This window comes from Falco peregrinus, chromosome 6 (genome assembly GCF_023634155.1).
Source record: "Falco peregrinus isolate bFalPer1 chromosome 6, bFalPer1.pri, whole genome shotgun sequence".
NCBI classification, from domain to species: Eukaryota; Metazoa; Chordata; class Aves; order Falconiformes; family Falconidae; genus Falco; species Falco peregrinus.
In genome coordinates this window covers 23,126,021-23,197,498 of record NC_073726.1, presented here as the reverse complement: position 1 = coordinate 23,197,498, position 71,478 = coordinate 23,126,021, and the positions used below count along the sequence as shown (strand labels likewise).

The window sequence follows — 71,478 nt, the reverse complement described above, 5'->3', positions numbered from 1 at the left end:
GAAGCTCAAAGTGGCAGCTTTCCATATATGCTTTTCTTCAGTACTTCATCCTTCCAGCTTTTGACCTTGTCCTTGCCCTGTCTACCATTTAACATCTGCTCACATACTTCTTTGGCATCTGTATTGTAACTTCCTGATTTGTGACTGTATTGTGTCTATTAATCTTAGCTATTTTCACAATATCTGTGCAGATACTGTGGAGAAGTACACTTGGCATTCTCCAGAAATGTCCCAAGTGAGTCAAAGAGAACTTCAGGATTTTTTTTCCCTATGAATTACATCTTGCTATGAACAATGGTTTATCTCATACTTCTTATTGAAGGATAATTTCTTTGCAGCATAACTTGAGAAGTAACTTTGAAACTAACAGAATGACTTGCAAAATAAACATTACTGCAAATGCCTGAATTACCCCAATATACAAAGAAGCTCCTGTGAAATTGTTCGTTTAAGTGATCAGTCACCAAACAACGTCAGAGCTTAATAATGTAATGCACTATTTAACACATGAAATCATCCTACTCTTTACTATTCCATGAAGGTTAATGAAGTAAAATTTGTTTGATATTTTATGCTGGCATTTCATCAATATATCAGGGTTGATTTTTATTTCAGGTGTGTTACATCTATGCCCTTGCCACCTAATTTATGGTGAGGCTGGCTTGAATGTTTTTAATGCTGTTTTTTAATGAGGACAGCAATGTTGCACCTAGCTAATACCAACAATGCAAATTGTATTGCAATACAATCTCCACAAGAAAAAGAAAAGTCTCTTGGTCAGATTACTGACAAAATATTTATAAACCTTAAAGATTTTAGACTTTTGACTACATTTGCATTAACTCCATCTTTGCCATGTAATCCTTAGTAAAGGCAGTGTCAGGGGTTTGGTTTAGGTTTTTTGTTTGTTTTACATATTGTGGGTTTTGTACGCTATGTCTCTAGGACATGCCTCATGAAGATAATGGCTAAGACAATCCCCTGTTCTCTAGTCATTTCCAGCAAATTTTAATGAGTAATTGTTGATAGGGTTCAGAGACCTTCTAAAGCTCAGGGAGAAATATTCCACAATAAATGGAGTAATAGAAATCGGAGGAGCAAAAAGACTCTCTAGAAAAGCTCTAAAAAAATGTTTTAAGTTTTGGTCATTTTAATGACTGAATAGACTACAGGAAGAAAAGCCTTCTTTGGAGAAATAGTTATCTGATCTAATTTTGGCTTCTGGGGCTCGCACAGCAAACGGAAATTCCTGTGCATTGTGCAGTGCTAAAATGCCTCTCCTGAGGCACCACTGTTGTAGTCCAATATCCCAAAGGGCCAGAACTCAAGCTCTGGAGCCTTCCAGAACATTTTTGTACCTAAGAATAGCTTATTTTGTCTATATTAAGAACAATTTAACCCTGAAATTAAAAGCACATGTTTAACCTTGAAATTAAAAGCACAGAATACAGTTTATATTCCACTGCAGTATGTGCCCCTCCAGTAGAAATTAAGTTGCTTTTGCAAGTTGAGCACATTCTTCGGGAATGGATGCTGGGCATTGCGAAACAGCAAAGGAGGACTAAGCTTCATCTTCCCTCATTTCACGCTGTCACAGAACGCAGTGTCTTTCAACAGCCAATTCAGATAAGTAACCTTAAGCATTTGCGTTTTGGGGGAAGGTTTCCAAGCTCCCACAGCTCTAGTCAGTCACAGCTCATTGCTCCTAACCTTGTTTTCTCTTTCAGGATAGATTTTATCAAGCCTTCCGCTTATTTCACAGCCCACATGCTTTGCCAGCTGTCCTTGCATAATGCAAAACTCAAGGCTGTTACCTACTGAAAAATTAAAGCATCCTTTGACTATAGCCTTTATAGAAGAGCCTTTTGCAAAGTTTTAAAACAAATATTAGCCATAAACAGCAGAGGAGATCATAAGAGATAAGCTAAAGCTAAGTTACTTCTCTTTTTTCCTTCTTTTTTTTTTTTTTTTTTTAATGCTCAAACCAAGCAAACAAAGTATGCGTGTATAGCTTTGATGGCAAATCACCTTCTGTTGATGGCATTTTCAATTGGAAGGAGCACTTGACACTTGTCATGCTTGGGGTGCCTAATAGTCTTTTCTGTCAGAAGAAAATTGGGTTCCTAGTAAAACGTTTGCTCTAAAACTGCATAAAAACTAATGACTGTATCAAGCTATGTACATTGCTGGAAGCTACAGTCTGCTAGGAGAATTGCTTTTTATTTGGAGGTTTGATACCATCATGCTGTCAAGGGCCTCACACTGGTGTTTGGCAGCCAGGACAATGAGTTCACTGTGCATTTTTTTGCAGGAAACCTTAAAGCCAGCCTGCAGCTAGGTCCCCAGTGGAAGCTGATAATTTTAACAATGATGCTCATTCTGAAATTTTCTAATCAACATGTTTAGCTTCATCGAGTTGCTGAATGCCCTTCAAACTTGGGAATGACCATTCAGAACAGACAGTTTTGTGTTGCTTCTGAAATACTGTAGTGATGGGTGGGCCAGGTAGTACGAGCTGCAATGAAACTGTAGCAAAACTGCCTTGTAAAACTGACATTAGAAGGGAACTGGAGAAAATTCCCATATAAAAATAGGAAAATATAAGCCAAAGCATGAATCAGATCTTCAGTCCAGCAACAAGGAAAAAAACAAACAAAACACCACCCAAAAAAAAAAAAAAAAAAAAGCTGTGTTGAAACATCTACTTCCTTCCTCATAAGGGAATGCTCTACTAGAAAAATGCTAGGAGTGAGACCAAGGGAAGTCAAGAGTTTAAGTAATGGCAGCACCACTATGGTCTCTTTTATATTCAAAATAGACTGTAAAACTATGCTTCTTGCCAGAACCAATAAAAACTGCCCATTTTCTGACACCTGTAAAACAGAAACATCTGTTGCATTTCTGTTTCTAAATCAACAGTGGGTCTTTTCATAGGCAGATGATGTCAGGGCACTGTGGGGGCTGGCAGGTCCCCACACCAGGGGGTGGCACAGAGCGGGGCAGGGCAGGCCAGGGGAAGCCAGGACAGCTGCATCCCTGGGTTTGGGGCACCTCCCAGAGGACAGGGATGGGACATTGGCCTGCAGGTGGGCTTGGCTCGGCATGGCCCATGGCTGGGCAGGGAAGGGTTGTGGCAAGACTGGAGATGGCATCCTGTGATCTCAGTGGGGCAGGGACTGATGGCTTCAAGGGAGCCGGAATGGGCTTGTGGGCCATGGGCATGGTGGGGCTAGCCCCAGGGGCCTGGAAAGGGATGTTAAGGTTTGTTGATGTCCTCAAGGACCTTACAGATGGAGAGTGGAATGCAGGTGCTGAAGAGTTGTTCCTTTTTATCCCTCACCTGGACAGGCTTCGCAATGATGCATTTAAGCCTTCTTCAGTAAAGAGGGTTAGAGAAATGAAAGGCAGAGGGCAAGAGAGGTCCATGCAGATTTCTTCTGGGGTGAGGTTCCTGATATTTTACTCAGGCAATGCTGCCCATGCCCTTTCCAGCCTTTGGCTGGAATATAAATAACAAAGCTCATCCTTTAGTTGATAAGCTTTAAAAAAAGGCAGTAAATTTTAAACTAACCTTACGTAATTGATTTTCTTACCTGAAGGCAGCCCTCCAGGCAGCCTATGCTCTTGACCTTCTTGTCTGCAAGATATCAGCTCCCCTTTCATGTTGAATGTGTGAAGTCAGTGTTTACATAAATGTGATTTTACAGCAAATATGCAGTATAAAATTGGTGTCTTTGGTTATAAGCCATTTATTATTGAGAAAATGTGGAGAAAATCAGGTGGGACATGAGTTTAACTAAAATAAATAAATAAAGATGTGTTAATGATCCCTCAAATGGCAATGCAATTCTGTGCATGAACAGAGTGATGACCTTGGTGATCTGGGAGTCAAAGAAGAGAACTATTTGCATTTTGGGTGAAAAAAACTTTGGGAGTGCGGTTTGGATGAGATTTCAATCTCCTTGATGAGTCTTTGAAGATTTCAGTCTGAGCCAAACTTTCCTTTTTCTTTTCTTTTGTTTTTATTCTGAAAAAAGGGGAATAAGTTAAAGCAATTTTTTTTTCTTTGCCTCTTCCTCTGAACTTAAGCCCACAGGCTATTTTCCACTTGATGCATTCTTCAGGAAGGAAGTAAACTGACTGCTTGCTGTACTGTGCAGGGTAAAGTTGACCCAGGTGGAAATAGCTGCCTGTTTGTTTCTAACACTCAAACCTTTGGGTTTAGTTCTATCTCAGTTGAAGATCTATTCATAGGACATGTTGTCTATAGAAGAATCTCAGAAAGTTCAGCCATGGACAGTTGAAAAACAATCATGCATACAATCTTGAAGGTTAAGTTCTGTTGTTAAGTGCCTCCTGAGTGGGTTTTTTCCTGTTTTTGTTTTCAAATAAACTGCTTGTGCCAGGTTGTATCCTGGAATATCCAGGAGGACCCTGGGAAATACCAGCCTGTCAGCTTCACCCCTGTGCCTGGGAAGATCATGGAACAGATTCTCCTAGAAGCTATGCTAAGGCACCTGGAGGGGACAGGGAGGTGATTCAAAACAGCCAGCGTGGCTTCACCCGGGGCAAGTCCTGCCTGACCAACCTAGTGGCCTCCTATGACGGAGTGACTACATCAATGGACAAGGGAAGAGTGATGAATGTTGTCTATCTGGACTGTGAGGCCTTTGACACAGTCCTCCACAACATCCTTCTCTCTAATTTAGAGAGATATGGATTTGATGGGTGGACTGTTCAGTGGATAAGGAATTGATTGGATGGTTGCATCCAGGGGGTAGTGGTCAAGAGCTCAATGTCCAGATGGAGATCAATGACAAGTGGTGTCCCTCGGGTATTGGGACCAGTGCTGTTTAATATCCTCATCATTGACATGGACAGTGGGATCAAGTGCACCCTCAGCAAATTTGAAGATGACACCAAGTTGAGTGATATGGTGGATGGGATGCCACCCAGAGGGGTCTAGTTAAGATTAAGCTCAAGTAGGCCCATGTGAACCTTATGAGGTTCAACAAGGCCAAATACAAGTTCCTGCACCTGGGTCAGGTTATCAATACAGTCTGAGGGATGACAGGATTGAGAGCTGCACTGCAGAAAAGGACTTGGGGAGACTGGTGGATGAAAAGCTGGACATGAGCCAGCAATGTGTGCTTGCAGCCCAGAAGTCCAACTGAATCCCTGGCTGCATCACAAACAGCATGGCCAGCAGGTCGAGGGAGAGGATTCTGCCCCTCTATCCACTTTTATGAGGCCCTACCTGCAGTACTGCACCTATATCTGAGGCCCTCAGAACAGGAAAGACATGGACGTGCTGGAACAGGTTCAGAGGAGGGCCACAAAAACGATCAGAAGGATGGGACACCTCTCCTGTGAGGAAAGGCTGAGAGACTTATGGTTGTTCAGCCTGTAGAAGGGAAGGCTCTGAGGAGACCTTAGTGTGGCCTTTCAACTGCTTAAAGGGGGCCCATAAGAAAGATGGGGACAAACTTTTCAGCAGGACCTCTAGCAATAGGACAAGGAGTAATGGTTTTAAACTAAAAGAGGGTGAATTCAGGCTAGATAAAAGGAAGAAATTTTGTAGGATAAGTGTGGTAAAACACTGGCACAGGTTGCCCAGAGAGGTGGTAGATGCCCCATCCCTGGAAACATTCAAGGCCAGGTTGGACGGGGCTCTGCGCAACACGATCTAGTAGATGTCCCTGCTCACTGCAGGGGAGGTTGGACTAGATGGCCTTTAAAGGTGCCTTCTAATTCAAACTATTCTATGTTTCTATTTCAGTCTGAGTTTCAGGGCTATACTTATGTGTTTCTAATCTGATTAATGTCTCATTGGATTTCAAATTGTGCAGCTATGAATTGAAATCATGGATATCTCTGGTATTTGGCACTAACACTAAAATCAGGATTTTGGTCTAGGTCTAGTAATAAACACTGTGTTGATGCATTATGTATTATATTATAAAGCTATTGATGCTGAAGAAATATCTGAATGACCTGAAATGCATAAACAATTTAAGCAATGTACAAAGTTAGAATCAAATCCTTTATTTAGATGTGGAAAATGCTTGACCTGTAAGAATACCTGCAGTTAAAAAAAATTAATAATCCCAAGAAAAAAACAAACAAAACAGAAGTAGCTGAAATAATTTTAAAGCTAAAATCCATTTTTCAAAAGATTGTTGTGAAGACATTTGAAGTCCCTGTAGTTTAATGTAGAACATTAACCTGGGATGCAGAAAATGGATTTTTTTAATTTTTTTTTTTTAATCTTAATTACTATTTTGGGAAGAAAACTTTGCCTTCCTGTCCTCTGAATTGGTATAGACAGGCTCTTGAACTTGCATCTCATATAGGCTAGGACAGCACTGTCAATATTGATTGTAGAAGCCCTAACTCTGTGTCTTCTCCCTCAAGGTTCAAGCATTTGGAAATGTTTCTCCTTTTCCACTGAACTAATCCTGAAGCAGAAAAATAATTCTCCTGACATGGAAATTAAAGAGAATATTATAATGCATATTTATAAAGAATAACCAGTTTATCTAGCCAATCCCAGTTTAAGCTGTACAGTCCTGGATGCTAATGCTACTTCAGAGTTCAAGATCATGGTGTTCAAAAACAGAGAAACAATAAAGTCTGATATTCCCTTAAGGGCCATCACTCCCTTAATAGAGGATTTCCCTGGCATTTACAGCCATCTAGCAATATTACTTCACTTCTCTGCATTGAATTAGACCCAAGGACAGCTGTATAACTGAAGCTGATGAAATAAGAGTTCACTAAAAGGTAAAGCAACTCTGTACAACTTCACCTTTTCTAGTTTTCCTCCCATTTCTTGCATTGTACATTCAGCAGATTATTGACAATGATAAAGTATATAGAAATAGAGATTAGCGTTTGTGATGCTTTATGAAAAGGAAGAATTTATTCTGCATTTTAAGGCACCTTACAGACTGCACCACACAATTAAAAATCTATTTTATGTCCATCAGCCTTGAGATGCTTCATTATAAATGATATAGCAACAATCCAAAACCCAAGCTGATGGGTTCTTATCTATCATTCCTTGGCATTGCATGGGTAATTTTGATCTCATTGACACAACGGAAGTTTTGTTGCTAATTACAATAGGACAAAGATTCCACCTTAGAACTGACACTAATCCTGAGCAGCACACTCACCCCAAGGCTGGGATACCTTTGCTCCCCACAAGCCACCTTGATAGTTTTGTGGCTGGAGTCCCAGCTGGTAATGAGCCAGTGGCATATGTAGGTGTCTCAAGCACGGTTTATGTGCCTGGCTCAGATTCAGACTGAAATTACTGCCAAACCACAGAAAGTACGCATGTGCCATTCATATATTTGGAATGGAAAAGGAGGAGGATTGGGCAGAGGATCCAAGGCACCCACAGGCTCAAACTAATAACATTATTAGGCTGGGGTTTTGATCCAGACAGACACTTATAACCCTAATATGTAGCTTGGGTGGAATATAGGCTCTTGAGTTCAAGTGGTTAGGGTATGTCCTGGGAAATGGAATCCAGTGCTCAGTACAACAGTTTGTATACTTTACACATTTTGTCTGGTGATGCTTTAACACAGAGTTTATGAGTAGTATCTTAGCATTCGCATCTCTCCACAGAGTGTTCTGAATTCAGCCCCTCTGTTTTGATTTCTAGTGTTTGAACATGGCAAGATTTTCAGCGGAGTTGTCCTGCTTCAAGATGCAATCTTTCAGCCTTGCCTGTTACCTGCTGGTTAGTAGAATTTCTTGGGATGGAAGAGATTCAAGTCAGAAACTTTCCACTTCAAACTCTTAGTATCTAGGTAAAAAAATTAAAAACATAGGACTATTACATAAATCTGTAGCTCTCACTGATTTTTTGGAGGGTCTAACACACACGTATAGCTGCAAAAGCAATATGCACATGTAAGTGTTGAATGGGTTTCTACAGCATGTCCTAGGGGTGTCTCAGATGTTTCTTGCTCAGAATATTAACTGTCTCAATCCACTACTCTTTCTGTTCAGTGTATAAGATATACAAATGGTCAAGTGAATAACAATAATGCTACTCAGTAAGCCAGCCTTAGTGATGCTTAACCCTTTGTCAGTGTAAGCCAAAATTCATGTGAGCATTCTAGCCAAACTTTTGTATCTTAGCTGCATTTCAAATACATTGTTCCCCTTTTCGCAATCACAATTTTTCAGAAATATCCATTTCTCTGAGATACCTTTGACCAATGACCTTGATCAATTTAAAAGACAAGATTGTTTCTTAGAATATGGTCATATCCTGTAAAATTGCACTCAAATGTTCAAGAACAACTGGATAAGAAAAAAAAAAAAAAACAAAACAGAAAAATCACCATGTGTACAGGTGAGTTATTGGCATTCAGCATTAATAATAAGCTCAACAGTTAGAACATCATATTCTGCTCATGGTGCAATACTGGGAGGTTACAACACTGGCACAAGGAAAATGCCAGGCAGGAGTTCCGCTGCAGGCCCTCAGCCACCATGGATCTGGTGCAAGAAACTTTGGGCTACGTGCTTTCTAAGCTGAGGGAACGGCCCTGGTGTGTTCTCGGCTCTACTGGAGGCCCTCAGTTACAAATGTGAAAGTCCAGCCTCTGCTGCCGCAGGCAAGGCACCAGGCAGGACTTCCACTGCTGGCCCTCACCAGCCCTTGGCTGCCACAGACCTGGCACAACAGGGCTTGGGCTACCTGTTTTCTCAGCCAAGGGAATGGCGGCAGTGCATTCCCTGCTCTGCCAGAAGACCTTGGACGCAAATATGAGGCAGCTCTGGCTCCGTCCATGACTTCGCCACACCGTGTCACACCTCCTGCCCCAAACTGGCCCTGCACACCAGCTGCAGCACTCCTTATGCTTCCAGCCAGGCAGCCAAACAGGGCTCAGCAGGGGCTGCACTAGAAATACAGGTGGCTGTGGGGAGCAAGGGAGTGTCACAGCAGTAGAAACAAAGTAATGTAGGAGTAGAGAGGTAGAAATTCAGTAGTGTAGGAGTCGTAGAGGTAGAAAGACAGTAGTACAGGAATAAGTAAGAGTAAACTGTTCATTGTTCTCAATAATAGACACTTGCAAGTCGCCTGGTCCTGCGTCTAGAGCCTCACAGCCCCTGTTTCACTCCCCAGCTCGTGGGGGCCTTCAGGAACACAAAGGGTTTAGCTCCAGCCCGTGAAAGCCAAAGGCTGCAGGCACCAGCGGTGCTGGGCAAAACCCAGCCTGGGGCTGTACCAGGAGCTGCACCAGCATCCTGTAACACCAGCTGTGGAGGATGCTCAACATTTCACTGACATTTATGCAGAAAGATTACAGTGCCTGTGCGAAATTACACCACCAGTTCAACCTCCACCAGCTCCAAAGCCTCTGTGTGCACAGAGGGAAGCCAGGCAGGTCTGTCCCATCGGGAGCAAAGCCCGCAAGGCTCGGGGCAGCCAGCGCTGCCAGCCAGGGCTGGGTGCAGCAGTGTGCCAAGCCCCATCTTCATGCCTGCTCACCCATGCCAGAGCCACCTTGGGTTCTGGGTCTGCACCGACACCCTCTGCTCTGGACTCGCAGAGGCACAGAGGCAACAGCCATCACCAGAGTCTCCTTCTCACACCTTCAGTTACACCATCCTGCAGAGGGGCTGGCACTGAAAGCAGAGCAGAAGAGAACAGTTCCATTGGGGTTTGCCCTCTCTTGGGGGGGCTATGTGAGCTGGATGTTGCCATCTCCCACCGCCACAATTACCTTTGTCCTATTTTCAACCAAATTCCTGGGGACAGCAGCAATTTATCAACCGGTCTCCTCTTGTGACCAGAACTTCCTCACTTGGAAGCTTCTTTCTTCATTACTGAGGGGAACAGTGCTCTTTTCTCCCTGTTCTTTGTTCCATGTCCTTCCTAAGGCTGATTCCCTGGATTAGAAGTCCCTCTGTTTGTCACTTCTAACAACTTCAGACAGCCAGCTTGGCCTAAACTTTGTACCCAGATTTGTTTAACATAGAGCTAAACACTAAATCAGAGTTCAGTAATTGGGCAGTTTAGACATCTTGTCCCTTTACTGAGCCAGCAACCTTCCCTTAATGGAATCCTTGGATATAAATGTATATACAGTGGTATCTGTACAGTGGCATCACCCTAATATTCACCAACCTCCCAGCCCATCCCTTAAATGCCCTCCACCTCCCCTCTGCTCTGTCCCTACATTCTTTTCTGCTGCACCCCCACAGTCCTTCCATAGAATTCTTTCCCCAACCCCCCCAGTTCATCCCCAAAATCCTTGCTCCCCTCCCCTGTCCATGTCTAAAATCCTTCCTCACATCCCCCCGTGTCTGTCTCTAAAACCTTCTATGACCCTCCACGATTTCACTTGCACCTAGTATGTCCCTTAACTCCTTACTCCTACCTCCCCTCTCCATCCATCCCAAAATCCTTCCTTGACCCCACATCGTGTACATCCCTAAAACCTTTCCCCCTTGACTCTCCTGGTCCCACCCCAAAGTCTTTCCCTGCAAACTCCTCAGTGCACCCCTAAACTACCTCCCGCCCTGACCCCCCTGGCTCCACCCCTGAAATCCTTCCCACTGTCACGAAAAACCTTCCTCAACTCATCATGTCCGCGCCAACAGCCTCCCCATTCCTCCATCCACCCCTAAAGTCCACCCCACTCTATCCCTAACATCCTTCCCCCCGTCCCATGGTTCTGTACCCAAAAACTCTCCCCCTGCATCCTCAGACTGTTCCTGAAAAGGTTCTCGACCCACCCCTGCATCGCATCCTAAAATCCTTCCTTCCCCCAGCCCCCACGTGTCCGTTCTTCTCCACCCCCCACTCCCACCCTTTCTCTAAAATCCTTCCCCTTGCCCTCAGTCTGTCCCTAAAGTCCTTCCTTCCTACTCCTCGGAGGTTCTGCAAGTCCTGAAGGAGATCAAGCTGCAGAAAGTGCTCTTGGAACAGTGTCTGGTGTCCAGGGAAAGCCCCGTCAGGAAGGGCAGGGATCCCACCCCAGCCTCTCACTGCTCCGTCCCCTGCAGCTGCTCCATACCGGAACCCTACCCTAAACCCCCGGACCCCCTCTGCCCCCAGCTAACCCAGCTCAGCCTCAGAGCTGCCCTGCAGCTTCAGCTCAGTGACACCCCTGGCTAAAGGGTGCTGGGGGGGAGCAACTCGGGCTGCTGCTTTCTGAGCCACAACATGATCCCACCTGCACTTTCGCACTCTAATGGAGCCCAACTCCCAAACTGAAAACATCCAGCCACTGTGTCACGTGAAAAACAGCGGTTTCCTTGAACCCTTTATATTTGAACAGCCTGTCAGTTTCCCAAGAAAGATGAGAACCTTGTGCCCCCCAAACCTGCCCACAACATGCAATTTGCCAGCCTACTGTGTCAGTGGGTGATTTGACCAACCTTTTCAGGGACTGCTGCTGGCAGCATCACTGAGTCAAATCCCATATAACAGCTACTCAAACCTCGGGAAATGTAGTAAAGCAGATTCCGTGCATGCCAGCCATCCTGAAAGCGATACCTGTATTTTACCCTGAAACGCTTTCTGTAATACTACGTTTCTATATACATCCCAATTTTCTCTAATCCCCATCCCGATTAATTTTCCCACAATCTGACAGACAACAGCTGCTTAATCTGCCAGAAAAATGAGTCTAGCTTAATCTACTTTATTTGTTTTACATGCAGCAAACTGTTACACTGCAAAAGCCCAGGAGGCTTAACTGATCTCTCAGCACTTGCCTACTTCAACCATGAAATCTAGATCATTTATCTATTTAAATGCCTTTCCGTGCTGACCAATCTAATATCAAACTTTCTTTTCTTGTGGCAAAAAAATTCAAAAATATTTTTCCATGTTACAATATATTTTGCACTTTTTTTCCGCTGTGTGTTACTTGCTCTTTGTATTTGCCTGTCAGAGACAGCCTGTGTGGTTTGGTTGACATGCTCAACTCACAGCAGAGTTTACAGACTGGTAGAAAGGCCAATTAAAAGCACCAAATGAAAAAATAACAAGAGCCCAAAACTTTAAGCATTTCTACAGCAGCCGAGAGGTTAGCTTTTCAGGAAACCTTTAGTTCTCTTCAAAATGGAATGTTTAAGCAAAGGCCACAGACAGCTTTGTAGAACTGGGATTAGCAGTTTAAATGAAGTTCTCTTGCCAGCTCTTGCCCTGTGCTGTAGCACTGATCACTTACATATTGGATGATTGTTAGGGTGATACTAGGAAATAATGTCTTTCTATATCATAGACTCTGCAGAAAAACCTCAGCTCCTGAGGCACAGTTCTTTGAGAAAACTAAGGAGATGCTGCCTTCTCCTTAGTATTTGCTCTTCTGGGAACTTGCAGCTGGAGTGTGTAACTGTGAGAGCAAGGTGGGGTGTCACACTGATGGCAGAGGGGACAGGGCTCTGTGGGGAAGACATTACCTCCGTGCCTTTCCTGGACAGCTGCTGGTGCAGCGTGCTTACAGAGTCCCAGACCAAATTTGAAGCCCTGCTCCTTTGCGGGAAGCCTGATTGCAGTGCGGCTCCCTGCCTGCCTTGCAGGGCTCAGAAATAAAAGCTAACGATTGACATTGGGAAAGATAATCTCACCCACAGGGCTCTAAATTACCTGCAACCACAGAGGGGAAAAAAGGACTTGGTTACTTTTGTGAACAACTCAATAACAGTCTCTGTTCAACACACAGCATCGATCAAAAGAGCAAACAGAATGTTAGGATGCAAAGAGAGCAATGTTGAAAACGATATTGGAAGTGAACACCATCATACAAATTAGCAATAGATCTTCCTCTGAACCACTGCTCTGCAATAGATCTTCCTCTGAACCACTGCTCCGCACTGATCATCAAAAAAAAAGGATATAGCAGAAGGTTTCAGAGATACAACAAAAAGGAAGAGATCAACAATAGATCTTCCTCTGAACCACTGCTCTGCACTGATCACTTCATAAAAAAAAAAAATATATAGCAGAAGGTTTCAGAGACACAACAAAAAGAAAACATCAGTTATGTGGAGAATGAAATGACTGGGACAGTTCAGCTTTGAGAGGTGCTCTAGGGTGCCATGAATAACACATCCACTACACAGAACTTAGAGAGATATGGGAATTTTCTAACTGCCTAGTTTGAATATAAAAATGTGAAATCATCAAATCAGAAGTATTTTGTTGGAATGTATAATTTTTAAAATATATATATTTCAAAGGCATCACAGCAAAGTTTTCTACCTGTAAAGGACTTTTCTCCCATTAGAAACATGCATTCTATCCTCCAGGCAGGCTGTCTAGGATCCCAGCCTTCTGTGCCAGATCTGTGTCACGAGCCTCCACAGACATAGGACAAGCAATCATTTAGATTCAGAAATGCAGGTCAAAGAACTCTAGAGACAACCAAGGATTTGAACCTTGTTTTTCCAGTCCTCTGGAGGTGTGCATACAATAGCAGTGTGCTTATGGAAAGGCAAAATATCCTAAATCCCCTCAGGCTGAGCTAGGCATCATGGACCTGGTGCAAGAGAGCTTAGTCTACCTGCTTTCAGAGCTGAGAGAACAGCCCCAGTGCTTTCTCCACAGTACAGGAGGCCCTGGCTCACAAACATGAACATCTGGCCTCTGCTCCAGTGGGCAAGGTGCCAGGCTGGAAGTTTGCAGCTAGCCCTCACCTCTCCCTAGGCACCACGGACCTGGTGCAAGCAAGCTTGGGCTATCTGCTTTCTGAGCTGAGGGAACGGTCACAGCACCATCTTAACACTAGCAGAGGCCCTTGCTTGCAAACACGAACACCCAGCCTCTGCTCCCACTAGCAAGGGGCCTGACAGCAACCATGCTGCTGGCCCTCACCTACCTCCAGGCACCACAGTCCTGGGGCAAAAGAGCTTGGGCTATATGCTTTCTGAGCTGAGGGAATGGTCCCGGCACCTTCTCAATGCTACCAGAGACCTACGCTCACAAATGTAAACTTCTGGCCTCTGCTCCCAAGACAATGCAACAGGCATGAATTCAACAGCTGGCCCTTGCCTTCCACAAGGCACCATCGACCTGGGGCAAGAAAGCTTAGGCTACCTGCTTTCTGAGATAAGGCAACAGTTCCAGCACCTTCTCAGCTCTACAGGAGGCAATTGCTTGCTAACGTTAACATCCAGCCTCTGCTCCCATGGGCACAGCACCCGGCAGGAATTGCTCTGCTTTCCTTTGCCTCCCTCTAGGCACTGTTGCAGCACAAACAAACCAGTAAGCTGCAGTAAGGTTTTCACTATCAGTCAGAGTCTACTGTCCATACTGCTTCTCCCTCCCCCAGAGGTCAAACCACATTACTCCTCCTCTCCCACACTCCTCAGTGCTATTTAACCACTTAGCAGGAACGAGCTACAGCTGCACATCATCCATGCCAATCAACCCACTGCCTTCATTTCTCTACAAGGCACCACAGACCTGGGGCAAGAAAGCTTAACTTACCTGCTTTCTTAGCAGAGGGAACAGTCCCAGCATCTTCCCAATGCTGCTAGAGGCCCTCACTTACAAATGTGAACATCTGGCCTCTGCTCCTGTGGGAAAAGTGGCAGGCTAGAATTGCACTGCTAACTGTTACCTTCCCCCTAAGCACCATGCACCTGGAGCAAGAGAGCTTGGGCTACCTGCTTTCAGAGCTGAGAGAAAGGCCCAGGCAGGTAAGGACTACAGGTATGGGCAATGGGCAAGGAGAAGGATTCAAGGGATGGCCATGGAGTGGGGTGTGGGGGTGAAGAAAGAATTTGAAGGGGGGGGGGGGGGGGGGAGAGGGGGTGGCAGGGGAAAGATTTTGGGGATGGACCAGGGGGCAGGAGGGAAGATTTGATAGACCTACTGTGTAAACAGGGGGAAAGAATGTATATGCTGACTTAAGAGGTGGGAGAAAGGATTTTAGGGATAGACGAGGGGGATGGTAGAAAAGAGATTAGAGAGGGACTTGAGGTTTTGGGCAGAAGGATTTTCAGGATGGACTGGGGTTTGTTGGGAAGGACTGTAGGGATGGTATGTGGGCAAGAGCTAGGTTCCTGGGAAGGGCCAAGGGGGTAGGGAGAAAGATCGTAGGCACAGACCAGGGAGTTTTAGGGCTGAACCCAGGGGTCTGGGGTGAAGGAAGTTTGGGACTGATGGGTGGAGTCTAGGAAAATGATGTTATGGCTGGATTTGGGGGTTGTAGAGGAAAGATTTTAGGATGGGCTTGGGAAAGTTGGCAGAAAAGGCTTTAGGGACAGAGCAGAGAGTTTAGAGGGAAGAATAGTGATGGAGTGGGGGGAGGGGGAAGGATTTTAAGGCTTACTGAGAGGCTCAAGGGGACTTGGGACAGACCCTCAGAGTTGAGGAATGTTTTTAGGTATGGATTGGAGGTGCGAGGGAAAAATTAGCGGCACAGGCTAGGTCAGTGGGAGGAAGAATTTTAGGGATGGCCTGCAGGCTTTCAGTTGAAGGAGTTTAGGGAGGGAACAAAAGGGGAAGGACTTTAGGGATGTACTGTGATCAAGGTGAAGGATATTGGCAGTGTAACAGTGGAGTGAGGGGCAGGCTTTTAGGGATGGAGTGGTGAGGTGGGGGGAACAAATGTAGGGACAGCCCAGGAAGAAGGGGAAGGATTTTTGGGATGGACTGGGAACAGGAGCAAAGATTGTAAGGGTGGACTGGAGTGGGGTGGGGGAAGGACCGAGGGCCAAGCGAAGGATTTTGGGGATGGACAAGAGGGCAAGGAGAAGTATTTTAGGGATGGGCCAACGAAGCAGGGTGAAGGTTATTAGAGATGGACTGGAGGATTTAGAAAAATGACTTCAGGGATAGATGAGAGGAGTAGGGGAATGATATTAGGGATAGCCCAGGAAGAAGGGGAAGGATTTTTGGGATGGACTGGGAACAGGAGCAAAGATTGTAAGGGTGGACTGGAGTGGGGTGGGGGAAGGACCGAGGGCCAAGCGAAGGATTTTGGGGATGGACAAGAGGGCAAGGAGAAGTATTTTAGGGATGGGCCAACGAAGCAGGGTGAAGGTTATTAGAGATGGACTGGAGGATTTAGAAAAATGACTTCAGGGATAGATGAGAGGAGTAGGGGAATGATATTAGGGATAGCCCAGGAAGAAGGGGAAGGATTTTTGGGATGGACTGGGAATGGGTGCAAAGATTTTAGGAGGAGAATGGTGGGGGAGGGGGACCTGAGAAAAGGGACCTTGCAGATGGACTAGAGGCCTGGGGGAAGAATTTCAGGAGCAGAGTGGTGGTAGGTTTGTGGGTAAGGAGAACGATTCTAAGGATGGACATGGGGGAGGGGGAGAAAAAGTTTAGGGAGGGACCAGAGGGAAGGATTTGGGGGATGGAGTGGGGGAAAGATTTGATAGACCAAGTGGGCGGTGCAGGGGGAAAGAATGTATATGCTGACTTAGGGGTGGGAGGAAGGATTTTATGAATGGACAGAGAGTTTGTTGGGGAGGATTCTCTAGACAGACAGGGGGACAGGAGAAAAGAATGTGTCTACTGACTGGTGGAGTGGGTAGAAGGATATTTGGGAGGTACCTGGGGAGCTGGGGTGAAGGAATTTAGGGATGGAGTGGGGACACAAAGGGAAATGTTTTTTTGGGATGAGCTATGGGGTTTATGCATAAGGAAGTTCAAGACAGGTAGGTAGAGTCTGGGGGAAGGATTTTCAGGACTGATGGGTTTTGTGGGAAAGGACTATGGTGCTGGCATGTGGGCAAGAGGTAGGATTGTAGGGAAGGACCAACGGGGCAAGAATAAAGATTGTAGGCGCAGGCCATGGAGTTTTAGGGATGAACTCTGGGGTCTGAAGTGAAGGAAGTTCAGGATTGATGGGTGGAGTCTAGGGAAGTGATTTTTACGGCTGGACTTCAGAGTTGTGGGGAAAAAAAATTTAGGATGGGCTGGGGAAGATGGAAGGGCTTTAGGGACAGAGCAGGGGGTTTAGGAGGAGAGCTATAGGGATGGAGCGTGGGGGCAAAAAAAAAATATTTTAAGCATTACTGAGAGTTAAGGCTTTTTGATGTAAGAAAAGTGAACCCTCGTTTCTGCGCTCCAAAGGAACCCAAAAGCACACTGGAACCACCCAGGAAGTGCTACCCCAGAGAAGGTGCCAGGAATAAATTCTCTCACTGCACCTCTCCATGCCTAGTATCAATGTTACTAACACAACCAAACTTTAGGATTGCTGTTTTCTGAGCCAAGAATAGGTCAACTTACTTTTCCATTCGCACAGAACCCTGCCTGTGAATTTGAAAAGTACAGGACTGCTCCCATACAGAATGTGCCAGGAATGAGGTCATAGCTGGGTCTGACCCTTCCTCGGTAGCCATGTGAAGCACACCATAAAATTTCTGCTACCTGCTTTCTGTGCAGAGAAAAGTAACTGCTCACATTTATACTTGTACAGAGCCCAAATCCTCCATGGAACCATCCAGGCAGAGACCAACCAGAAAAGGTGCCAGGAAATAATTCTCTTGGTGGTTCTCACCCTGACCCAGTAACCATCTGAAGGACACTACAAAACTTCTGCTGCCTGCTTTCTGTGGCGAGAAAGTTAACTGCTCACTTCTGCACTCATATAGAGCCAAAATGATCCATAGAGCAATCAAGGCACAGCTCCAACAGCTAAACTGCCAGGAGGGAATTCTCTTTGTAGTTCTTGCCCTGCCCTGGTAGCCCTGTGAAGGACACCACAAAAGTTCTGCTACCTGCTTTCTGTGCTGAGAAAAGCGCTCACTTTTGCACTCGTACAGAGCCAAAGAAGCTCAATGGAACCACGCCGCCACAGCTCCCCTGGAGAAGGTGCCAGGAAGGAATTCTCTTTTTGATCCTGACACTACCTTGGTAGCAATGTGAGTGACATCCCGAAAGTTATGCTACCTGATTTCTGTGGGGAGAAAATTAACTGCTCATTTTTGCTTTCATAGAGAGACTAATTGCTACATGGAACCACCCATGCACAGCTGTACTAGAGAAGGTGCCAATAAGGAATTCTCTCGCTGTGCCTGACTGACACCTAGTGGCCGTCAGAAGGACACCACACAAATCCTCCTACCCGTTTTCTGTGCTGAGTAAAGGAACTGCTCACTTCTGCACTCGTACGGAGCCAAAATGCCCCATGAAACCCCCCAGGCACAACTCCATCAGAGAAGGTGCCAGGAAGGAATTCTCTCACTGTGTCTGACTGACACCTAAGTTTTGTAAGAGGACAGCCGTAGACCTCCCAAAGCCCCCCCCCCGTAGGGCTGCAGAGGCACAGAGGCCAAAAGTACACATGTAAAATGGATCTGGGTGGGATTATTTGAGAAGAAGTGTTGCACCTGTGAAGAAAGCTATGGTCTTTCGGGAGAAAGAAAGTGATGCCAAGACCCCAGAAAGAAATCCAGTGCCCATCTGGTGCCCTGACTCACCTCCCCAGAGTTACCTTAGTCCAATCAGGCTGATCCCATGGTCATACAGGGTGCACCTGCTGACTGAGGAAGGAGCGAGCATATGATGGTACTGGTAAGGCTGATACCTACTGATCAGTTTTCAAATCAGAGCACCTGGGGAGGAAGAAAAGAAAAAAAAAAAGTGATGTCTTTTCAGGGCTGCTCTTGCAGCCTGCGTTGAGATTCATTCATTTACTTGGAGTAGTTTCTGTGACAGAGAGAAGACATATCAAGACTACAAATGGGAAATTCAGTTGGGGTCTTGCCACCACGACTGCCCCCGTCACAGCAAGACCTCCTCTTCGTACCCCTTATGGCCTCCATTTCATAGAATCATAAAATCACAGAACAGTTTGGGTGGAAAGGGACCTTAGTGATCATCTAGTTCCATGTCCCTTGCCACAGTCAGGGACTCCTTCCACTAGATCAGGTTGCTCACAGCCCCATCAAGCTGGTCTGGAACACTTCCAGGGATGGGGCATCCACAGCTGCTCTGGACAACCTCTGCCAGTGTCTCTCCACCCTCACCGTAAACAAATTCTTCCTACTACATACTCTAAATCTACCCTCTTTAAGTTTAAAACTGATGCCCCTTGCCCTATCATTACACTCCCCGATGAGGAATCCCTCTCCAGCTTCCCTGTAGGTTCCCTTTAGGGACTTTTCTCTATATTAGCCAGCTACAGGTAGCAGGCAAGTAGCGGTTTACATCAGGGAAGCAGCCTAAAGCCCAGCAAGGGAAGGTAAGGACTGACTGGTGTAGTTCACATTTGACAGCACTGCATGATGCAGGTAGTAATTGTATCCTAGGACAGAAAGATTCAGGAGGATCATAAGAAAAACAGCTAAACAGAGAAAGGGAAATGTATTCTGGACACATTTTAGTACTGGCTATTACCTGACATAAAACAGTAAGTAGGCTTGCTGTCTGAGAATTGTGTTTAGGTCACAATAGTTCACACAGCCTATTGCTGGCCTGTAAAAAAAAGGCAAGGATACCTGGAGATAAAATTCCTGCTTTGTCCAGAACATCACGGGCAGAAAACTACAGAAGCAAAAGTACACCAAAACAAATCCCATCAAGCCAGTAAGGAGACTTTCTCCCCCAAAACCTTGGCTACCAGAAACACCGCCGTCAAAGTTCATGTTCCCCAGCACACATTCTTCCCTGTTACGAAGGAAGTGGCTCTTTACCTTTGCGTAGCAGAAATAGTGTCCTGCACGAGAGCTGCCACCTCTGTGCACCAGGACAGCATATAAGGTGTAGAGGAGCAGTTCTGCAGCTGAGACATGAATGGCCGAAGATCCAAGTGCTGGGGATACTGCACAAACTGCGATGAGACTGAAAGGGCTCAGAAAGGATCCTGGCATACTACATGAAATAGCCTGCCAAGACGGGGGCCCAGGAGTCTAGAAATACATCTTTGGGGGTCATCAACATTCGCTTTTCCCTGAAGCAACATGTCACGCTTTGGGTGTCAGGAAACTGTTCTTGGCCAGAGCAGCTCTGCTGGAGCAGAGTATGTGCTTGTCCTGCCATGGGAGCTCTTCTTTCCCCAGGAGTGAACTCAAAAAGCTCAACCTGAACAGCTTGTGACAGAGCGTCCTGCTTTGGGAAATCTCCTGTTCCAGGAAGAGAAAGAGAGTTGCCCTCCAATTGTATACACACCTTGCTGATCTTCTCACCAGTGAAACCAACCCTTTTCAGATGCAGTGTGAGAATCCTGGGTGCGCAATTGATTGTAATTCTCTTGGAGGTGGCAACCATCTTGTCATACCTTGAAACCAAGCAGAGAGCCAAGCGCTGAAATGCACCCTGTCTCGCCCCAAGAAGGCCAGACAACCTTTCCCTTCTCACCCATCCTTAAGCTATTTTAAGACTCTTCAGTACCATAAGGTCATATTAAAAAAAAAAAAGCTGTGACTCATTATTATGCATTGAACTGATGTGAAAAGATGACTTATGCTTGATGACATGCAGCAACTTCATGCAGGAGTATTAATCTGTTAGTAATCATCTTGCTTGCTACATTGGAAGCCATTTTCACTAGCCAGCTGATTAGGTTTCACAAAGTCCTCCAGAGCTGCAATGACAGATGGGGCTGCCTGGAGGAGTGAGAAAGGAAAGCTCTGAGCTCGGGGAAATGTCCTCGCTCAAACGCATAAGAGGAGTTGACCAGAAGATCCAGGTAGTTGCTGCTGAGGAGACCCACCGTGAACCTGCAGGCAGTGCCCAGGAGGAGGCTGAAAGAGGGTGTTATGCTGAACATTTCCCTCATTTCCCAGAGATTCCCGGTGCTATCAAGAGCTACCTCGCCATGCCAGCACTCGGTTCAGCTACCAATGGTGTGCAGGGTCGTCAGTAATGAAAACAACAGAACCCATCAGCCTAGGAACCAGACAGATTTTGAGGGAGGGCAAAGGGAAGAAGGATGAGAGTCCATCAAGGGTGCAGAGAGGATAATGTGTGCTTGTCCAGCTTAAAGGCAGCAGCTTCAGGGAGACCACAGCCATGGCATGGCTGAAGTGTGGCAAAGTCCCGATTCGATGTAGGTACGTCAGAGGCCTGAAGCCAGGCAGTGGCCCAAAGTCAGGAAGGTCTGTCGGAGGCCTGATGGCTGGCGGTGGCCTGAAGTGAGTCAAGTACATAGGAGGCCTGTAGCCCATGGGTGGCAGGTGCGACAGAGACCTAAGCCTGGCGTTGGCCCAAAGTGAGTCAGGTATGTCGGAGGCCTGAAACCTGGCAGAGACCTGAAGTGAGTCAGGTACATCGGAGGCCTGAAGCCCAGCGGTGGCCCAAAGTGAGGCAGGTATGTCAGAGCAAAAGCTCATTGCCAATGTCTAATGACATCCCAAGCTGTTTCCCCTGTGTGTGCAGTAGCTACCATGACTGATGAAAATGTGTCAATAGACACATGCACATGTTTTAATTTACCAAACTCTCCAATGTGGGTAACGTTAGATTGCCAAATCTGCAAAGCTTGTAGAACTCTGGGGTTCGTACCATAATATGCAGGTACGTGTTGGCCCTGACAGTCAGGGCAGGCTGCAACAATAGAACAGGCCTCCACATTGGTTAAATGAAATTGGTGTTTCAAGGCACGAAAGCCTTGATGCAAAAACCTATGGAATTCAATAGCTTGCTGTTTCACATTAGGCACCAGTCCCATTGTTACAGCTGAGACCAATTTGTCTGCCCACGCATTACCAGCTGCCAGAAATCCAAGCAAAGTGGTATGGCTTTTAATATGTAAAACATAATACGGTTGTGATCTTTTCTGAATTGTCAACCATAATAGCTGTAGCACACCAAATAACAAGGCGTTACTCACATCCCCCAAGATTGCCTTATCCAGTCATTGTACGAGCCCCACTACATATGCCAAGCCTGTAACAACATTTACTGCACAAGTAAATCGTTGGAAGGCCAAAGTAACAACACAAAGTTCAACAGTCTGAGGGGAGCCTTCTTGTTGCTCAAGTATGTGTTGCCACTGATGACCATCATACCAGACAACAGCTGCCTTTCCGGTCTTTCCTGACCCATCTGTAAATACTGTAGGATCTGTCACAGGTTCCTTTTGATTTGTTAGTGGCCAATATGAATCTGACTTCCCAGTTTACATAATGGATGAGAGGGAAGATGATCCTCAATTTGTCCTGTATAATTTGTCAATGTGGCTTGCAATGCTGAACTGTTAGCTGGACACCATTCAAAATAGTCTACCTGCACAGGCAATATAATTCTTTCTGGGTCCCTGGCCAACAGCTCTGAGCATCTCATTCAGGGCTTAATGATAATTTGTGCCAATAATTCAATTAGGCCAGGAGCAGGTTTTTTGTTACGACAAGGCAAGAAAGCCCATTCCAATACATGAAGTGGGCCTTCCCAACCAGAATTGCACTGTACAATCATTGCAAATGGTATCATGTCATCAATTAAAACAAACACCTGTACTGCAACAGTCACATCAATTCTCCAAACACGCTTTTCCTGTATTGCGTATTCCACCATCTAAACTGTTTGTTTTGGTTCAGGGGTTAAGGACCATGGTGCTGCAATACCAGTGCCCCCTTTTAATAATTCTAAAAGAGGCCTCAGCTGTGATGAGGTCAAGCCTAAATAAGGCTGTATCCAATTGATAATTCCTGCTAGTTTTTGTAACCATTCAAGTTTTTCACCTCCATCGTTAACTGGATCGCTTGTGGCTGCACAGTTCGATCAAGCACCTGCACGCCTAAATAAAGCCACGGGTGGGTGCACTGTACCTTCTCTGGCGCCACCACTAGGCCATATTGTTTCAGTGAAACTCGAGATGCTCGAGCAGCCAAAAGGAAATCATCCGTATAACGATAACAGTACCCTGCTGAATATTTTTCCCTAATTGGGCTCAAAGCCTGAGCAACAAACCATTGACAAATGGTGGGTGAATTTTTCATTCCTTGCGGAAGCACTTTCCAGTGACACTTCTGTATAGGTTCAGCATGATTAATTGATGGAACTGTAAAAGCAAACTTTTCCGTATCATCCACATCTAATGGAATTGTAAAAAATCAATCCTTTACATCCATCACAACAATTTCCTATAGCGTGGGGATCATTGTAGGTGAGGGCAATCCTGGCTGCAGTGCTCCTATTGTTGCCGTTACCTCATTGATCTGACGCAAATCATGCAATAATTGCCATTTTCATGACTTTTTCTTAATTACAAACACTGGGGTGTTCCATGGGCTATGAGAAGCTTCAATGTGACCTGCAGCTAATTGTTCTGCTACCAAATCTCGCAGGGCTACAGGCTTTTCATGATTGAGGGGCCACTGATCTACCCACACTGGCTTTTCTGTTAACCCTTCCAAAGCCATTGTGGGTCTTTTCACGCCCTGCAACACAGTGACCCCTAGTGAAAATCCATAGTTATCTGAACTCCCCAATGTGACAGTCTCTTCTCCATAAATTAAGAGGGGATACAGTCACATAGGGTTGAACAGTAGCCTTTTGTCCTTCTGGATTAGTGATAAGTACTGACTTCGCTGCCATGAGACCATTGGCAATTCCTCCCAGGCCCAATCTCTTTGGGTAGTGGAGATTACAGGCCAAGGGAAGGCCAGTCTCATTAAGAAATAATAGTGGCATCTGCACCTGTATCCAGTAGTACAGTTACCTTCAACAATGTTGGTGATGCCTGATCCATAGACAGTGCACACACCATTTGCAGTCGACTGTCAGACAGCGTTTGTGTCCAATACACTTGCGGTTGTCCAGTGGATCCAAATCCTCCAGTGCCTCGAGTGACCTGTTTAGTCCTAGGAACACAACTCATAAAAGGTACAAGTTGAGCAATGTGAGTGCCTTTCACTATCGTAACAGGTAGAGTAAGTGTCCAGACCATAGCACAGATTTGTCCCTCATAGTCAGCATCAGTGACTCCTACATGTACCATAATTCCTTGTACAGTAGCACTTGACCGTCCAATTAATAATGCACTTAGTCCATTCCAAATAGATGCCCAGGTATCCAACGGAGCTTTATGTTCCCTGTGTGTTGTTATAGTTACTGTATCGGCAGTGGATACATCCATGCCGACTGATCCCCTGGTTTTCCCTGATAACCAGTCACAAAGGCTGATGTGGCAGGCACTTTTGTCTGCGCGCACCCCGTCGTGATCTTCTTGCCATTTCCCTGTGGCAAGGGCTGGCCATTTAAGTGAAATTTAGACTGACACTGTTTTGCAAAATGACCGTATTTTCCACATTTATGACATGTAACCACTGCTGCTCCTGTTGCTCCAGCTGTGCCACCCTTTTTACTTTTATTAGAACACACTGCTTTAATGTGCCCACTCTGGCTGCAACTAAAGCATTTCTGGTCTTTTGAGTTCACAGCAGCCATGGCTGTAGCCAGGGACATCATTTTGTGCTCTACAGATCCCACTTTAGCACAAGCCTGTATCATTATTTCCAGGGTTGGGTCCCCTGGCAATGTCTCAATAATTCTTTGGCAATCAGCATTTGCATTGTCTCTCACAAGCTGAGTTACTAACATAGTCCTTAAATTCTCATCAAATACTTGTCTTTCCACTGAAGCTTGCAGCTTTTCAACAAACTGCAAAAATGGGCTCTCTGTCAAATCGTGGTGTATTTGGCTTTAGGTTCAGCTAATTCGGCCATCTGCATTAGGGCTTCAACACCCACAGCCTTAACCTGTTCTAAAATCAACGGATGCCACTGTGCCTGATGTTGTGGATTAGAAAATTGTCCCGTTCCTGTTAGCACATCTGAACCATTACCAAAGCATCAGCCTTCTGGGCCCATATTGTTTTAAAAACAGCGCATTGCACCGGTTGAAACATTATCTGTGCTATCATAGCAGTATCATAAAGTGTCATTTCTTCCATAGTTAATAGTCTGATTAATTGCATAATCACTGGAGAAGACCATATTGTGCTACCCATTTTTGCAAATCTTGGATTACCTTCCATGAATACGCTTTTTGCTCATTCATTATCCCTTGTGCTGGGTCCCCCCTCACAACAGGAAATGCCATTGCTGTAGAAGGATTGGCAGCAGGCTCTGACATGGGGGTGTTTATTGCTTCAGATAAATCCCAATTCCCTTCCTGCAAAGCCTGTGCTTTTACCTTCTGCCAAAAAGATATAGGATTATACAAACAAACAGTAATACATGCAGGAGATAAATCCCATGACTGTGCCATCTTTCTACAAGAGGGACCCCCAAGAGGTTTCTCCAAATGTCTTTCCACTTTTTGGCCCTGCTCATTCTTTTTCTCCCCATCCCTATTCACCAGATTATCCCAATCATCAGGTTCTTCATTTGAGACTGGGGATACTGAATTTTTCCTTCATCTGAAGGAGGAGATGGTGCAGCTGACGGCTCTACTGGAACTGAATTATTGGTGTCAACAAAGGGCACTGGTTCCAGCTCATTTAACAGCTCTGCAGGTGTTTTATAAGTTTTATCATGAGCTGCCAAAGAACCTTTCATGTATATCTCATCATCAGAGTCCTTCCAAAGCATCACCCTCCTTTGCGGCTCATGGGTTTTAGGGCATATTGTGGAATCTACAATCTTCTTCTGACATCACATTCCCCGTTGTTCCCTTAGTGTCCACAATCTGTACATTCCCCTGAGTTTGTTCCTCTAAGGGGAGGGGCACGGGGGGTTCAAGACTTTGCACGGTATTAGAAGTAGGGGCAGTGACCTCTGACTCATCTCGCTGCACTTCAAAGTCTTTCAAAGTTTCATAAAACAGACGCCACGTCATTAAAAGTGCTGCAGCATCTTCCCCCGCCATGTGGCACATCCAAACAATTTATTGCCTAACTCTTTCCAAGTAGAAACACTAAAAAGTTACAGTAGTTGTCTCATATCCATGTTCTTTACTCCATAGTAGCATTTTTTGCAATAACAACTCCTCCAACTTAAGTCTTCGTTTTTCTAAAATCATTCTCCACATAGCAATGATCATAGTCTCTTAATGAAGTACCCATGAATGAAGTCTCACTTAATGAAGTACCCATGTTCCCAGCAGCTCACCTTGCCCAGGTGTCTCTTCCAAAGTTGGCGCCGGCAGCTCTGCCCGCTGCTCTCTGCTGTGCGGGGCTCCGTCCCCGCGGCTCTGCCCGCCGCCCGTGTAGTCCGAGTGTTAATCACGTCGGGGTCACCAGATGTCGCTGTTGAGACGGACACGACACAAAAAATCGTGCACAAAAGCCTAAAGGCCGAAAGACCCTCGTTGATTGTTCTTCCAAAGCTTTTTATATTTTTCTTAAGGACGTGTGTCTATACGTGATTGGTTCACTCAGAGACCACCAGTTCATGATTGAATGACCTTTCCTTTGATATATCTTTGATACACTTCTGCTTGCCCACCTGTCAGTTCCTTTATCTTAACTCTGCTCTTCTCAGGACTTCCCAGACTCTTGATGGATACACGTGTATCTGTTCAAGGCTAAGCTCACATTCCGATCCCTCGGACCAGATGAGGTTTCCCACAAGTACTCTGGAGGCCTGAAGCCCCGTGGTGGCCTAAAGGCAGGCAGGTACATCCAAGTCCTGAAGCCCAGCGGTGACCCGAAGGGAGGCAGGTACATTGGAGGCCTGAAGCCCGGCGAAGGGTAGAAGTGAGGCAGGTATGTCGGAGGTATGAAGCCTGGTGGTGGCCCGAATTGAGACAGGTACGTCGGAGGCCTGAAGTCCGGTGGTGGCCCAAAGTGAGGAAGGTACATTGGAGCCCTGAAGCCCAGCAAAGGCCTAAAGTGAGGCAGGTATGTCGCAGACCTGAAGCTTGGTGGTGGCCCAAAGTGAGGCAGGTACGTTGGAGGCCTGAAGCCCAGCGGTGGCCTGAAGGGAGGCAGGTACTTTGGAGCCATGAAGCCCAGCAAAAGCCCAAAGTGAGGCAGGTACATTGCAGTCCTGAAGCCCAGCGGTGTCCCAAAGTGAGGCAGGTACATCGGAGGCCTGAAGCCCAGCAAAGGCCCTAAGTGAGGCAGGTACATCGCAGCCCTGAAATCCAGCGGTGGCCCAAGGTGAGGCAGGTACATCGCAGCCCTGAAGCCCAGTAGTTGCCTGAAGTGAGGCAAGTACATTGCAACCCTGAAGCCCAGTAGTGGCCCAAAGTGAGGCAGGTATGTCAGCAGCCCTTAAGACCAGTGCTAGCTCAAAGTAAGGCAGGTACATTGCAGCCCTGAAGACCAACGGTTCCCTGAAGTGAGGAAGGTATGTCATAGCCCTGAAGCCCAACGGTGGCCTGAAGTGAGGCAGGTACATTGGAGCCCTGAAGCCCAGCGGTGTCCCGAAGTGAGGCAGGTATGTGGGAGACCTGAAGCCTTGCGGTTGCCTGAAGTGAGTGTTAGAGATAGGATAAGGGTAAGGGTTAGGGTTAGGGTTAGGCTTCTCCTAGAGTTAGGCTGATTAGAGTTAGGTCAGTTAGTATACTTAGGGTAAGAGCTTTGAAATTACTTAGGATTAGGGCAATTACAGTATGTATTATTAGGATGTTTAGGAAGAGTAATGTATGGGATCAGGCTAAGCTTACATCTAGGGGTCTGGCTAGAGTTAGGGTTAGGGTTAGTGTTAGGCTTCCTCTATAGATTGGCTGATTAAGGTTAGGTCAGTTAGAATACTTAGTGTAAGGGCATTAAAGTTACTTAAGAGTTAGGGCACTTACAGTGTTTACTATTAGAATTATTTGGAAGAGAAATGTTAGGGGTAGGGCTCTGGCTAGGGTTAGGGTTAGGGTTAAGGTTAGGCTTCCCCTAAATTTTGGGTGCTTAAGGTTAGGTCAGTTAGTATTCTTAGGGCAAAGGCATTAAAATTACTTAGAATTAGGGCAGTTACAAACTTTAGTATTAGGTTGGTTAAGGGGGAGTGAGCTTAGAGGTAGGGCTAGATTAAGGCTAGGGCTCCAGCTAGGGTTAGAGTTAGGGTGAGGGTTAGGGTTAGGCTTTCCCTAAAGTTAAGGTACTTCAGGTTTGGTCTGGTAGTATGGTAGCTGATTCATTCATTTTGAATTTTGTTGAAACGAAAAGAGAAATGGAAATCAGTGTTTTCTTTTGCTGGATGTTTTTGGGGTTGATTTAGTATTGCAGTGTGAACTGTTCATCTGAGTCTGCCTTAGTTTGTTGCTCTTTGCTCCCTTTATTCCACAACACTCATTTGTTAGAAGCTGATTGTGGAATGAAGTATCAGACTGCTTTGGCAGAGCTGTCAGGCAGGTGAGAGTAAATCCTGTCACCCTCAATCAGTATTTGCAGTTACCAGGCCTCAAGGGACAGATGTGCTCAGCAGAATTGGCAGCAAGAGTAGACAACACCCCATTCCATGCAAGAGGTGAAGTCAAGAGGTGCCATAAATATGAATGTTATAAAATAGTCGAAATTCTGATAGAGAATCTGAATCCTGGAATGTAACAATTAGGTAGCAGAGAACCTGGTAGGTCACATAGTCCAGTCCAGTAGCTCCTGCGTGGTGGTTCTATTGAGCATGCTTGTTTATACAGAATTGAATCAAGTTTTAAATACCTATCAGAGAGAGGCTTTCACCATGGAAAAACTCACCTAGGGTCTGATGGATCTCTGCTTTGATATATAGCTATGGACCTGGGTCATGAGTAGCTTAAGAGGTTATTGCATGTCATCTTAGCTGTAGTAACCGTCTTTGTGCATACACTTAGCCCATAGGAAATGTAAGGTTATATGGCTTTCTTTAGCTTTTATCATGAATGCAAGGAATTTGCACATAGATTGTGTGTCTCAGCTGATACATGGTAATTCATTATTTCATTGTTCATAGTACTATAGCAGCAGCATCCAAATAATTTTAAGGTAGACTGTTAATTTGTTTTATACCTTTCCATGGTTCTAATTTAAACTATATATTGTACTGGCTTTTCATCTTCCTCTTTAAGTCTATGCTTAGTAAATTCAGCAGTGTTACTATAAATTCTCCCTAATTTATAAATTAACTCTCACAATTGACCAGTCCAGAGTATTTCAGGTGTCCCTACAACAAGTGCTTGCAATGAAGACACTATAGCCTGCATTTGAGGCACAATACTCATTGTCTCCACATAACTTGCTCAAAAATGCACTAATCTTGTCCTGCAGTCATATTGCAGTAGAAATCCAGGTTAGACATCTCATCTCATTGTTATATCTAGATCCATTCCAGCTTTAGTGCTTCCCAGATTTCTCTTCCCTGTGAAATATCCATGTTTTAATATTCTTTTTCCAAGCTGTATTTTATTTGGAGGATTTTATTTCTCTTTTTACTTGGCTACATAAGTAGGATAGATCTTGCCTGGTTAGAATGTGGTGTTAAAAAAAATCTTGCTGTCTATACTTGCTTTAATCTTGCCAGCTTTGTTCTGTTGGATTTTTATTTAGAAAATGATACACCTTTACTTTATTTTCATTGTCAGCAGCAGTGCATAAATATACTTTGTCCAATTCATCAGTTCTCTGTTTATGTAAAACCATGATTTCTTTCACTGGTAATGCATGCAGCCTTATACAGGGTTTCAGCTGATGAATCTTGATGTAGTGAGCTTGCTGCCATACATTCCTCGCTGGGCAATACTGCTCCTCTAGAGGAGTGAAGAGAAAAGAATATGCACTCCTGCTTCACCTACTCCGATGCAAAGCCTCATTTTTACCCTGAACTTCCAGTGGAGTTTGAATCGACTGAAGATATGGGCTTGTGACTGGGAGAAGCAAGCATGCATTTTGTTCTATCTCTTCTACCCTTGGGGAGATGACATCTTGTAGTGAAGACAGGGAGAAGAAAGTTCATGAAAGTGGATTAATTTCAAAATTGCATTGGGAAATACAAGAGAAAGGTCCATGCTTGCGATGCTGGGTGGAGCTGGTATAGAATGAAGCGTTGTTCTGAGGGAATTGCAGGTAACCTGAAGCAAAATAAGACAAGTACTTGAAAAAGTAGGTGATTATAATTTAAAAAGAACAAATTTGTGAAATACACAGGTAATTTATTATATATCTTTTTAGCACATAGAAACACCAATATGATTCATCAGAAGTTTCCACAATGTCTTGCTTAAATTGAAATTAATTTTTTTTTAGCTGTTGGACTAGATTTTAGTTGTATAAACTATATGAACAGTTCCATTAAAGTTGTGGTTTATTTGAGGGTTTGCATCCTGATTTCTGTGGCTGAAAAGGGCTATCAGTACAAAGCAGATTTTTTGTGTCCAGATATTTTTTTTGTCATGCAATAAGGAAGAATTCAGTAACTTTAGTATTTCTTCAGTGGCCATGCTGGCTCATATGCACCTGCCCCTTCCTTTTCTTCCACTGCCCACTCCATGCTGCCACTGGGTCCAGTGTCACACAGCTTAAGTGATGAAATGGATAAAGGTACAGATCAGGTTTTGCCAAACAAAAAGGTTGTTTTTTCAGCCAGATCAATTTTCCTTACTCTCTAAAGAACCACTTGTGCTGGCATCAGGCTGAGAAAGAACTGGGGCTCTAGACAGGTGGCTGTGGACCAGAAATTGTAGAGGGAAGAGGCAGCTCAGTCTGCTTTTGGGCAGCGCTGCTGCAGAGAATTGGAACCCTAATTCAGTTAGGAGTGAATTAAATTTCTATGAAATATACAAAACTGATGCCACAAATTATAGATGCGAAAAAGTTCCTAAGGTACTAGATGTTTTGAATTTTGTGTGTATATATAAATATTAAAAGTCTTTAATGCTTAATCTCATTGTTACACTTTTGAATCCAAACTGAAATATACTGCTCGATTTTCTTGAGTATGTTTTAGAAAATTTTAAAAGTGGTGTCACACAAGAATCTAATCTATTTTTTTATTGCAGCCCCACAAGGTTATCTACATAAATTTAGATTCTTAAATCCAAATTACTGAAAACCTGGCCTTTTTATTTTTTTTACCTGTGGCTGTATGCAGGTGTAATTAAGGTAATTTTGATGTCTTATTGCCTAATATAATGTATAGGCAATGTTTGGTGGTTTGCTCTGAATAATTTCACTAGTTGTCTGTGTGTCTGAGAGTAATAAATAAGCGGTTGGGTTGAAGTCTCATTCAGATCAGTCCTTTAGAAGTCATTAACTTCTTGATTTCATCCAAATGTTACTGAAAGAACTGGAGTAAGCAAGAGCAGGCATCACCAAGAGGGGAATATATAACATGCAGACTTGCTTTTCTGAGTTGGAAGGAAGGAGTATTACTGGAGTTCCTTGCACGCACTGGGAGGAGAGAAGGTCCATGCTCTGCCTGTGGTTGAGACACTCTTCAGGCTGGATTTGCTTGCTGTGAGTGTAAGATTTGCATGCATGTGTTTGCATGCATGTCTTGCAGACCCGCTTGTCTAGTCAACCTCTGATTTCAATGTAATTTTGCTTTTCAGTTTTATTTCTGTGCCCCTCTTAATGACAAAAGTAAGACATTGTTTTGAACTACATGGATATGCCTTTTCACAGAGTGCTATTTTACTTCTTGTTTTCCCTTTTTTTTTTTTTTTGTTTTGTTTTTGAGTTGAGGCATTCTGGTGCAATTTGAATTACACACTGAGCCTAAACACCTATAATGACAGTACAAAACTTGAGAGGCAATGTAAAGAAGACATTTATTGCAGAGAGAGAAGGTGAAGAAACATCCTTATCACACCTTTACAAATGCATGTTTTTCTTAGCTATTGGGCATATTGGTTTAGATTTATTTGTCAGCTGAGATGTAGCCTCTGAGAGTGAGTCATGAATTCTGAACCCAGACCTTTGTCCAGAAAGTAGAGTCCATTTTCCCATGGTGACCCAGTCCTTAGAGGGTTGGCCTTGAATCCTGCCTTCAGATTTCTGCTTTAACCTCCATGGTCAGACTGTAGTTCTGTGCTGTGTATTGAACAGAATTCTTTTCTGAGAGATATTCTTTTTATTTTTTTTGTTTCCATGATGTGGATTTGCAAGAAATGATTGCTGAGAGCATGAGCTCTGGGGACCATGAATGGGATCAGGCCCTTTCTCCTATGTAATTGGTTCAGATTTTGACCTGAGACAATTACGCACAAACACTGTTACCAACCAGCAGTTGCTTGAGAGTGAAACAATAACAGCTTGAGGCCTTACACTAGGGAAGCTTTATTTATAGCTTTTAATAAGCAGAAGAAACTAAAGAAAGGGAAATTTAAAGATGAAGCGGAGAAAAACCTTGCTTGCAATGCACAACATATTGGGTTAGGGACTGATTTCTGAGGCGCGGTGGGGAAAGCCTCATCACTGAAGCACCAGAAGACCCAGAGAGGGGAACAGTCCTGCTTTGGCAAGATGAGGAGGCATGAAAAAAAAATTTGTGATTTCAGCCCCTCTGTTTGCTGTGGGAAAGTGGCAGTGGGATACTTGTTCCCTTAATGGTTGGGGTTTTTTCCAAACTGTAGCAATGAGTCTTCAGAAAATATATTAGCCCTCCTTAAAATCCTAGCTTCTCCCATGGAGCAAGTATTCAGCAGTTGCTACTGCAGTTAAGAATGTTCTTGATAAGCTTCCTAGGAAAACTAGAAAATTTCACACATAAAAGTTATGTAGGCTGGCCAAGAAGGCCAACAGTGTCCTGGCTTGTGTCAGAAACAGTGCGGCCAGCAGGACCAGGGCACTAATCGTCCCCCTGCACTGGGCACTGGTGGGGCTGCACCTCGGATCCCATGTGCGGTGTTGGGCCCCTCACTGCAGGACAGACACTGAGGGGCTGGAGTGTGTCCAGAGCCAGGCAGGGGCTGGGGCAGGGGCTGGGGCAGGGGCTGGGGCAGGGGCTGGGGGGGGGGGGGGCGGCGGGGGGAGCTGGGGGGTCAGCCTGGAGAAGGGGGGGCTCAGGGGCACCTGATTGCTCCCTACAGTTATCTGAAAGGAGGTTACAGCGAGGTGGGGGCTGGTCTCTTCTCCCAAGTGCCAAGCAACAGGACAAAAGGAAACAGCCTCAAGTTGCTCCAGAGGAGGTTTAGATTAGTTATCACCATCACTGGATGTGTTTAAGAAGCGCATAGATGCAGTGCTCAGGGACATGGTTTAGTGGTGGGCTTGGCAGTGCTGGGTTAATGGTTGGACTTGTTCTTAAAGGTCTTTTCCAACCTAAGTGATTCTATGATTCTGTAATTCTAAAATGGGAGATGTCTGGAACCCAAGGTTAGGCTTACATTTACCACAGCTGGCTCATTGCCTTTAAAAATAAACAGATTCCTTCAGAGTTCACTTGAGGTGTGTCAGTGGGATGGCTCTGGTACAGAAGTTAGATGTATGGAATCTTCCAAGAGTTACAATTTTAAGTTCAGCATTTCATGAAGGACTTTTCATGTTTGGCACTCTTCAGTGCTGCTTCTCTTCGGTTTTAGCTCTGTTGTTAGTCTATAAATAAAAATGTATCAACACTGCAATTACCAGGAATGCTTTTTTTTTTAGGTGCTATGCATGGCAGTGAAGATGAAACCTCTTACCTTGTGAGTTAGTCACAAGGGGTGGGATGAACTCACCCAATTTTGGGTGTCTTTAATAGAAATATCTCTGCCTGAACAAGTTGCCCTATGATGCTCCGACTTAGTGGAGAGTGATTCATCCAGCCTGCTTCAGAACTTTGCTTAAGCTTGAGTTTATTCATACTGTAGCTGTTCTTCTCTATTGGCTATAAACAGAGCCTGAATTACTACTCCAAACTGCTTATAGCTGCTTCTGTCCCACTGGAGATAACGCTCCCTTCCATCTGAACAGGTCTTGTGAACTCACTGAGCACTAACTATGCTATCACAATATATAAATGCATGTAACAAGAACTTTATTTTCTTTCTATATTATTTCAGGGATCTGGCAGTCACTCCTGCACAGGGCAGCTCTTGTCAACAGTTACTGGAACCAACAATACATGCTTCTCTGCTCTCAGACAGAAGGAATGGCAGCCAAGCCCAGAGCTTCCCTCTGACTAACCCGGAGAGATGGTGAGTTCATTTTCTGAGACAGCAGATCGTTGTTGGGTGGAATGAAGTTTAATGCTGCAATGTGCAAGATCTAAAACCATTTCCCAAGCTAATGCAGTTGTCTCATCTGTTACATCAACAGCCTTATTAAACATGTGTCACTGCAGCATAAAACAAAGTCTTGTCATTCATGGGAATGATTCCATTTAGACACCTTAATTCACATACACAGAAAGGGAATTTTACGAGCTTTCTATCAAGAGGATGTTTGAAGGGAAAAAGATGCTAAAAGAACCTTGATCCAGGTATAGAAAAACAGAACTTTACCAATAAATATGTTTTTAAAACAAATTTACCAGATATTGCTATCAGAATTATTTGCCATTCTCTTTAGAGGATTACCACAGTTACTGTTGAATGTCATTTGGGAAGCTCTGGGTCATATTACGATCTTCAAATTTGTATCTCATCCCTGATGACAGCAGACCTTATCAAGATACTGAGCTCTGTAGTACCTTTTCCTTCTCTTACTATCTCAGCCATTGCTGCTATGCTTCATATCTTGTCCAGCATCTCTGCTCATGAGTGATAAACATCCTCATTCATTTGTACCACATCTAAACAGGCTCTGAGGTATGGGAGGGAGACAACTCCTATCTCGTTCAAAGTTTGTAGAGAGATGCGGATAGAAGAAGATTTGAAGAGGCTACATCTTCAATGTCTTTTAGGCCTTCAGCTACAAAGCAGGGTATATTTTCCTGACTTGCTCTGTGGGTCCACGTTGCCTCTTACAAGATGGCTGTGACTAATGGTTCTCTTCCATAAGTACATCTGAACTCCATCTGCCAACAAGCCTGTCTGCTGTTGCGGCAAGTGACATTGCAGCCTTTCTACACAGTATCCTGGATAAGCATATTTTTTTTTCCCCCTCTTCTGGCCATCTGTTGTAATCTCATGCCCAGATGGGATACACAGAAGCAGCAGGATGCCACACCTGGTGAAGTGTAACACACCAGATTCCCCCATCCACACTAAGAAATAGGTGTGGGCTTGTAGCCGTGCTCTGCTCACTCTGCAGAACCTACCACAAAGCTCATCTGAAAGCTGCAACTTAGAGCGAGCTGATGTCTATGCCATGTGGCTGTTGGTAAACTTGAATTTGATTGTGAATTCAGTCCCATGTAAGATATCTTGTTCTAATTCCATAAAAACCAAGGTACCTTTCCTGCTATATTTAAACATACCACACCATGTATTTTTCACCTATGTGTTTTCATATCTTTAAAAAACCACTGTTAAATAACCTCCTAAACACATTAGGCAGCCTTTCACATTAAGTCAGACCAGCAAGAAATGTTGAGCATCTTTGTAAGATTTCAACCCATTCATTTTATTCCTCACCTGTGAAGCAGAATCCTTAGCTAAACTTGCTGTTGAAAAAAAATCTGTCTTCCTTTTATATCCTAGAGAAACTGCTAGTTCCCTCCATGTGATGTACTACCTGCCACTGTAATTACAAGCAGTTAATTAGCATGCTGTAAAAAGGTTGAAACCATAGGCCTCTGCAGATTCATTTGTCCTGAGTATTTGTGCCACAGTGGAGTGTGCTGAAGGGGAACAGAGTGAGTGTATGAGAGAAACTGAGTGCATAATAGGTTGCTGGGGGATTATGCATCATCTGTCCTTACCAGTAAGAGGCAAGACCTATAACTCAAATGAGTGTGAAGCTATAAGGAGTTGTAAAGGTCTTACCCTCCACATACGGGAATAAATATGTCTTTCTACTCCACCACATTTTGGTCTTTTGACTTTAGCAGTGTTTTCATTTAGCACTGTTAATAATACAGTGGAAAAACAACTGTGATGACAGAAAAAGCAAACTGCTAATCTGATTCATTTTCTGTGCATGTATCGTGGCCTACAGCAAAATTGTACAGAGTCATGTTGTCAAATCCTTTTGCATGGGAAACATGAAAAGTGTAGAAGAAATTTGCTTATAGGCATAACTGATGGAAATGCTGTTGTGTTGATGCATTTGAAATATTGGTGAGAAAAATCCCACATTTCTGAAGTATTGTAGCACAGGCCGGAGTGATTTTGTTTGCATATTGAGGTGATTTAACATACACTTCTTCCTTCTCTCTAATTTTATGCTTTCAGCATTTGGAATGAAAAAAAGAGTAGACATCAAGGGGTAAGAGTATGAATGCATTGACCTCCAGGCACAGCCAATGAAGGAAATACTGTTTTCCATTATCAGGGACTGCAGATTAGTCTGATATCTCACTGGAAACACTGTGTCCATGTCACAAATTTTTTGCATTATTTCTCAAATCTGGCAGTTTTTATATAAGCTTGAGCGGTAGAAACACCATCATTATCCTTCAGGTCACCAACACTTGCTGAATTCAACTCCTGCAGTTGTTCCGTTACTTCTGCTCTACAAGTAAAATAGGTGATCCTGACTGCATTTCTCAAGAGTGAAAATTAAAGGTTTTGTTTGGACATCTGCACACTGACCTGCAGTTTTCAGCACAACAGTTTCTAATGACACCTTTGGCTTCTTTTCATTGCTAAGACCACAGCTATGGTCTTCTCCTTGGAATAACCTATGATGACCTAGTTTTTCCTGATTTCACAAAATAAAACAGCATGCCAGTTTCCAGGGATTTTTTAAGTCCTCTGCCAGAGGCTGAACTCTCCCATATGTGAAAGTGAAAGTGTGGATTTCTTTTTTGCATGAGGTTCCATTTGTTTTCACTCATAGGCTTAAACAATTTATCATTGCCTTTGGTAGGTAGCAGTCCTTTAGGGCAATATATCGTATAACTATACTTTAAAGGACTGCTACTCACCACAGGCAATGATAAATTCTTTAGGACCCTGTCAGCTGTATTTCATTACTCACTTTTATCAGTAGAGGTGTTTCTAAGAATATTGAAACAATCTGGCTATAGCGTAACAAGGAGAGAAGAGCAGAGCAGCAAAATATAGTGAATTGGAAAGCAGAAACTTAACTTCTGAATCTGTTACTATACCATCATCATTTGCAAGTCTGAGGGTGGACTAAGAACTTCATTTACCATTGACCAGTGCATTTAACAAGGAACTGTCTCAAATATTTAGTTGCATGTCCCCATTCCTGCCAAACACAATTAAATGAAAAATATCCATCAATTGAAATATTATGACATCATGTGCAATGATATATGTTAGGCTTTGGCCATCCAGTGGAGCCATAATCTAAACAGAATCTATAGCAGTCCAATGCTTTACTCCTCAACTTATTTCTAACATATTTTCTATTTAGTGCACAAAGAATCAGTTTATCTCATTACTCCATGGGGTAATATTGGGGGGTTTAAAGCTGCATGCTTTTCATTTCTCTTCTGTTTAGCTCACTGGGAAATTTTACTAAAGGGAAAACTTTAGTCAGGACACATGCCTGCTTCACCTATGATAGTTCTCTTTTTTGTGCTGAGACTGTCAGGGGAGGAGTAAAGACAGGTTATCCAAACTCATTTACAGGTCACCTGGCAAAGGTGCAAAGGAGAAGTAGGTTCTCAGCTCCTCTGCACCACCTTCCCAAATACCTTGGACATCTAGATGGCAGAGACCTCCTAAGCTCTAGTTTTCCCACTTATTTTTTGTGTTATTCTCATTTAGTAGTTTTACTACAGACCTTAATTAAATTAAATGTTTTGTGTGATGTATTAGAAAAGCCTTAGTACCTACCTGCCTTCCCTTTACACCTTTGCCAAGTGCTATGTAAATTATTTCCCACAGTTTACCTTGTCTTCTGCCCTTTAAGAAAGGGACAGATGGAGAGAAAGGCAATGAAGACTTTTGTTGAACACCTCAGACTGCTGGATTTTAACATAGTGCATTCATGTGGTTTTGGCCAAAGATCCACAGGGGGTTAATTCTAAACTGTATCCATTTTTAGCCTTTATTTGTAGATGAATGTGTGACTGTGCTCTCTGAAGCAAAACCAGAAGTAGTCAGCCTTTTAGAAATTGGAATAGGTGTTGTTGAAGAGTCCAAGCTGCTGTTTATACTGAGCCTGGATTTACTACTCTGAGTAATTTCTTATCACTACAACAGTTACCTCTGATGCGTTATTACAGGCAGCTAAAAAGAGATTACAGCTAGGGTTAAGCACTTAGCTAGAGCTTTCAGTGGTTGATGAGCATCCTTGGATGCAGTGGACCTCAGAGGAAGTCACAAGCACTCAGTTCATCATAGGATATAACACTCCTTTACCTCGAAGGCAGTGACAAAATTCTCATAGACTTCTACAGTACATCTAGTGACAAGATGACCTGTCTCTTATGGGAGTACCACTCTCTTTTATCTCATTATTCATGATCCCTCCTTCTTATTGTATGGATTTATGAAAATACCACTGAAAGACTTACTTTTCCCCAGAACACTGCAATCACAGTGTTCTTAGTAATCACATTTGTTTTCACACACAATTGTGTGTAATCACAGTGTTCTTAGAAGCTAAAATGCTTCTTGCAAGAATTACAGGATGAAATTTTTTTGGCCTGCACCATGGATAAGGTCAGGGTTGAATAATCTTTGAAATTCCTCTCAGATTCATAAATCTATGAACTGGTTTCTCTCACCTAGACCAGAACAGTCCTTTCTGTATGAAGAGAGACATTATGAAATGTCTTAGGCATTGCTCCAGAAATATATTATGGTTTTGCATTAAATAGGTGGTGATTGATCTCTCCATATCAATCAAGGCCTTTTCTTTACTTCTCTTGAAGTAAATTGATAGTCTATAGATGGAAATGGGAAGGCTTCATCCGAACAAGCTACAACATGGTTGTTATCAGTCAGGATCTCAGACCACTCAGGCTTTGGTTTGACTAGGTTTTCTGCGAGGCATAACAAGTCAGAAGTGCCTTGGGTACTACTCACTGGTAAATGGCTACTCAAGGTTTGTGTCATCACTGGGGTACTACAGAAACACTTCTTTTCAGGCGATTCCTATTTTCTTTTACTCATCAAAAGAGAACATTGTCTGCAGTGCACTGGTTTGGAAAAAAGACACTCTGAGTTCTGATTTCAGATCTGAAGCTGATGCACTCACTGTGTGACATAACCTCTTTATTGTACTTGTATGTGTGACTGATTAATTAAATCAATAACTGAAAATTGAGAGAGAGAGTAGCTGGGCTTGCTAGCACTAGAAGTTTTAAGAGGATTGTATTGTGTGAAAAAGCTTTGTTTAACTGATAAATACTGGGATTTATTTCTGACTTTTGACTGAGTTGTGTGACTGCAACATCAGTAATACTGTCAGACTTGGTGCATATGCTTTTTTTTATTGCTAGTTTAAAGCATGAATCATTTCCCCATCTCAGCTCCAGGGAATCTGTTCCTGCTAGAGGATGATTTCTAATCTCATCTGGGGCACCTGTTGCGGAAGGTCCACCAGTTCGGACCCCTGTTCCCCGCACTTGCCTCACTGAAGAAGCCAAAGGATCCAAGAGGAGCTGAAAATGGTGGAGTGGAGAGATTGAAAGGCTTGAACCATATCCCAAAGTAACAGCTTTGCTCAGGCTGTGCATCTTACTGTAATGACAGTAGCTTTAGTTGGGTGACCGGGGAGCTCCTTCATGCTTCTGGTAATGACACTGTTGTAAGCAGCAATGTTACAGTGTGGCAAGGTCACCACACTGTAGATGCAACATAGTCAATACAGCAGCTTTCTCTCAAGGAACTCCTGGAGAAATTAAAAATAGTGACTGTTTAGGCACAAAGTTACTCCTCTGTATGTATGAAGTAGAGCGGTCACTAGACTATCTGAAGATATTACTCTTCCCCCATCCCCTAAAACACTGGCTTTTCAGCTGGAGATATGCTTTGTAGTAAATTTTGACTTTTCATTGAAATAAATACCCTCTTAGTGTTTCTACACTTATTTATAATTTCTGCAGAGATGGAACTCCCTGGTGCCAGTCTTCAGAGAAAATACAGCAAGTCCAAGACTGGTTCTTCTCACGTGCCTCAGCTCATCAGCTGGCCAGGCTCCCATCCCAAACCTGTCCTACCTCCAATCCCATCTGGGCAGAAGAGGACCAACCCTTGATGGCCACTACTAGCCAACTCCTTGTCGTGATTACACTGAATCTTTCTGTCTTACAGGAACACTGATTTCGTATGTTTCTCTTCACCAAAGCAAAGCCTATCAAATATTATTTCTAAATCCATTTCTAATTAACTCTCCCCAAAAAGTCATTTACGTATAACTTTATTAAAAAGTAATTTCTGTATTTCCCAAAGCTAGAAATTATTTCCCCAGGCACTCTCAGCTGGGAATTGGCATAGATTTTTTCCTAACAGCCACATGACCATATCTTCCATGAATTTCTCTCTTTCCTCCCCCTCCTATATTATAAATTTAATTGAGGCATGGAAGCATCAGGGGCTTTGATAATATTGTCTGTATTGTAGGACTACTGAATTATTTTGAAGAGCGATTTTGTGAAAAGTTCAGAGTTCAGTTGTGAGTGAAAACTAGTTTCAAGTATTTTTTTAATGAAGTGTGGTTTTTTGAAGGGATGAGATGTAATTCTTAAATGCAAATGTATTTAAACAACCTAGTAAGGAGTCATCAGAAAAAAATAGTACAATTATTGAGAACTAGCTGAAGCTGTAAGTAGTATGTGAAGGACTTTTTTTTTTTTTTGTCTATGTGTGGAGCAGAGCTCTGACAAGTAAATAAAACTATTGAATTAATGATTGTCCTGATTAATTTTCATTGCCATCTAGTTACAGAACAGATAGTGGGGCCCCTTTGCCTGAGCAGCTTCCCCCGAGGAGGGGCATTTGCTATTCATATTATAATGTGGGTCCACAGAGGTCTTTCTGTGCACAGAAGACATGACTCGTGTCCACAGTGTGGAGTCACGTCCCTGGAAGAGCTCTGGTTTACCTCACCATGCATGTTCACGATGTGGCCAAGAGTTTTGTTGATTAAATAGGATGAACTCAATGAAGCACACAGTTCATGGAAAGTAATGGATAGATTCAGATAGCCTGACCTTAAATTCCACTGAAGCTTGTAAAACAAATAAGCTTTTTATTAAGTAGTTTCCTCTCCATATAGCAGCTGGCTGTATCAAGCTGAAGAAAACAGCTCTTCTGAGGCACCAGGTTTTTATCATTGATTTTAGTGGAACAAAAAGCAAGGCTGCTTCGTGGCTGGGTTCAGAAGTTCAGCAACCAAAGCTGCAGTTTCAACCTTCGTGGTTTGCCAGGATAGTTCAGCAAGGTGGGTACCTGACTGCCACTGAATAACTACTTAACCTCCACAGTTTCTTCAGCAAATCCCACAGGGCTCTTCACAGGCACTTTGCCTCTATAAATACCTTTGCAGAAGTTGGCCTGGCTGTTACAGCTGGGTGCACAGTTGATTGACATGGATGCTGATAAGTGTATCAGTTTTTGCTCTTTTACAGGTGATAGCAGTTCTGCCAGTGTCATGGTTAATGAATACGTACAAGGCACCTCATGGTTGATACACAGCAGGGCCAGGGGTAATCACACCTCTTCACTTAAATTAGGAGGTAGTACAGTCAGTGCAGACAAATCAGTTTTCTCCTGTACGCTAATGCAGAAATCCACATTTAGGCCCCTGCTTTACATCACAGTCTGGGTACATACATATGTCTGGAAAATAAGGGCAGTGGGTGTTGCGTGATACCCTAGTCATATCAGTGTCTCTTTCCTTTTGCTTCCATTCCTGCCCAGTTCTCCAAGCCAAAACGATGTCCACGTTCAGCCGCAGCTCTACACTCTTCCCTTGGAATAGTTTCTCCCTTCTGTGTAAAGCAGAACAAAACATTACAAGTTACCTCTGAATTGTGCTGAATTCCCTCCGCTTTAAGTGTGCAATCCTGCAAAAGCCTTGTACATCTTAAACAAGTGAGCACAGCGATTCAGACTACTCATATTTATAGGAACAGTCTTGAATGTTAAGCTCTTCAGTGCAGAAATTGTATCTCTATTTTGATTATATAGAGCTGAGCATACAGGTGGAGTACAAATACATTACTCAATAGTAAAAAGACATTATTTGTTCTTCTGGGATCAGGGTATTGGTTAGCTTACTTGCATTTGTATCAGACAGTACTGTTTGAAGAGAATCATTTATTGCAACCAGTAACTGTTCTTGGTCACTGAGCTTTCCAGTACTTCCAGATGTGGCACATTCAGTGGGGTTACACATGCGGTCCGGGAGATAAGGACCCTGCATAGAAGTAGGACATGGAATTTTAAAAATACCAGGGAGAAGCTGAACATACTGAAGTCAATTCAGCAAAATACTCAGTCTCTTGACTTCCCTCCGTAAGTTTTTACCACCATGCATTCTTACTTGCTTTCTTCCCTCTCCCCAGCAGACCACAGATCAAATTGCTAACCCAATTTACAAGATTCCCAAAAACAACTGCATTATGCTCACCTGCCCTTTGTCTACTGCACCCTCAAGCACAGAACATCTGGCCGAGTTTGAAGACAGAAGTGCCATTGGATTGCCAATATGTAATATTTACATTTCATTTCACAGCTTGTTTCAGGGAACTCTGTTTTTATTGGCAGGAAGCGTGTTTGGATTACAGCAGAGTAACACCTTAAGTTAGTCATAGTCAAACAAGTCTCCGAGTCTTGAATTTTACAGAGGGGAGTATAACAAGCTGTTTAATTTCCCTTTTTTAAATTAAACATTCAGCATGCAAAAAAATAGTAACTGTGGCTGCTGCCTTGTGAATGCAAATGGCTTTACCAGCCAGAGGATGTAGCTGCGTGCTGTGCTGTAGCCCTGTGTTACACATTGGTAAATCAAGGCAGAGAGAAATTCCACTGATGTGTTATCATCTATCTCATTACTTTTTTTACAGGAATTGGGTCACAACCAAGGAGTCCTGCATCTCTGCCTGAATGCCAGGTCTTTGAGGGGAAGCAGAGGAGACCATGCTTATGCAAAAGTGTTTCAGGAAGTCAAGGGCAGCTGTTTTTTATCCTGATTCCTCCTCTAGGCCAGCAGCAAGATGGTAAGACAACACAGACACTGTGGGACAAGGAGCTGCTGAATTAAGGAATAACGGGCTTGTTAGACCTAAAGGGATGGTGTTTTAATACAGACCTGTGCTTGAAGGAGATGATATGAAGTTTTCTAGCTAAATGTTTGGTGCACAGCTCAGTGAAGAGTTCTGGGGGCTGCAGAATAGGTCCATAAATAGCTGCTCCTGGAAGTCTGCAGAGCATATTGAGTGCTGGAGGCCAAGATGCTCTACAGACAATCACAGAGTACGTAGGCAGCCAGGAAACCTGTTGCAGGCTTGGTAGAAGGTGAAAGTAGGAGACATGGGTGGCTCAGATTGTCCAGCACCCACTCCCCAAATTAGTATCTGTATTTTTTTAAAAAATGGGTGCAAAATGGTTTCATTTGGTACTTCATCTCTCTGTCTCCCTGCTCCACTAAGCCCACTGATATGGGCTCTAGAAACCCTAGAAGCTAGAAGCTGCTGGTAGAGGTTTGACTTGCTGGTGAGACTACTGCAAATCCAGTAGGTACACCTTTTATTTATTTATTCTAAGCATGTTCTGGAAACAGATGGGGCATAGTTTCCAGTATTGACCAAAGGACTGTTTATTTCTCTGCAGAGCACGCACATCTATTTCTAAAACTACCTTTCTGAAGCACCATGTCATGTCCCAGCGGTGTCTGGCTGCCCCGCTACCTCTGCCTGCTCCCTCAGGAGCTTGTCTAATTGAATACGCTGCATAATATGCTGCTAATTTGGCAGCTGTCAAAATGAATTATTATTTTTTTTTAACAGTACGGTGGTGGGGGTGAGGAGAGTTGCCGCTCGTTACACCAACTGCTTGTATTTCTGTTTGCATCCCTGACTCAAGGGAGAGCCAGTGAAGGGCTTGAAGGAGACCCATTAGGTCTTTCCCTGGTCTCACCCTGCACTTTTATGGTGTTGCTTCAACAAATTCAGCCCTGGAAACCACTTTGGGTCCCCTGTCCATTTACCAGTTGTTACTTCCAACACCAGCTGGTTTTGCCAGTCCAGCTGGAGTCACATATCTTCTCCCCATGGTCTACGGGGCTGGAGCTCAAGCAAGCAGCCCTTAGTACAGAGTCAGTCCTGCAGCCCTGGTGCTCAGCCCCTGGGGTGCTCAACACTGCAGACTCTGCATAGGCTCTGCACTAAATCTTGCTTGTTGGCCATAGCCTTTCAGTAACCCTCACAAAATATTTCAAGCTTCTGAGATATTTTTTACTGTCTCTGTAAGGCGGAGGGAGAGGAACCCTTGTAGCTGAGGCTGAATTTCATTTTCCTGCAGGGAGAAGGCAGCTCCTACATTTTTATCATTTGTGCTTTTTCCTGCTCATACCTCAGAGCAAGTAGAAGCATGAAGGTGTAAATCAATGTCCATCACAGAGGTATGAAGGCTCCACAGTGAAAAATCCCCCATGCAGAGGGTCCTTCCAGAGAAGAGATCTTTTCTGCAGACCCACATCTCCATTCCCCAGTGCTTTCCTGGCTGGTAACAGCACAGAGGCTCACTGCCTGGAGCAGAGATGGGATGGCATCGTAAGTCTTCCAACAGGAGAAGGATGTTTCCCCATGTGTTGGAGACTATGTGGAGTTCAAACGGAGCCAGTAGTAGTATTCCTTGCACAAATCCTGTGCTTTGGGGCTTCCATTAATCAACTGTGGGGGCTATGAAGGGCCGTGCTCCTCTCCTTCCCTTATCTCACTTGACATTTATTTGACTCCAAGTGTTGCACTCCACCTTCCTCCAAGGCAGGGCATGACACAGCACTCCCCACACCAAGTTGCATGTGTTTTGTGTGACTGCACCCAGCTGATACAATCCAGGCCACCTGAAACACAGCTAATGTGTGGCTGCACACCTTCACAACTGACCAGACCTGATGAGCCATAGTGTCTTCTAGGCTCTCAGAATGGAGATCTCCCAACAAGCCAGCAGTCTTGGCTAATGGAAGGTGTTTCTTCTAAGGGTTGAAGCAGCTGCCAGCATAGCAGCAGCCATGCTTCAGGCACTGCTTCCTGCCCTCCTTCCTGTCCTGATGGAAGACACCTCTACTTTTTTAGGTCCATCTGCAATGCCCACTTTCTCTGCAATAGGTGAAGTATCACTGCTGTGTCATGCTTTGGCAAGCATCTGCTTTTTGCCCTCCGAGGGGACCAAGCTTACCAGCCCAGGGGCTGTTCCCACCCTTGTCTTTGCATGCACAGCCACGGGCATCTTCCCAGCAGAGGTGGTCACTTGCCTCTTCCCAGCACCTCTTTCATGGGAAACAGGGCTGTGTGGCTTCTTGCTGCTCATGGCTTGGACAGGTGTACCCTTTGCTGGGTAAAAAGCTGGCTGGATGGCCGGGCCCAAAGGGTTGGGGGGAATGCGGTTACATCCAGCCGGCGGCTGGTCACAGGCGGTGTTCCCCGGGGCTCTGTGCTGGGGCCGGTCATGTTTGATATCTTTATCGACGATCTGGACGAGGGGATTGAGTGCACCCTCAGTCGGTTTGCAGATGACACCCAGCTGGGGGCAGCGCTGCCGTGCCGGGGGGCAGGGGGCTCTGCGGGGGCTCTGGGCAGGCGGGCCGAGGGGCCGAGGCCAGTGGTGTGAGGGGCAGCGGGGCTCAGTGCCGGGCCCTGCCCGTGGGGCACAGCAGCCCCCGGCAGCTGCGGGCTGGGGGCAGGGGGCTGGGAACTGCCCGGGGGAAAGGGCCGGGGGGGCTGGGCACAGCCGCTGGGCAGGAGCCCCCAGCGTGCCCAGGTGGCCAAGGGGGCCAGCAGCGCCCTGGCCGCTGTCAGAAGCGCTGTGGCCGGCAGGGCCGGGGCAGTGCCCGTCCCCCTGTGCTGGGCACCGGTGCGGCCGCCCCTCGGGGCCTGGGCTCAGGGTCGGGCCCCTCAGGGCAGGGGGGACGCAGAGGGGCTGGAGCGTGTCCAGAGCCGGGCAGGGGCTGGGGCAGGGGCTGGGGCAGGGGCTGGGGGGGGGGCGGCGGGGGGAGCTGGGGGGGTCAGCCTGGAGAGGGGGGGCTCAGGGGCACCTGGTGGCTCCCTACAGCTGCCTGAAAGGGGGTTGCAGCGAGGTGGGGGTCGGTCTCTTCTCCCAGATAACAAGCAACAGGATGAGAGGAAACAGCCTCAAGTTGTGCCAGGGAGATTTATATTGGGTATGAGAAAAATTTTCTTCACCGAAAAAGGTGTCAAGCACTGGAACAGGCTGCCCAGGGAGGTGGTGGAGTCACCATCCTTGGAGGGATTTAAAAAAATGCAGAGATGTGGTGATTAGTGATATGGTTTAGCGGTATACTTGGCAGTACCGTGTTTGTGATTGGACTTGATGATTTTAAAGGTCTTTGCCAACCTAAATGATTCTATAATGGATGTTCCTGCTTTGCCTTCTCCTTCTCAGGCCAGAAAGGGATAAATTAACTGTACTGATGTGCTGCGCAGAGCTCCTTCCATCTTCTAGCTGCTCAGGGAGAGAGGAGGGGGTGAAGGGTGAAAGCAAACTAGTTATAGCTGTATGGAAGTGGAAAAATAATAATAAATACTAAAAATTTCCAGCAAACTTTGGAGAGCTTTCAAAGAAGCAAGGGTGCCAGCACAGACATTGAGCCTGGGCCATGCTGGAGGCAAAATAAATGGCTCTGTATCCTCTGAGCTCTTCCCCTCCCAAATTTCCCCCATCAATAAATCTCACCTTCTTGCCCTTTGGCTCCAGCTGCTGATTTATGATCACTATAATGAAAGACGCTGAACAGAAATTAACTGTGTGGCTCCAAGTGATTTAGGGAGACATCTTTATCCCTCTCCTGCCCCTCTCATTTAGTTTAGTGGCAGGAGCAAGTTTTTTACACCTTAGAAGTGACAAGGATTTCATCATGTTTCCCAAAGGAGTTCAAGGCTTTCCCTCTCACTTCAATAAAAAAACCCCACCCTCGTTTCTCTCCGACCCACCGGGGTAAGCCAGGCTGTGAGATCCTGAGGAAAGATTGAAAGCATTAATAAACACCCGCCCAGATTTAATGAAAGGTGAAAGATTTTGAACAGAAATCTCCAAGCTGATGAAAGCAGAACCCTGGCCAATTGAGGATTTATTAAACAAATGGCTGCCAGGGTCTGGGGAAAGACGATTTGTTAAATTAAATATATATATACTTGGTAACTGCTGGAGACTTATATGCCCATTAAAAATCTGAGATGGGGAAGGTGTAAAGGTGTGTTAAATGTAAAGCGATGGCCAGGATTTTAATGCCACGTTGCTGTTTTTGCAGTGAGACATCACTAGGGTCTGGAAAGACCACAGTAATCAATTCATTTTTTGCTTTTTTTCTTTTTAAAACCAGGTCCCATGTGGGAAGCTGGACCACTCAGCTCAAAGTTAATGGTTAAACACTGATGCCAGGAGGCTTCATTCCCCATTTTGAACCTCTCCTGGGATAACACAGGGTGAGCAAAGCAGTGGTCTGTGCTGCATGGATGGGATTTCCAGAAACTGGGAGTTGAAAGCAACTGTTGAGTTTTGCTTGGGGACCCCATATCCTGATGGTTTTTCCTCAGTACCAACTGCTTCACGCTCAGACCACTGCTCTAGGCCAGGCCCCCAACCCCTGTGGGTGCTGTCAGGTACCTTGGCTGCCCAACTTACCCACCTGGGTGCAATTAGAGACCATCTGCAGCATGTTACTTGGCATCATTTATTATAAGTGCAACTAAAGAGGAGCCTCTCCTAGGCCAGCCTTCACTTCTCTTGCCTTCCTACACCTCCCACATCCCCCCAGGCTGTGGTTCAATACCCCTTTAGTAGGAACTACAGCTGAGAGGGCGGGACAAGGCAGGTGGTCCTGGCTTAGTGCTGCAGAAAGAGAGGGAAACAGCCACTCCAGTGAGTGTGCCAGCACTGCAGGCCTGCAGCTTATTGTTGCTTTAGCTGCATGTGCCTCGTGCGCTCGCCATCTGCCACTGTGAATGAGGAGAAGAGGAGCACGTGGGATCTGAGGAAAGCAGCTTCTCACTTCACGGCAGCAGAGGATAACCTGGGCTGCAGCACAGCAGCCGGGCACACGCTGTCTGGGTAGGAGAGCCTAGCGTTGCTTGGCAGTATCACCAAGGCCTACAGGAGCTTTGGCTCCAGTCCCCTGGTTACCCCAGCCAGCACGGCTGGTGAGAACTGGGGGTGCTGGCATTCAAGGGGGGGCTCTGCAGTGCTGCCAGGTGTTTCAGCGGAGGCAGGGGAGGGAGATGGTTGGGTCTGTCCCTCAAACCCCAGGAAGGCTGAGTCTTTCCTACCTTCTCTCATGTTAAAGGCAGGAGAAGGTGTGTGTTCATTTCAGAGCCCCATTAACTTTCCAGTCACCAGCAGCTGATTACCAGTAGCAAAGTGTGAAAGGAGAAACAAGACCGACATACTCTGAAGAGGATACATATTTATTTTAGTTAAAAAAAAAAAAAAAACAAACAACAAAAATACCACCCTAAACCCAACCAGACAACCCAAAAGCTCTGCAAATCCAGAGCACTGATCAAAAAGTATTTTGCCTCACCCACTTTTCCAGCCTCTGCTAAAAAATCTGTGCTATCATCTCTACAGCAAACATTAAAACCAAACAAATCAGTAGCCCCATTTTGGTGGGCAGCCCTGGATTCAAATACTAGTTTTGGCATGGACCTTGCCTCCATCTCATAACTAGGCAAGCTCACCCGCTCTCCTAGAGCAGGAAGGGAATTGCTGCCACTTCTGCAATACTGTAACAACTATAAATATTCAGAAACACACAGATCACACTGTAAAGTTAAAAAAATACCCCTGACAACAACAAATAATAGCCCATCGTTGACACCTGGTTCAAGTGAAGACCAAGTAAGAACACAAGTTTAAAAAAAAAAAAAGAGAAATCCAAACATCCTCAAACCTACCAGCATCACACAGAAACTGGAGACAACATGCAACTTCCTTGATACAAAGAGCAACCTAGCAAGTAGTCTATGTACAGTATGTTACACTCACTCAGGCACCCGCACAGCTATTGCTCTTCTAAATCCCCAGCCCAGCCTACAGCAACCACCGCGTTACAGCTCCTGCAGCCCACCCACGAGTGTGGCTTCTACCTTAAGCCTGGCATTAAGACTCATCTGTTTTAAATTTTGATGAACCCCACCAGTTACTCGGTGTCCCTGATGCTTTTGCGTTGAATTTGTTGTTGCCTTCCTCTACCTCCCTGTCTCAGCTGAAGCTCTGTGTAAATAGCTTTGAAGACCAAGATGAGGGATAAATGTTTTACCTCTCTCTGGGTACTTCCTGGAGCCTGCGCAAACAGCTGGAAGTGAGAGCTGACCTGCACTAGGTGCTAGGGCAGCTGTTGGGAAAGTCTCCCCACCTACAAAATCCTGGGAAACATCCCATGTCTGACATTCAAAATACAAGAGGGTTTTCAGGCTCAGGGAAAATCAAAACCAGAAGGAAAAGACCCAAACCTTCAGCATATCAGGAAGGAGTGAGCTGCAGGTCCCATTGGCATCATACTGGCCCTGGCTAGGATGGAGTTAACTTTTTCCATAGCAGCCCCCGGGTTTTGGATTTGTGGCTAAAACAGTGCTGACAACACACCAGAGTTTCAGCACTTGCACAGCATCAAGGCTTTCCCTTTTTTCCCAGTCTGCTCCCCACCAACGATTAGACCATGGGTGGGTGAGAAGCTGGGAAGGGGCATATCCAAGACAGCCAATAGTTAAAATCAGCACTCAAAACAGAGGGGAGGTTTTTGGAATGGCAAACATGCTCAGGGACTAGCTGGGCACAGGTCTAACAGTGGGAGATGGCGAGTGGTTGCCTTTGCATCACTTGGGGGTTTTTTCCCTTCCTCTTTCCATTGCTATTAAACCATCTTTACCTCTACTCACAAATTTTCTTGGATTTGCTCTACCTACCCACTCACTGCAGGGGACAGTGAGCGAGCAGCCATGTGGTGCTTCGCTGCCAGCTGGGGTTAACCCACCACAAGCACAGCTTTAATGCTGGAGGGGTTGTAAATACCAAGGCTGGAAGCCATTGGGACATTGGGTACAGGAATAATTGAGTACAGTCCTTACCTGGCCAAGCCTGATGTGAATCAGGTTGACATTGCTGGATGCCTTAATTATCAAGGCTGAGCAGGGACAGTATCATGATGATGCAAACAAGGTGCTCCAGGAAAACGGAGGCAACACAAAACAGTGCTCCCTGCTGCTCCAAGACCAAGACAAGGCTGCGCACTAACCCTTGCTCTGCTCAACACTGAGCAGCTCCTAGAAGAGCTGTGACTGCTGCTCCTCATCTTGCTGTGGGACACACATTGCCTGCACACATGGGGGCACACACCCAGAGCTCCTGCAGCCCACTCTGGCCCCAGCAGAGGGGTGAAACTAAGGGACACTGACAGAAATGCCATGAGCAAAGCTGATGCCAAGGGGTGGGAGAAGAAAAGAAATGGGTGAAAGGACAGTAAAACCAGTCCCTCCCAGCAGCTCAGCTGTACTGGCCCTTCTTGAGATTCTTGGCATCATTTGAACCCTGAGGTTGGGCTGGAGGCCAGGGGACCACAGGTGCACTGGGAGCTCAGCGCAGTCCGTCACAGCCAACTTGCTGGTAACGAAGCCCACCAAACATGCTCGAGATGAGGGAAAAAGTAGGAAGCAACTGAAAAGTGTCTTGCGCTGGGGATCTAACCAAAGCAGGAAGAACCCACGATACCCTCCAGCTGGTGAAGTATCAGGGCAACATCTGAGGACTCAGCAAAGCCTCAACAGCCCTTCACTGTCTCTCTGAGAAGGTTGTGAAGGTGACACAGTGGCACTTTGTCCCCTTAGCATCACCCTTTTTTGGTTTCCTCAGGCTCCCAACTAGGCCCTGCTACTGGTAGGGAGGCTTGGTGGCTTGGAAATAAGCCCCCTTAACCAATCCCCAGCGGAGGATCTACTGGGCAGACTAGAAGGCTCTAAGCCACAAGTGTATCCAACACCCTCCCAGCACAAGTGGTAGGATCAGGCAACAAGGGCTCAGGTTAACAGCCAGGCCTGACATTCCCAGTGTAAGTAACAACCTGCTGCACAAACAGCCGCTCGCCAGGGCTCAGCCACCTGCAATGGCCACCTGGACATTAAAGGACGGCACCAAACAGGCTCAGGGTCCAGCTCACCAAAGCCAGGAGGAGCGGACAACAGCACCACAACAAGGTTGGGCTCCTAACAGAGAACTGGTTCAGCTTTTACATCACTTTAAAAGGGTTATTCAAATGAAAAAAACAGGGAGAAATGTTGGAAGAAAAAGGGCTTGCATAAAAAAATGCAACCTTGCAAAAATAACGGTATCGCCTCTCCATGATCCATTTCAGAGAGGTTCCCAGTGGAGGCTCCACATTTCCCCAGGAGGCTTGGCACAGTGAACACCTCCCCTGTGTTATTAAAACAACCTCCCTCTGGGGGATTCCCTGCTGCTCTGCTCTATAAAACAATAAAAAGGTCCCTGCAGTGTCCTCGGCTGTTAGTCCTCCTTTGGCCTCTTCCTCCAGCGGGCCAGGAAGGGCCCGAGGCTGTTCCACACCTCCGTGTACATGAGAGTCCCTACAAAGACAAAGGCGGTGCCTAGCCAATGCCAGGCTGTAAAGGGGTTGTGAAAGTAGAGGATGGAGAAGATGAGGCTGACGAACTTGCGCAGTGTCACCACCAGTGTGACAGTGAGGGAGGTGCACTCTGTGGTGAGGATGAAAACACCTCGGATGCAGACATATCTGGGTGGGCAGAGGTAAGGGGACATTAGGGCTGAAGAGGGAGGACACCTGGGAAAACCTTCAGGAATGAAAAAGACTAGGCAATGGATAGCCCCAGTCTGGTTACAGAGGGAATAAAATTCCCTTCTCCTCAAATCAGCATTTCTACAGCTATGAACATCTTCACTACAAACCCCAGGGACATCCCAAATCTCCCAGACTCCCCCCAACCCTCCTCTGGGACAGCAAAACTATGTCACTACAGCAGCTGGGGCCGATGCGTTGGCAAAAGGTTAATGGCATGCAGGGTTTACAGCCCCTGCCATGGAGCCAAGGGAAGCTAAAATCAGACTTCTCCATCTATACCCAGCAGAAGTCCACTTTCCCCTCCAAGGGGGCATGGGAAAGTCAGATTAAACAAGGGGGTTTCATGGAAAAGCATGAGCAGCAACAGGGCACAGTGCTCTCAACAGTGAGAGGAAAATGGTAAGAGGGACTTGGACAGAAGGGTCCTTTTCTTGAGGGCATCTCAGCTTCGTCAGACTTCAGACCTCTCATCTCTGCCTGGAAGACTCTACACATTGATATATTACAAATAGCTCCCAACCGGTCCCTTCTAACCAGAGCTGGCTAGCAAAACTGCTGTGAGTTTATACCAGCCAGCCTGTGCCTGGGGAGGTGGTGGCAGATTTTGGCCACACTGGAAAAATTGTAAGCTCCAGGTTAAATTCCACTCTATTTTCCAAATTACACAAATACCTCCCAAATGCAGAAAAGACTCGATGGACTCAGCACCCCCACTCCATTCCTCCTCTCCCGCCCCACTGCCACCTCTGTGGCATGTCTCTACTGAGCTTTGAAAGGATACTGAGTGACAACATTCATGAGGAGGTAGAACCACATGATTGGCAGGGTCAGGCCGATCACTGGGACCTGGAACAGCTCTGTGGGGAGAAAGGACAGAGCAAGGTCACTGCCCTGCTACTGCTTAAAGATGATGCAAGGAGAGGTGTCTCTCCTGCCCAGGATTGACCATGATCTGGGATACACTGCAACTTCAGCAGGCCATTGCTGCATTAGGCAGACTGAGATGTGGGCACATTTTCATTTTGCTCTAAATGGACAGTTTTCTTCTTCTTACTGTGGTAAATGACAAATACAAGAGAGTTTGCAGATGTTTCTGCTTGGACTTCTGTAGGGAAGAAAGGAAGATGGAGGAAGAAGTAAGCTAAGGAAAAAGACATTAAAAGAAAAGCTCTGTCTTGCTTTCTTGTGTCAGGGCTGCCCTATTATTAATTGAGATAGAAATATTTTGCAATGATATTAATGAACAGGTTAAAGCAATCTACACATGCAAACAATCCCCCTACCCAGAGGAGATTAGAGAACCAGCAAACCTACTCAGCAAAGATCCACGCAGTTTCAAGATCGGGGATATAGGAAGCTTGCTGGCACTGAAAAGCCTGAATTTTACTATTAAAACTTAAGCAGATGTATAGCTCAAGGTGGACAGATGCACAATCTGGCTGGACCCAACAGGTGTATGCATATGCATTAGTGAGAAGCTTGGGCTTTACTCACAGTGATCCAGACAGTAACTCATGGCTTAGCTTTGTGAGATGCTGTGGCACCAGCTGAATGTTCAGCTGCCCATGGCCAGGCTCTCAGCAGCCAGCAATCACCACTTCTCCAAGCCTGCTGGCATTTGGCCCACCACAGGGAAAAAGCTGGACAATGTACTCAAGACAGTGAGGGGTTTTTTTGGCTTCCTATCAAACTTGAAAATTCAAAGGGCTTGAATATCCCAAGACAACAGTCTGACGTACACAGCTGCTAGACTGAAAGATTCCTACGGCATATTCCAGAGGACAGAAAGGTACGAGAGCAAGGATCCATCTGTGCAACACTTACCAGACTGGCTGAAGAGGACTGCATGCTGGTAGATGTTTGGGGCAAGGAGGAGAAATCCAGGGAGTGGTAATGCATGCTGGAGAGAAAAGTAAAGACTTGATGTTAACAGATTATGTGAACACACCCACTTCTCATTCTGGGAAATCAGCCTCACACATGTGTGGACAGACTTTTTAGTGGGGCCTGTAGCAACAGGACAAGGGGGAATGCTTTTAGGCTGAAAAAGGACAGAGTTAGATTAGATATTAGGAAGAAACTCTTTACTATGAGGGTGGTGAGGCGCTGGCAGAGGCTGCCCAGAGAAGCTGTGGCTGCCCCATCCCTGGGGGTGCTCAAGGCCAGGCTGGACGGGGCTTGGAGCAACCTGGTCTAGTGGAAGGTGTCCCTGCCCCTGGCAGGGGGCTGGAACTAGATGGTCTTTAAGGTCTCTTCCAACCTAAACCATCCTATCATTCTATGATTCTATAATACAATATATATACATTACTATATATATAGATGGACTATCCTGAGCTTGATCAGACTCTTTCCTCCCAAGGAGCTTGAGAACTGAAGATGAGACAGTCTTCTGGAAAAAATTGAGGGTTTACAGCATAGATAATGTGCAGGTCAGGGGCTGCAGGGTAGGTCCAGGTGTCTGTGCCCCTGGCAGGGGGCTGGAACTAGATGATCTTTAAGGTCCCTTCCAACCCAAACCATTCTGTGATTCTATGATATGGATGAGAGCACACTCTTCACTGCTCCAGCCTCGCAGTGTGTGATCCTTTGGATTTGTGCAGAGTACAGGGTAGGAGGGGACGGGACACTCTTAGCAGTTCTATCGGCCCAGTAAAAGCAACAGAAAAAGAGACAGTGGCTTACATTGTAAAAAAGGGCCTCTTTGGAGTGCTTCCCAAACTGCTTGTACAGCATCTCCTGGAAAATCCCCATCCTGGCAGACATGAGGAGGGCGAAGGTGAGTGCAGCAATACCTGGAACAGAAGCACAGCCTTGCAACACTGCTCAAGCATGGCATAGCTCAAGTCAACCAGCTTAAAGACTCACACAATTCAGATTTCAGTGATAAAAGGTAAAACATCCAGGCTTGGTAAGAAAACTGATAATGGTCTTGGGGACACAGGTATCTTATTACAAAGGCTAAGACGCCAAGAGACTTCTGAAAAGAACACCTCATAAAAAGAGACTCAGCCCTGGCAAACAGAGTTGGTGGGATACCAGGGACAGAGTCATTTGCTGCTACTGACAATGTATCAGTCCCACATTCCCCAAAAAGCCACCAACAGACCTAGGCTGGAGGTACAAAAACAGACTCAAGTGCCAGACTTTGAAGACTCCTCCATGAAATATTGTGCTGAATGATCACCTGAACCAGTTACAGCCCTTCTCCCTCTCTGCAGTATATCCCACCATCCCATAGCAGGCAGGGCTGCTTTTGCAAAGAGAAATCAAGAAGATATCTGAAAATGTGCATGACTGCAGTCTCATTCTGTCACCAAGCCACTACCCTGCAGAAACCCCTTAGGTGCTGTATTTAACCTTCTGGCCAAATGAAGAATGTCTCCTTGCTCAAAGCTGCTAATAAGTGCCACAAAACCCCATTCTTCACAAATCAACATCCAACAGATGCTCAGCACAACTTAACTTCAGCACAGGGACTCCCACCACAGTCTGCTTTGTACAACCCACATGGCCAAGAATGTCAAAGAGCCAAGTCTTGCCAGTATCCCAGCAAAGTCAGCTGGAAATGTGGCACTCACATACCTAGCAGCCACCACAAGAAAACCTGGAGTCCATCCTCTTCATTTAAGCTGGAGTCAGATGCCTGGTGGAGGGAGACACAACACAGTCACCATGAGCTACGTGTCCCTGCAGCTAATTTGGACCTGCCTGTACCTCCCTCTTGGTTTGTGTGTCGTGTTCCAAGCAAGCCCATAAAGCAAAGACTGCCCAAAGTCTCACATTCTCCAGAGTTGCTTCCCTAGCTGAACAGAGGTGGTAGGAATTACAGTTGCTTTCCACTCTGCTTCAGGGAACACACTAGATTTCAGCAAAAAGTGCAAAAAAGTGTAAATGTCTGATCAAGAAAGTAGTTTGTCTAAAAGAAATGCCCTGGCTTGGTGAGACACCAAACTCTTCAACCACAAAAATAATCAATGCCACTTAAAAAGCTCTCAAAGACAGCCCGTCAGCAGGCTCCTCCGTACCCATCTCACAGGTGAGTGTGCAGGAAAGAACAAGGGCTCTGGCCAAGCCCCTGTCAGGTACTAAAACCAGGGCTCTGGCTTGTGGTCAAGACATTGAGGAAACCAGGCCTGTAGATGCTGTTAGTCAAGGGTAAAACTCTAGGTAGCATTTGTTGGCTCAACTGTCTTTCACTGTGGTTTAGAGCAAATTAGATTACTCACCTTTGCTACAACTGTCTGTACTATATCAACCCCCCATGCCTGCTGAGAGTTTATCTGGATTAATACAGAGCAAGGCTGCATAGCCCAGACCTTCCTCAGACAGATTCCGAAAGTATAAAAAGCTACTAAATGATGGGCGACTTGGATGTTTGACAGCCCCGTTTAATTTCCTAACCTCTCAGAGCTGGATTAAGTGCAACTAGTTTTCACCTGACCACGACTTTATGCCGTGTTTCTGTCTTCATCTGACAAGATCAGGCTGTGGGTATGGGTACTGACCCAGGAAAAGCACAAAGTGGTGATACACATGGATTTTCTTTACTCCCTCCTGTTCTCCAAATACATGCACTTTATTTCAAGGATCACAGAAAGTCACATTGGATGACAACAGGTCAGGAAAAACCTAGCCTGAAAGCTGACAATCTTTTCTGGGATAAAAAGAGCAAAGACTTAAGATAAAAAAACCTTGAGTTTTGTTTAAGATTCACCTGCTCCTAACTGCAACACATCACAGTAAGGGCAAGAGAAAACAGCTTCTAGTTGTTAGCTCTGTGGCAAAAAAAAAAAAAAAAAAAAAAAGGGCTTATTCTCAGCAAAAAAGCAACCTTAACAGGTTTAAAGGCATCTGTAATTAAGTTAAACCACATGGATGGGTGTGCATCCCTTCCCTCCAAACCAAAGAAAAATAAGACCAGGAATAAGAGATTTCAGGGAGCAGATCTGGATCTAGGATACATTTTTTCTTTCCATTAATAGTCAGGCAAAGGGAATTACTGATGAAGGTGCTGACAGCAGCTCCTCCTGTCAATAAGGTTCACAGCTATGACCTCAGGCCCTTTCCAACCCTTACCACTTGCTTTGCAGACATGAAAGTGCAGGTGAAGATCCCCAGGGACACCAGAGCTATGGACGTGTATTTAGATACACTGTATCTGCATGGGGGAGAAGAGAAATGTCAGTGACCCAGCCCACCCCCAAGCTGTTCATCTCCTGCTCCCTTGCATTCCATTTTGCTCCGTCACACCAGTGTGAACTTGGGGGTAATGGGCACATACCCATTACCTAACGCTGGACATTGCTGGGAGGGAAGGCCAACTTAATCCAACTGCAACAAAAAAGAAGCATTTGGACCAAGATCTCCTTGCCTGTGGCAAAGGATCCCTCTCAGATCAAAGCCAGCGCAGATCTCTGCATAGTGATGGAGTGACAGGGGATGTGTCCACACTGGTCCAACAGCCAGACCCCAAGCAGCCAGGAGGACCCTCCAGTCCTGACGTCTTTGCCCACTGTGGTGAGTTGACCCCAGCCAGCAGCCAAGCACCTACACAGCCACCTGCCCATCCCCCCAGCCTCGCGGGATGGGAACGGAACTAGACGAGCAAGAATGAGAAAACCTGTGGGTTGAACTAAAGAGTTTAAGGCAGGGGGGCAGGGGGGAACTCACAAAAACAAGGCAAAAGCAATCACTCACCACCTCCCATAAGTATGGCCACCTTGGAAGCCACCTCCACCCAACCCCTTTCTTTTTCTACCCTGGTTTCTATGGCAGTGCATGCCATTAGATGGCACAGAATACCCCTTTGGCTATTTTGGGTCAGTTGTCCCAACTGTATCCCCTCTCAGCTTCTTGTCCACCCCCAGCCTACTTGCTGAGGGGCAGAGTAGGAAAAACAGAGAGCCTTGACACTGTGTAAGCACTGTGCAGCGACAGCCCAAACTTCAGTGTGCTATCACTGCTGGTTTTGCCACAAATAGCAAACACAATACCATATGGGCTGCTATGAAGAAAGTGAACTCCATTCCAGCCAGATCCAGTACAACCATCCATCAGGAGCAGTCAGTACTGGCCTTGCAGGAAAGAAAAGAGCGAACACAGAAGGCTGAAGTCATGGCTTTTCAGTCCATGGTTGCCTTAAATGAAGGAGAGAGGGGTGGTGGAAATGCAGAAGAGGGAAGTATTCCAGCCTCTAGTCCAGGCACACCTCTGTGTCTCAGTTTCTCTATTAGTAAAACAAGAATATTTAAGAGGAAAGGGGAAGGCACTAAACACCAGTCAGGATTAAGTCAGTGGCAGAGCACTCCCTGATGATATAAGAAAAAGGTTTGTGATTTACCTTTTCTTCAAAATGATGATACCTAAAGCCATGCTTGCTATGAGAGAACCCTGGGAAAGAAGATAGCAAGGATTAAAACAAAAATAGAAGGTCAGCATGACAAAATTCCCCAGACTGGGATGTCTGCCCCAGAGAAACATCACAAATTTAATACAACTAATGCCAAAACACCAACAGAAATACCAGAACAGGATCAGGGAGACTGACAGGGTGGGGATGAGAGGAAACGGCCTAAAGTTGCACCAGGGGAGGTTTAGATTGGATATTAGGAAAAATTTCTTCACTGGAAGGGTTGTCAAGCATTGGAACAGGCTGCCCAGGAAACTGGTTGAGTCACCATCCCTGGAGGGATTTAAAAGACATGTAGATGTGGCACGCAGGGACATGGTTTAGTGCTGGACTTGGCAGTGTTAGGTTTGCAGTTGGACTCAATGATCTTAAAGGTCTTTTCCAGACTAAATGATTCTATAATTCTATCAGTCTCACTTCAGCTAGAAGGAGAGGAGAAGTTGAGCTGCGTGGCTTGGGAACAAGGATGCTGGGGCAAACAGGTTACTAGGATCTTCTAGCCAGTAGCAGTAGCAGGCCTCCCCCTTTTTTTGCCCAATTCCTGACAGTCAACGTGTGCTACAGACCAGAATGTGGCCAAATCACCTTGTTTCAAATTGGGAACAGGAGTATGGCTCCATAGATTGACTGCAGGGCTGCAATACAAGAACTTACAAGAATTTAACCTCATGGTTAATGCAGGACAGGTGTCCTACAGTGTTGTCTGTTTTTCTTCTTTTTAACCTCTCCTGACTTAAGGTATCTCAACCCCATGATGTGTTGTGGAAGAACAGCTGCCATCCAGCCGATTTGTTATTCTCAACAGCTAGAGCTCCCTTTTCTTTGGTTTTAACAGATGCTTTCAGCCTGGCACTCATCTACACATAAGTGAAGATGCATTTTAATAGCATTTTCCAAAGTAAAGACCTATGCAGTAACAGTGCAGGTGGAACTAGGCCAAATCCATGCTCTCTGACCTGAGGTGTTTAACCAAGACACCTACACTAGGACATGAACCACTTGGCATAGCTGTGTGGTGGAAGGGAAAGCTGGATCCCTTTGACCAGCAATTCAGTTCATCAAGGGCTGGCAGCCAGAGTCTGGGTTTGGTTTTGATATTGTTACTTCCCTACCACCTTTGGAAATACAAAGTCTGTTTCAGGCTCAGTTTCCCCATCTGCCCATTAAGCTGAAACTTAATGATCAACACTGTGAAAGTGAGAACTGGAGCTGAGCTTTCAGAGCAAGGTTGCTCTCCCCAAAAGGCAGCTGGAGTTTAGTATTTGCACAGGGTTTTGGTGCCCTCAGGGAAAGACATGATGGTGGAACACATGTGCCAGGGACAGTGCTTGCAGGGATGATGGGAAGGGATGTCACACGAGGAGGAAGAGGATGGTATGATAGTACTCACTGATCTGAAGATCATGTGCAGTGGCATGGCGATATTTAAGTTCAGAGCATAGTTATTTACCACACTGACAGTGAAGAACATGGCCACCATGATGAAATAGTTCCTGAAACACAAACACAAAAAGAAACAGCTGACAGCTGTGTGTGTACTTCCCTGGGATGCTGGGAGACACCCTGGGAACAGGTCTGGGGATGCAAGGAAAGGTCTGAAGCTGAGCAGGAGCTTACCTAGCTCCTGGGCCTGTAACAAGGACTAACAAGATTAATCCACTTTGGATGTAGTAGGGAAGTCCTTAGAACAGGAAGCAGGTTGACCTGCTCTGGTTCAGCTTGTGCTAATCCCAGAAGCAAAGGGGAACTGAGGATACCCCAGCTGGGATCTTTTAGCATGGACTTCCTTCAGACCCCTCTCTCCTAAGGACACCGGCATAAGACAAGGCTTGATTTGAGGAGATTCAATTTCTGCCAGCAGCCATCACTGTACTGAGTGGAAGGAGAAACCATTCAAATCCAGGCCTGAAGACCTCCATGGCTCTGCACCAAAGCTAGAAAGCCTCCACAAACTGACGTTCCTCACTGTGATGCAGCCATGAATGGCACAAAACTTGCTCTCAGCTTTCTGTCATGAGGATCTCTGTCCTGAGCACTCAGCACAGCTCTCTGTTTTGCTATGGGCCAGTATGCTAAGGAACTCCACAAAACCTCCTCACTTCAGCCACTGAGTGCCAGGAAAGAGACCACAAACATGCCAGGTTATTGCCAGGACAAGATCAGCCCTGATGGAGAAATGCAAATGTGAACTTGGCTGGGTTTCCAGTAAACCTCTTCCTCCCATGCCCATTGCACCAAGCCCCAGAGAGACAGCAAGCTCTCCAAACACAGCAGACTTAACTATGCAAAATACTGTCCTGTTTCTTGGACAGAGAAATATCTGATAGCAATTTCCTATTAATTCTCAATAAATGAGGAGTTCATATTTTATCAGGTATGACAGGTTCTCAATGTGGCTTCACAAATGCTGCAGAATGGATGGAATTTAGACAGGATAAGTGGATAAACCACTTTACTAAACACTTCTTGATAAGAGATAGCTAGTCAATTTGTGCCTAGCAAAAGCTGCCAGATCAACTGTACCTTATTGGTATGGCCGGCCTCTTCCTCCCAAAGTTGGCTTCGAAGATAAAGCCTTCCACCGCGATAAATAGGAACTGGGAGAATGTCACTATGTTCCCACATCCTGGAAACTGCCTGCAAGCATGGAAAAGACAAGCATAAGAGCTACACCATGGAGAACAGACACTGCATTGCGCTGCACTAAGAGGCTCACAGCTCATAATTCCAGAGTGAGCATCAACCTGGAGGGGCTTTACTGCTTCATCTGTTCAGGTTCTCATGTTGCCTTTGTTATACACCTCCCTGCAGGTATATCCCTGCGCTTGTGGATACATGTGCAGCAATCCCTTCTTCAAACACTTCCAAGGAGGAATTGAGCAGCCACCCCCATCATGGGCCATGTGATGAATTGGGTCAGGAAGTGAAAGAGGAGATTGGTTGCATCTTACAGGTCTGTAGAAGATCCCACCAGGGTATAGGATCTGAATCACCAACATCAAGTACCAACAACCATACTGAAGCTGGATCTCCCCCTTTCTCATGGGGAGGTAGTTTTGATAGGGCTCCCTCCCTACCTACAAGCTGCTGTATTTGTTAAGAGGCCAGGTGAAATGATGAGTCTACCCAGGAGGAGGGCAACAGGATTTCCAATAGCCCTTACTTCCACTGCATGAGGTCAGTGCCAAGGTCAGGTCTGTGTCTGCAGAGCAAGGCACAGTGTCCATAACTCTTCCTATACCCCCAGAACATGTGAACATGAGCTCAGACCTCTTTCAATTTACTCAGCAAGCTCTAGCTCTCTGCCCTCCTGTGTCTGCTGGATGCCAGCAAAAAAAAAAAAAAAAAAGGTTGGTTGTAGGCTCAAGAAGGAACCTACAACAACTCATCATGGGAGACCAAAAAGGTTGTGGCATTAAATGCCACATGATAGTCAGGCAAGTCAGGGAGCTTGCTAATCTGACACATGCTTTGCACTGAAGTTTTCAAACTCCACAAGGTATTGAAAGCCACAAAACAGTGTCTGACCTTGAAAGAGACTGTCCTAGCTGAGCATCTTTGTTCCCTCAGACAGACCCAGGCACTGCAGTTATCACTACTTCTGTAGCACAAATGACACCACCTTGGAGCAAATCAACCTTGTATGTTTATTCTGAGGGAAGAGAAATTATACACAAGGGCAAGACAGCCTGTAACAGCCTAACATTAAACAAACACTCCCTGCACACTGCCCACCCATTCCTAGCTGACATGCCTGCTGCAGACCCTGCCTCCTTCCTAAGAAGCTTACAGGGAGCAGGAGAGGATTTTCTGGGAGGCACACAGTCAGCTCTGGGCTCAGAGGCGGCCGTGACATGTCAGATAATCAGAAAGCTCACTGTTATTTGCAGCAGGAGGCAAAGGAATTTGAGCAAGTACTTCCCCTTTCTCTTGTGCAAGACAGAAACTGAGGTCAAGGACTTAATGGAGAAGCTGTAAGCTGCAGAGTCCTGATCCCCACCCTGCTGCACAAGCCTGCAGCTTGCTCACACAACATGCCATCACAAGTAGGTAGAGGCTGGGTCTAGACACAATTCTGAAGAATGCAAGCCGAGAGATGCGCTGGAGAACAGGAATAATCAAGCTGTCCACTGGATAGCAGAGACAAAGGCCTGGTCTCCAAAATCTCTTCTGTCACATGCACACCACCATTCCCAGACTTCTCAGAAGCAGCAGCAGCACTCTGGTTAATACAGAGCTGGCACATGGGCTGCCACCAGACAGTACCTGGAAAGGACACCTTCTCCCTGCATTTTCCACAAGGTAGGCACTAGCCTGAGCCTCTCCCCTTTACCTACCTGCCAATTTTCACATTTTTCAGAGCTTAATTGCTCACGAGACTTCAATCCCTGCTAAGAATTTCAAAAGTTACTTGGGGGAAGAGATACTGAACCAGAGACAGAAGCCAGCCTCCAAGGACTGTAAGCGTTGTCTATGTAGGGTAATACAAAGCAAATTTCGAATAAACCAAGACTGTTTCCATGTATTACTTTGTTTCCTCCCAGTTCACAAATCCTTGCATTCAGTCACTTGCTCTACATATGACCTCACATTATCAGTAAAGTGTTGACACAGGGTTATGTGTCAACTGATAAGACAAACAACAAGCCCCCGCCTCAGGCTGTATTTGCCCATGGCTTTGATTCACAATCTTAACACACTAAACAGACCTGAAAGAAGTGACAAGAAGTCTAGATATATCAACCAAAAATCTGCTTTAGGTGTAGCCAACTGATACAGAGTCCTCCAGAAGCAATGAAGAAGCGCTATGATGCAGTTGTCCCCCTGCCTCCTAGGGTGGAGTTGCCTGGGCAGTTAGCTTCTAGCAGCCCTAGCAAACAGTGGGATAAAACAGCCAGAGTGGGGCTCTCAGTCATGTCAGCGGACCACAGCCTAACCCAATTTCTGCACATCAGTTCAGACATGTTGATGCACTCAGACTAAGTTCAGCACGTCCAAATCACTTCAAGGAAGATTTCTGCCCATCACTGCAGAGGACTCCACGTTTCATAAGGAATTCCTTCAATGGGCCCTGCAGGAGAGCAACCTCCCATTTTGAACAACACAGGGAAGAAACCTGGTCAGTATCTACCATGCAGAGCCTCAACTGCTTTTAAAGAGAAGGCACGTCACAAGGACACAGCTTCAGAAGGTGAAAAGCAGATCACAGGCTTTCTAACCAGGCCTGTATGTACATCACATGCAGAGCTTTGGCATGACGGCTCAAAGACAGGCCTCCCCAGGTCAACTAGGAAAGGACACTAACAGAACAGGTTGGGTTGCTCCAGGCAGAGGAAATGGGATGAACTGGATGGCATTTCTTGCCCTGTCCAGGTCTCCTTCTGTTATTCAGTCAAGGGATTGTTAACTTGCTCTCAAAAACCTCTAACAAGGAGCTTCCCTGCTCTCCCTTTTACAAGCCCACTTCGCAACACTGAGAGGGAGCAAACCTGGGGGTTTGGCCTGCTTTACATCCCTTTCACAGCAATTTAAGCCCTTTATTTCTTGTTCTGCCTCCAGAACCCAGCAATAAAATTTATCTCCTCTTCTCTACAGCCATTCTCCACAGTTCATAGTCTTTTGTCTGTCCTCGGGCATCTCTAGACTAAACAGTTCTCATTCCTCTACACTTTCCTCATAAATCCTGAGCAAGTTTCTTCCGATCACCATTATTATTCCTCACCAGACTGTCAGTCTGGTCACTGCCTTTTCTTGTGATCCTGTTGCAAGACTTCACTTGTTATGGGAAGATTCACCTTACCTTCAGAAGGGACTTTTACCTCCACATAACTAACACCAAGACCCAAAGAAACAACCAGTGTAACCCCAATTTAGGGACCAAAGGGGAGCAAGGTAAGTGAGGGGCACAGAAACAGTGGAACTTCTAAAATGGATGAGGGACAATGCTTAAGAGAAGCTTGTGTGTGAAAAGCAGCTTTTCCTTGATGTCTGCAACTGGACTTCTGGGATTTGCTGCTCAAAATCCCTTCTGGGGTTTAGACAGCTAATTCAGCCTTTGAATAGGGCCAAATGGCTCTCTTTCATTTTAAGGTCTGGCTGGAGGAGACATGAACCTAGCAGCAAGCAAATGGAAGAAGCCAGATCCAAAGCTCTCTCCACCTCAAAGGGGCCCATTCTTCCTCCCTTGCTGATGCTGCAGCACAAGCCAGGCAGGAAAGGCAGAGGTCAGAGCAATCCCAGAGAGGAAAAACAACTCACCACGCTAGGCCTCTTCCTCCAGGAACTGCTCCTTGATTTCTCCAGTGATTGCTGAGTGATTGTGCAACCTTGTGTTAAGGAACCTGCATCCTAGCCTCCCACTTTGAAGCAAATATCCCCACTGCCCGCTTACAGAGTCAGGCTCTCTTTTTGCGCTTCCTTTCTTTCTTAACAATCTGGGATGATGATGGATAGGGAGGAAGTAAGGACAGGTTTTAACTACTATTTTTGAAAGCCTAGGCATGACTGAAGTGAACATAGTACTGAATGGTCAAGGGGTGCAGCTCCACACTGACTTACTATGATTGCAGACACAGACCCAGTTCAATTACTGCTTTTTTCCAGTCAGGTCTAGCACTTTTGCCTTCACAGCTTGCTGACCAGCTCGGGAAACAAAACCAACAGACCATCACCTTTTCCAAGGCATACCAGCCTTCCTCTATCAAGGCGACGAAGGTGACGCAGTGCTCGGACATACCCCAAACATCAGCCTGCTTCTCTCTGCAGCCTGGCAATTCGCCTTCACTCCGAGTGCCATATGGGACTCCTCACCCTCACTGTGTTGGCTCTGCAGCCACGTGACGCCGCTGAAGATCGTATTTCCAGACAGACGAAGTTCCCTCGGCCCTGCCTGCTGTCCCCGAGGACCCCTAGCCAGCTCCTGCACGTTTTCTCCTTGGGGTTTCAGCTGTTACTTGTGCGAGGCATTGGGACCAGAGAGCAGAGGTGGTGGGGATGCTTTAGTGCCAGACTGATGCGGTGGTCCCTGTGTCAGCAGAGACGCGGAAACCCCAGTTCCTGGGCAGGACAGCAAAGCGACCCACGCTAGGACCAGACTGGGCCCAAGCCGAGGGGGACAGCCCCCCAAAAACCCACAAAATGCATCAGATGGCGACACAAGGCCAGGGCCCCGGCAATGCGCACCCGGGCTCCTCTTGGCACCTTGGTGAGGAGCCCCTGGGACCTGCGGCTGCCCCCCAAGCTGTGAAGGGGGCCGGCCACCCTGCCGGGGCCGCAGACCCCCTAAGGGCCCGCCCCAGGCTGGCGGCAGGCTCCGAGGGCCCCCCGACAGCCCCACTACCACCCCAAATTCTCCCTCACCCCCCAGCCCTCAGTCTCCTGGAGAACCCCTGGGCACCGCTGCCACTTGCTCCCCTCATAAATGCTGAAGCCGGTGGGGGGACCCCGCGGCCCCTTGCTCCGGGGACTCTCACCCGACCCCCGATCCCATTCCTGCCCCTAACCCCTCCTTCTGCCCCCAAAGCCTCTCCCCGGCCCCGCACCTGGCCAGCAGCTCCAGGAACACCACGTTGCTGCAGCAGCCGCCGAACACCAGCCCCACTGCCACGGCCGGGTGCATGGTATCGCCCCAAGCAGCGAGGCGGCCTCCCGGGCCGCCACCGCATCCCGCTCCCGGGCCGCGGCCCCGCTCCCAGCCCTGGCCCCTCCGCCCCCGCTTCCTCCCGGGTGCCAGTAGTTCGCTCCCCGCCCGCCGCCCGTTCACCGACACCGCCGCGGCCCTACGGCCGGGACTACAGCTCCCGTCAGCCCGCGCGCCTCCCCCGCCGCCGGCCTCGGGCAGCCCCGCCCCGCGGGGCATGATGGGGGCTGTAGTTCCGCGGGGGGGCGGTAATGGCGGCGCCGGAGCCGGCGCTGAGCTGGCGTGAGAAGAGGCGGGTGGGAGGTAGCTCAGACGCAGTTTCCCTGCAGAGGCACCACCGCTAATTGCCGTTTAGGGTTTAGATAATGAAATTATCGCTTGGATCTGAAATCGAGCTTCCCTGAGGCCTGTGGGGGAGCCTCCTGCGAGGTCCTCCCATGCTGTCCGGGCCCCAGGCAAGCCCCGTGTCAATGGCACCATGATGGTGTCAGAAACACTGGATCCTGAGACGGCAAAACCGGGTCTGAAAAGCAGTTGTGTGCTTGGAAGGAGATGAGGGCTACAAGAAGGGTCTGGGAAGGGGAGAAGAGAGGAAAAGGTGCCCAAATGGTGGTGGTGGGGTGGCTTGGGGTCCATGTGGGTCTGACAGCGCCAGCAGCCGCCTGCTGCTTCACAGGGGGCTATGGAGGGGAAAATAACCCGTTCAGAGCAATGGACGAGGTGGTACTTCTGGCTATGACTCTGCCCACATCAAGTTGGGAGAGAAGGGCACTGCGATGCTGGAGGTGGAGCGTTTGGGTGAGAGGGTCACTGATGTGGGGACAGACTGCACCTGGAGGTGCTGCACCAGCACCATCTGCAGTGATACATTTATTGCACACAGAATCACACAGAATGGCCAGAGTCAGAAGGGGCCTCTGGAGATCACCTAGTCCAGCCCCTGCTAAAGCAGGTTCTCTCTCCCAGGGCAGGCTGCACAGAGGCATGTCCAGGCGGGTTTTGAATGTCCCCAGAGAAGGAGACTCCACAGCCTCGCTGGGCAGCCTGGTCCCATGCTCTGTCACCCTCAAGGTAAAGAAGTTCTCCCTCATATTCAGCTGGAACTCCCTGTGTTGCCATATATGTCCATTGCCCCTTGTCCTGTTGCTGGGCACCATTGAAAAGTGTGGTTCCATCTTCTTGACACTGGCCCTTAAGGTGTTTGTAGACACTGATAAGATCCCCTCTCAGTCTTCTCTTCTTCAGGCTAAACAGGCCCAGCTCCCTCAGCCTTTCCTCAGAAGGGAGATGCTGCAGTTCCTTCATCATCTCCACAGCCTCTGCTGGCCCCTCTCCAGCAGCGCCCTGTCTCTCTGGAACTGGGATGCCCAGCACTGGACACAGCACTCCGGACGAGGCCTCACCAGGGCAGAGCAGAGGGGGAGATCCCCTCCCTCGCCCTGCTGGCCACGCTCCTCCTTGTGCCTCTCAGGGTCCCGTGGGCCTTCTTGGCCCCAAGGGCACACTGCTGGCTGAGGGGCAATTTGCTGCCCACCAGAACTCCCAGGTCCTTCTCTGCACAGCTGCCTTCCAGCAGCCTTCATGACTGGGTACTTTAGCTTCTCTTGTCAGGATGAAGACAGTGTCATGTCAGTCATGGTAAACATGTGAATTAAAGTAGCCAGCCACTCCAAGGATCCTGCTCCAACATGTGGGCTCTGCGGTCTCGCATGGAGTTTCCACAGGGCTTTATACCATGTCTATGGCACCTTCAGTTTTACTTGTCCCTATCAGATTGTATTGTTGCCCTGTTACTCCTTATCTCTCTGTCCTAGAGTGTGCTTTTGCATCGTTGCAGTTGGAGCAATTCATGTTTTCTGCTGTTAGCATAGCTGCATATCAGTTAGTGTGAAGTGTGTTAAAGGTGTGTGGAGAGTCCTGCTGAGTATCTGTCAAAGCCCTCTGTGATCAAAAAGTGGGATTTCCATGCTGTAGAAATTTTTCACTCTAATTAAAATTTTGATCTGAATCAGACCCACATCTTTTTTTTTTTTCTTTGAATACCGCAAGTGTGAAATCCCATTAATGCATTGCAAAGAACTATGGTTAGTCCAAAAATGAAGCACTTCTTTTTATGATTTCCAGCTCTTCAGGGAACGTGACAGCCTTGGCAGCCTCCCTGCTGCTAAAAGCAGCCAATGAAAGGGGTGAAACTGCCAGGATTGCTCATTTCTTTTGATGACTACAAGAGTTTCTAGTCTCTTTGACTCCAAGCTGGAGATCCTAGGGTTCCAGACTCCTTACCAGGGGGCTGGAAACCCAGGGTGGTTGGAACATGTGCCCTCAGGGCTTACATGAGTGATGGCTGAACACCTGGAAACTATAGCAATGACACCCAGGAATTCTTGGGTGCCTTGTGGGCTTTGCCTGCAGATAGAAACACCGTGGTTTCTGCTAACAGCACCACACACCCAAGGGATCTGGGGCCTCCCTTGTGATGTTTCCTGGAGTTCTGGCTTGGGACGTACCCTCTAGGAGGATGGTCTGCCAGAAAATAATGCTTTGGGGGTCCGAGTGTCTGGGAGACCCCCTGGGAACCCCAGTAGTTTTACTGAGCACTTGCCCTGTATTTGGCAGAAGTTGATTGTTTCCCCATTTCACAAAACATTTCAGTGTTTTCTGACCTTGCTCTAGCTAGAAAAGCTTGAACTGACTTCCCTCGGTCTTCCCATCAAGTCCTTTTAAATGGTTTATATATTATTAAAAAGCACCACGACTCATTAGTGACAAAGAAAGATGATTGCTTAGGACGGCTGGCACTTTGTAATGTCTCTAGGGTTTCCTGCTTCCACATCCTCAGCTGCTGCATGGGTCAGAATGATCGATATTTTCTGTTCCCTTCACTAATAAGCTTTTGCTACCTTGCGTGCTCACTTCTTCACCTTTCATTTGCTTTCTTTGTTTTTTAAAGGGAGGGGGGGTCAAAGCTGTTTTTCTGCCACAATGAATGTGCCACACCTTGGTTCTTAAATGCATTAAGCCACAGAACAAATTGCTTCTTTTGAACTTCTCCAGTGTACCAGTAAAACCAAAACGTCAGCTCATCAAGTGTTTTGAGCTGTTCATTGTAGCCTGGCACCTCTGGGAGTGCAGACTTGTCCAGGCTAGTGAGTACTTAGCATCCTTTTTAATGTTACAACTACTAGGTGGATTCTGGGATGAAATGTCTGGCTGAAGGAAGTTCTCAGTCTGTTGAGTTCATGGTCTAATTTTTATGGGACAGGGGCTCATGCCACTGCAAAAACTTCCAGGTCACCTCAATGTGAGGCTAGACATGTAGTTGCTGGACTTGTCTTTCGGTTCATCCCAGCTGTGAAGCTGTACTAATGTGCCAAGCTCCTTGTTTGCAGGTTGGTGTGTTATTCAGAAGTGATGCTGATCACAGATCTAAGATCTAATAGTATAATTCACTCCCATTAAAATAAAAAGTAAATCCATTCAAAATTCAGTTCACATCAATTCTATAAAATCAAAATGAATGACAAAATAATGTCAGAAAAAAAGAAGAAAAACATATTTTTGTTGGAAGAAGGGTTCGCTGGAATCAAGAAGACGCTCAATATGAGTTACGCATCTTGCTCAACTTTATTAGTTTCTAACACTACTTATATAGAACCGATACACATGCATATTCGTAAAGCAGAAATACAATTGGTTAGTAGTCTCTAAACGCGCACGGTTCTCACACCCCTAATTATCATGACTAAAATAAGCATTCTATCCATGGAGCTAATTGTGTTGCTGTGCTTCAGCCTTGTAGTTTGTTAGTCCCTATTTTCCCATGCCGGTCCCTATCTTTCTTGGCCCTGCACCTGCTTTCCCAGCAGCTGTATCTTGTTACAGCCACAGCCTGTTGGCACAACATAATTACTTGGTCTCAGGATTCAAGAATAGCTCAAGGCTACCTTTCTTGTTAACTTCAGCACAGCAGCTTCAGTACAATTCTGATTACAGGCCTATTCTAATACCAGGCCTGGATTGTGCAGATCTTCAGAGATTCTAAGGCCACACTTCTGCAGCCATTCTTCTACATATTTTTAAAAATGCCACTTCAAAAGTAATTTAAAAATTAATTCACCTTCACTGTATTGAAATATGGACACCCAGTGATGGCGGTGTAAGCATCTGATGAGCAAGAGTGATTTCTCAGCCCTGTCGCTCTACCAGGAGTGAATACTAACACTTAGCAATACAGCCAAGTTGTCTTGCTTACCATGAATGGACAGCAATGCTCTTGTATAGTCAGGACAGTCTAAGGACACAGACAAGGCGAGGTTATAGGCTGCAGTAATATAGCAGGAAAATTTAATAAGCTTTCAGCTATAGGACAGAAACTTTACTGCCCAGGGCTTATCTGGTTTTTCCAACAACAGCAGATGCTCTAATAAAAGATATTACTTCTACCTACTAACATCATCTTGCTTCTGTCAGTGTTATTTTGACTTTCTTCAGAGATGACTGAAATGAAACAAAACATGTTTTCACACCATGGAAACACTGGGGAGTCTGTTTCTGCCCAAAAGGCAGGTTGGGGTGGTGGTGGAGGGTGTCTTCTCTAGTACAAATCTGTAGCACTTCAAGGTTTGAATAAGCCCTGGCAGCATTTTGACTTCCTGACTTCTGAAATGCGGTTCAAAGCGAAATTGAAGACTCTTAACGTGCTGGGTGAAGGGATTTGTGTTGGCTTACGGAATGCATCAGAAATCCTTCCTTCAGCTCTGCCCAAGAACTGCATTGTGAGCGATCTTCCACAAGAGCAGGGAATTTAGGAAGCCAGTTTTGTTTAGTAGTGTGCCACTTTTCCCAGCCTGAATATGCAGACAGGCAGGCCTTGATTCCCCAAAGGATCTTAGGTTTGTGGTCTTTCCTTTGGGAACAAATACAATGATGGAGGAAATCAGACAGAGCTGTAAGCTCCTGCATGAAAAGTTCTCATTTCATTTCCAGAAAACCGTTTTGTGTAGGCTTGTCAGGTGTGGCAAAACAAAACACCAGGGACACTGACATTTTGATGCGGGCAAGATCTTATTTCTCAAAGTCGAGCTTTCCTGGAAAGGCTTTCTTGCTCTCTTGGTTATTAAAGCATGGCTTTTTCTGAGAAGTAAACCAATTGTGCTCTTAATGCATAAGAAGCAAATCAGTCAAGCCAATCTCACCTGTTTTCATAATCAATACGTACGTGATGCATGCCAGGAAAAGGCAGGTAATTCTGACATAAACACTGATGTGCAGAGCCTATAGACCTTCTGCCATGGCTGGTCCGCAGAGGATGTGAATCTGTCACAGAGCAGTTACTGACCTTTGGCTCAGCTCAGAACTGCTTGTATTTCTAGTGCTGCAAATGCCTATTGAAACTGCAGGATATCAGTGGTGGCAGTGCTGTCACACAGGTATTGTGTGACTATCTCTGAAGTAGATCTGCCAAGGAAACATGTTTATTTTAAAGGTCTCTGAGACAGTGAATTCTACAGTCCTGGCAGATTTTGGAAGATGCAAACCGAGCAAGCCAACGAAAATGCTTGATTCCTAACTACAGAAACTACAACTTTCAAATAATTCATTATTCACCTTAGATTTCACCTTTGGCTTCA

The 71,478-nt window shown here is 45.9% G+C and overlaps 2 protein-coding genes across 2 annotated transcripts; both read right to left on the bottom strand.

The window, feature by feature from the left end:
- Nucleotides 1-26,369: 26,369 nt before the first annotated feature.
- Nucleotides 26,370-27,008, bottom strand: LOC106112586 (uncharacterized). The gene has a single exon (XM_013300310.2). The coding sequence runs from the start codon at nt 27,006-27,008 to the stop codon at nt 26,370-26,372; it is 639 nt and encodes a 212-aa protein (XP_013155764.2).
- Nucleotides 27,009-48,372: 21,364 nt separating this feature from the next.
- SLC35B4 (solute carrier family 35 member B4) lies at nt 48,373-65,918 on the bottom strand. The gene is made up of 10 exons (XM_055808276.1): nt 65,751-65,918; nt 60,733-60,846; nt 59,600-59,702; nt 58,141-58,190; nt 56,877-56,958; nt 55,383-55,443; nt 54,483-54,592; nt 53,622-53,697; nt 52,579-52,654; nt 48,373-51,731 (listed from the first exon to the last, which is right to left on the bottom strand). Exons 1-10 carry the CDS (start codon nt 65,825-65,827, stop codon nt 51,485-51,487), a joined length of 996 nt encoding a protein of 331 aa, XP_055664251.1. The 5' UTR covers nt 65,828-65,918; the 3' UTR covers nt 48,373-51,484.
- Between the last annotated feature and the right edge of the window lie 5,560 nt (nt 65,919-71,478).

Coding starts and splice junctions, on each gene's coding strand:
- LOC106112586 (XM_013300310.2), bottom strand. CDS start 27,008: ATGTACCTGCCTCACCTTGGGCCACCGCTGGATTTCAGGGCTGCGATG.
- SLC35B4 (XM_055808276.1), bottom strand. CDS start 65,827: ATGCACCCGGCCGTGGCAGTGGGGCTGGTGTTCGGCGGCTGCTGCAGC. Junction 59,703..60,732: donor AGGCCGGCCATACCAATAAG/GTACAGTTGATC, acceptor TTTGTGTTTCAG/GAACTATTTCATCATGGTGG. Junction 58,191..59,599: donor TGCACATGATCTTCAGATCA/GTGAGTACTATC, acceptor CTTCTTTCCCAG/GGTTCTCTCATAGCAAGCAT.